This window comes from Palaemon carinicauda, chromosome 27 (genome assembly GCF_036898095.1).
Source record: "Palaemon carinicauda isolate YSFRI2023 chromosome 27, ASM3689809v2, whole genome shotgun sequence".
Classification (NCBI taxonomy): Eukaryota; Metazoa; Arthropoda; class Malacostraca; order Decapoda; family Palaemonidae; genus Palaemon; species Palaemon carinicauda.
In genome coordinates, this window is record NC_090751.1 from 26,433,762 (window position 1) to 26,505,850 (window position 72,089).

Sequence of the window (72,089 nt, forward strand, 5' to 3'; positions counted from 1 at the left end):
CAATCAGCCTCCCTGAAAGATCTCACCTTAAAGACTCTTTTCCTGGTATGCTTAGCCACAGCTAAAAGAGTCAGTGAGATTCATGCCTTCAGCAAGAACATCGGATTCTCATCTGAAACGGCTACATGTTCTCTACAACTTGGTTTTCTAGCCAAAAACGAGCTGCCTTCTCGACCTTGGCCAAAATCGTTCGATATTCCAAGCTTATCGTATGGTTGGAAATGAACTAGAAAGAGTCTTATGCCCTGTAAGAGCTCCTAAGTTCTATTTAAAACGAACTAAACCTTTACGAGGCCCGTCTGAAGCTTTATGGTGTTCAGTTAAGAAACCATCTTTGCCTATGTCAAAGAATGCTTTACCCTATTTTATCAGACTGTTAATACGAGAAGCTCATTCCCATCTGAATGAGGAAGACCAAGCTTTGCTGAAGGTAAGGACACACGAAGTTAGAGCTGTCGCAACTTCCGTGGCCTTTAAACAAAATAGATCTCTGCGAAGTATAATCGACGCAACCTATTGGAAAAGCAAGTCAGTGTTCGCGTCTTTTTATCTTAAGGATGTCCAGTCTCTTTACGAGAACTGCTACACTCTGGGACCATTCGTAGCAACGAGTGCAGTAGTGGGTGAGGGCTCAACCACTACAATTCCCTAATTCCATAACCTTTTTAATCTTTCTCTTGAAATGTTTTTATTGTTGTTTTTGGGTTGTCCGGAAGGCTAAGAAGCCTTTCGCATCCTAGTTGATTTGGCGGGTGGTCAAAGTCATTTCTTGAGAAGCGCTTAGATTAGAGGTTTTGATGAGGTCCTGTTGTATGGGTTGCAACCCTTGATACTTCAGCTCCTAGGGGTCGCTCAGCATCCTAAGAGGATCGCGAGGCTCCGTAAGGAAGACGTACTTAAAAAGGCAGAGTAATTGTTCAAGTCGACTTCCTTACCAGGTACCTATTTATTTTGTTTAGTTATTTTGATAACTTCTAAAATGAAATAAAAATTCTTAGCTCATATGATGTAAACATATTTTGCTGGTCTCTACCCACCCCCCTGGGTGTGAATCAGCTATTATAATCACCGGCTAAGTTAAATATTGAAAAATGTTATTTTGATAATAAAATTAATTTTTGAATATACTTACCCGGTGATTATAAATTAAAGGACCCTCCCTTCCTCCCCAATAGACACACAGTGGACCGAGGAGAAAATTGAGTTCTTTGTTTACAATGAGTAATGGGTATCTGAACGACAGATGGCGCTGTTGAGTACACCCCCTACCTGTGTAGCGATCGCAGGCGAATTTTTACGTAGAGTTTTTCTGTCGAGCAACAGAGTTGCAGCTATTATAATCACCGGGTAAGTATATTAAAAAATTTATTTTATTATCAAAATAACATATCTAGTAGCATAGAGCTTAATAGTCTGTTGCAGCTGAAGAGTAAACAGTAAGTAATTCTACTTCTAAGTAGCTAGCAATTTGACCAAGCAAAAAGGTGGTGGTGGCATTTCAACTGATTATAATTATGTAGGCACTATTCCTTTATGATTCTGAGAGACCCGAAGGTTTTGAAGAGCACTTTATGTCTTTGTCGAAAAGGAATTCATATCGAAAACCCCTAAAACAATACTCATCTTACTTATCATAGAAAATGTTTCTATCTCTTCCACCTGTAATCCAACATGTAATTATAAAAATTATAAAGCGAACAAAGCCGTTGTTGAAAAATGTGATTCCTACTGATACCTATGGGGTATATCGTCACTACTACTGCATAAAACCCCATACAAAGTTTACCCACCATAAACGTTTGTGGAACTAAGTCTTTATACAGACTGGTTGCGCTTGTGCGAATGACCACGATATTTAATTAAATGGTGTTGGTAAATTGTTAACCACTGCACTAATTGCAGCTACCATTTGGGACTATCTATACAAAAATGCTTGAAAGTGATTTCTGAAATATACCCTAGTACCTCCAGTAATGTGCATTAAAATTATGATCGACCAAGAAATTATTATAGCTGAACTTCATGCACGCACACTGACCTTCGAGAGGTCATACAGTATATGACGTAGGTCACTTCCCTCGACCAGAGTAAGGTAGTAATTTGAGTGAAACCAACATTTAAATGTGGGCTGGGTTATAGAAGAAAGTCTGGGATAGATAAGTTTTCAATTATCCATTTGCTTTCCCAATTCATCATTTGATGTTTTCTTTCTAAGGGCTCTAGCTTGAAGACTAATAGTATTACAAATAGGGTTAGATGGTCTTAATATAATATGAACCGTAATAATTACTCTTTTCATGACTAACATTACTGTACTTTTACCTTGATAACAACCTCTAACATCAAGCTATTTATTTTCAGGAAGTTGACTGGGAAATTGAAAGTCAAGGAAAAAGATATCCAGCTAAACTCTACCATCCTTAGGATCCAAAAAAAGAATTTGGCTTTCCTTTTACAGAAAATCAGTAATACCTGTATACAAGACAAACATGAAATTAAGAATTTTTGCCACATTATGTCAGTCAGTATCTGGGGCTACCATTATATCAAAATGACTGACAAGCTCAGCCTTCTGTGGTGTCACTCATGAAATCAGCCTTGGAAAAAAAAAAAAAAAAAAAAAAAAAAAAAAAAAAAAAAAAAAAAAAAAACTTATTGCATGTGATCGTGATCCAGGAAGCCTAATCCAAAGGAAGCCGAGACCTACTTCCTGACTGACAACCTGGTTTCAAAGGCCCTCTCAAGAATTTCTCTTGCTGGAATGCATAACAATATTTGGGTCATAAGGCAAGGCACTAGGCCAAGTAAGGCCATTCAGCACCAAAATATCTCTTGCTGTCCAGGCAGCCATCTTTGTCATAACACAGAAGCCTTTTCTCTTCAAAGAATGCTCTCTCTTTAATCAGGCTTATGGATACATGCAGTAAAAGGAAGATTCAAATCTTTTACACTCAAGAACATATAAGCTAACTTCTTGAAATTGTGCTGCTTGCAATCCTTCAGGATCACTCATCATATATTAACATGTACACAATACACAAAAAATTCTCAATTGTTACAAATTCTTTCCAATTGTACTCTCAATTCTCATCCAATGAGAACCCCTCAAAACCCTGGATTGATGCCTTCCAGTAAACACAGCTATGCTCATGTAGGAAGTCTCTCATCCATCCCTTCATTGATAATTGTCATTCTGAGGAGTTGCCTCTACCTAGCAGGATGTGTCACTAATAACCCACTCACAGCCCTCCACACTTCTTCACTGTCATGAACTAATAGCTATTGATAATGAGAATAATTGGAGACTACTGTACAGTACTATGCCTAAATTGGAAACATGAGGTGCAATAAAAATCTTTCGTGATTATTTCTGTGTTCCTGATTTAATTCTAGGTTCATGTTTGGAGCAAAATAAAAAGTTTATGCAATATAGATGGAATGGAACATGGTACAGTACCAAATGTAAACACCAAGAGCTGGAAATCAAGGGGTCATTCCAAGCTTCAATGAATTTTTTATGAAGGGATGGATGGGCTACAATCACTTGGAATATAGACCTATAATAATAAATGATGAATAATGATTGATAAATAATATAACTTATGATTATCATAACCCTTTCATATAGCTAGACCCAATTTGCTTGAAAGGAAGATGCACTAATAAGTAATGTGTGATATAGCAACTCAATAGGAAGTATTAGTGTTGACCAGGTGGAACCAAAGGCTAGTTGTTATTGAAATAACAATACAAGAGTGAAAATGACATGAAATAGGTTAGAATTTGTCTTTGCCCAAATATTTATTGGACTTTTAGATTTAACAAAAGAAGCCAAAGATGTCAAGAGCTTAAGAAGCTCATTACTATCAAAACCCAAAGCCGTATTAATGGCTGGCACAGTATTTTCATCTTCTTTCCCAATACATTCAACTAGCCTGGTCTTCTCTGGATTTTCACCTGAACTAAAAGTTAGTTTTCTTTTACGTTTAGAACTTTAAATTTGTTTGGCAACCATTTAAACATTTGACGTACAAAGAGAAAAAGGATCATGATTGCCAAGAAGTAACTCCTTTGACTAATTTACACAGTGACTAATTACACACTAATTGCTGATAAACGCAAGAGAAGAAATCCCAAATAACCACCAATAGCCCAAAAAAACACTTTAATTGGTCCCACTCTAGAGGACAGTAACTCATCGGCTTATAAAATGCAGCACGGCGAGAAGACTAAAAGACAAAGGCAGAAGCGGCCTACAAAAGCTGAGGTTATTGCCATTAGTCACTAGATTATTTCAATTCTGGGCTAGAGGCTTGAGCCTACTGAAGGGTAGAAACAGGAACTTTTTAGTTTTGGGGGAAAACATACAGCAAGCTTTGATAAGGAAGCAATATAAACATCACAGGAGATTCATAGAAACAATTACACAATTTATAGTTAACCTTACAAATATAATTCATATGACTTCAATAATACCCTAACAATAGAGAAAACATTACTATGCAATATTTCCACAGTAATCTTCAATGCAGGTTTAAATAATGCAAAAAATATTTTCATAATAAAATAAATTTTTGAACATACTTACCCGCTGGTTATATAACAGAAGAATAAAGCTATTGTTATATAACCAGCGGGTAAGTTTAAATGTTTAAAAATAATAAATCATAACGTAGCATTAAATAGTAATTGATGACCTTGCACAAGTTGCGTCTAATAAACAATTGCTGATCTTACACCCACCCTTAAATAACAGAGGGAGATGATGGCGTAGGAAACTACAAAAATAAATTGGCTGACATTACATGAAACCTACAAGAAAAAATAGCTGATCTTACGCAGAAAACTACTAGAGAATTACTGACAATGCACAAAAAACTTCAATAAAGAATTGCTGGCTTTACACAGGAAACAAGAAAAAATTTATGACCTTACACAAACAACTACAAAGAAAGAATAAGACTAAATTACTCCTGGTACTTCCTAGGACATCACAGTAGAATAGTGTTTTGCTCAGATGGCTCAAAAGTTAAACCATCTGTTTATGTTACTCATAAAATTAAAAAAACTATAATAATAACAAAATAGAAGACAGCTCACAAACCACAGAACACTACAAACTGAGGTCGAGTACTGATACTAACTAGAACATCCCTGAAGAAATCATGCAGACTTTAGTAACCTTCTTTTAACTGCATTCAACGATTACTATAAAGAATTGCTGGATGACAGCTCCGGCAGTAATTTCTAATCTTTGCTATGAGTTTTTATGAAGAACTTAGCCTGCAAAAGGCACACATGGCACTGAATACTACCCTTGAGAAGGCTGACTGATACTGTTACAAAATACACTAGACTGGGTGTTGGCAGAAATATCTTATGCAAATTAATATAAGGAGTACAGACCGCTCTTAATCCGCAAGTGATTTTATATACTCTAAAATAAACAAGAATTATCCCTTTGTTTCATTTTTCCAAAAATTTTCATCAATGCCACAGATTGAAGTGTCCACAAAATGATGGGATAAATGTTAAGGTTCTTATGACAAAAATGTTAGTAATAACTGTTCCCATTTTCAAACTATGCTCATAAGTAGAATTAAAACTAAAGAAGATAAAGTACCATGAAATATTCTAAAATCTACATATATCCTTAGGAATAAGTAAAAAACCAACCTCTTTACCAGACTAAACAAAATCTACACACATGAAAAACATAAAGCTCCCAGTAATGTCAAGATATCTTGGGTAACATAAAATGCATTATGGAGTTCAATTTTTTATTAGAATCTACTACGTAAGTATAGAAAAGAAAATACTGATATAATCCCATAATTTGTTGAAACAAATAAAGATTCCAGAGTGCACACTACAAACAACAGAGATCAGATTTATGCACTTAGAATCCCTAATTAACATCAAACCTTAAAGTAAAAATCCCTTATATTTCTTCAGCACAGCAAATCAATTACAGATACATTTCAACCATTAATAATGCTAAGCTCCTATAAAGCAAAAAACTCTCTCAGCTGGAACTCTTAAATAGACACTTGGAATTTCACTTTTAAAGTCAGGAATATCTGATTATTATATTCATCATCTTAACAAGAGAGCTAGTTCACATTTCTAGAAAACACTTAGGACTCACAAGAAAGCTTTGTTCTTGAATAAAAATTAAACTGATGTAAGATACATATAGTTAAAAGTTGGCATGAAACTATGCCTGAGAAAGAGATGGTAAAGTTTCTGTGGTACCTGTCCCTACAATTGTGCTTCAATTAAAGCTAGGATTGTAACAAATGTAAAATAATGGTGAATCAATCATTGCATGAAATCACTCTGTGAAGAGAAAAACATCAGGAAATGTGACTACAGTATTTTGTAAAAACTAAAAGAATAGTGCACATCAGAGCACAAATGATTTTAAGCAAATCATTTCTAAGGGTTTCTAACCCAGAACTGATGATATTAAGATCATTAAATGGCTAAGTATAGTAACTAAATCTTCTGGTAGGAGAATGTCCACTGATATCAGCCACAGAATGTTTCAATAACCAATTCTAAGCTTTTAATTAGGAAAGTGGAGTTTATGATTTAAAATAAGATTGCTGTCATCTCTAATATCAACTGGAATTATAAAAGAAAATTCAATAATTCTGTATCCATTTTCCCTTCATAGAGGATAAAGTTTACATATCAAAATACAGTATCTATGATGTTTGTCCAACTTGTGAGAGATTTTAGTTTATAAGAAAAATTTTTCTTTCATTCAATTACAACTGGCATACGATTCTAAGGGCGTATTTAATCAATTTGTTGTCAACACATCAAACAACAATAATTTACAATTTTTTTTAAAAGTTAACCTGAAATACTAGGCATAATTTATGTGAGCTACAAATAAATTTCAAATCTACAATGAAGATCTAATTTATAAAATGTTCAAAGTAATACTATTCAAGATACTAAACAATCATATTAAGTAAAAACTAGCAACTTTATAAAGGTAACATTTGACTACTTATAACTTACGCTGACAATACCTCTAAAGCAACCTTGGTATTATTTTGTACTATTCAAAGTAAAGATAACATGCACTAAACTTCTACTGCCCTCTACTTTTACTGTAAGATACATTACTACTATGTAACACGCATTTTATCTGGACATGGACTCTTGGTACAGGATTCATATCAACATTACGTAGTAAAGTATGTAAAGATGTACAAGAGGCAAAGGGATCACAAAGTGATAAGAATAAAATTTCAAAATTATTTTAACACGTGTAAATACTATACAGTATTTGTGCATATAAAGACTATCTGCCTGACTCTTACTCATCATGCTACTATAAAAATAATACAAAACTGTAACAATATATTTAAATGCTGCTAAAAAAGCCTACAATGAATCAACAAGACTTGACTGGTTCTTAAATAAATATTTTGTGCTTTGGATGTTACTTTCAAGAACTTTTTCAACACTTCATCAATATGAAGCAAAAATTTACATGAGCATCATAAAACAGGTAAAGTAAAAGTTTAATTTATTCTCAAATTAGTAACATCATTCTGATACCCACCAAAAAGGGATTGGCTTAAAACCAACCAAGTAACCCTGTGCCGAAACGAATGGTGGTGTAAAGCATGGTAAGAAGGCCAATATATCCAAATGCACCTCGCATCCGTTTCTTGGGATCTGTAAAATGACAGAAAAGGAAATAATTAACATACTGTAATTACACAAGTTATGTCAAGTAATATCCAAATCACATCTTATTCATTTGAATGATGCTATTGTTCTTAAACTTCTCGTAGTTTATTTCCTTATTTTGTTTCCTCACTAGGCTATTTTCCCTGTTGGAGCCCTTGGGCTTGTAACATCCTGCTTTTTCAACTAAGGTTGTAGCTTAGCAAGTAGTAATAATAATAATAATAATAATAATAATAATAATAATAATAATAATAATAATACAGCACATAACAATTCAAAGATTGCAAGCCTTAGGCAAGGTTGAGCAATCCTTCCACAAAAAGGACTATTTAATTGTCTCAAAAACCTAGAGACTGTTCTCTACACCTTTTCTTTGGTTCTCCCTGTACTAAGGGAACTGACACACAAGTCTGAGATGTTGAGTCCTCCTTTTGGGACATAAAAATTTCTCCTCTTAACTATGAAGGTCTTGAAACTTGGTCGTGTGTTGACGGATTCTGAGTTTGGTCACAGCTTCCGGCACCAAACTAAGAGACCTTCTTCCACCCTTCCAGGATAAATAAAAGTCCATAGAGCTCCCCAACTCTCTTTGCCAAAGCTATTGCTAGCAAAAAAACAATCTTGAGAATGACTCACCTAATTATAAGCTCATCCGGGGCATGCGTAAAACAGTTGAAAACACTGGTCACGTCCCACTCTGGGAGGACAAACGTCCTGGGGTGAACAAGACTGTTTGAATCTCTTGACAAGTACAGACAACTTCTACAAGGACAGATCTTGGGAAAGATCAATGAGTAAGCCCACGATCTGCGCTAATAATGCTTTTATCAAAATATCAATTGGCTAAAGGCCATCCTAGTGTGATCAACACTCATCTGATTAGCTTCTGAATCAGACTGAACAGGAAAAAAGGCACAGACTTCCCCAGATGAAAGTGGCTGATACATGCATCATTTTATCAGTTTTCTTGACTTGCTTGTTGACATAGGCTACTACAGAGATACTCCAACACCACTGGAGGAATCTCTTGTGTTGATGCCAATAACTACCTTGAGGAATAAGCTTCTCCACTGGCAAAGGGTGGACAAGAAAAATTGCTTCAGTGAGTACAGTCAGGAAAGAAGTCGAGCTACCTAACTGAGCTTAATGGTGTAATAGCATAATGGAAAGGCTCTCTCTGCAGCCGTACCTATCAGCATGTCCTGATATTGTAACCACTGCTTGGATGTAAGATACAACTTCTCCCAATTTATCATCATCCTCAGATGACAATAAAAGCCAAGTTAGTTATCTCGATTCTGTAGCAACTATCTCTACGAGGACGCAAGGATCAACCAATTGTTGGGATATTTCAAAAGACGTATCCTGTACACGGGAAACCCAAGCTGCCATCAGTGAGAACACCTGAGTGAACACCTAGAAAGTAATTTACAGTGCAAACACAGTCTTGAACTGGTACTCTGTTTCATTGAGGAAGAAGCAGAAATACTTCCAAGAGGACTAATGAATGGGTACTTGGAAGTAAGCATTCTTCAGATCCCTGAAACCATGAAGTCTCCTTCTCTGATGAAACTCATTACAGTATGTGCATGCTGTTCCATCCTGAACCTGATTGATGTACAATCTGGTTCAGGAGAGACAGGTCAAAGACCAGACTCCAACCCTTAGTTGACCTCACCAGGAAGAGTCCACTCTCGAAGCCTGAAGATCTGTCTTGTAAGACTTTGGGTACAATCTTCTCTAATATCAATTCACCTCTGCAACAATGCTACAGCTTTCAATGATACTGAAGAACAGATAAGAATGCTGTTGGTCTACAAGAAAGATACAAACCGGTCTAAAAGATGTTCAAAGTAACCTTCTAGAAGGACACTTATTACCTAATGCTTGGCCTTGTTCTCTTCCAGATTGGCCAATGGCCTGCCATGCATCCCCTACTTGAGGTAGCAGTCCGGTGGGAAACTCCAACATGAGCATCCCCCTCTATCTTTTCTCACCTCTCTCACTAAACTGGTCAGATCAAGAGCCTCAAAAGGGCCAAGCCGCTAATTCAGAAGCTGAGAAAGATGCATTCCGATTTGATTCTTTTTAAGGGAAGACTTGCCGTCAGTGCACACACTGAAGAGTCAACCTGAAGAGGTGCTGATGCAGACTCTGGCCTGTAAAACCTCTCTGCCTGAAGTGTTGGGGAGGCTCTTGTTGGATTAACTAGAAAAAAAGAGAATTTCAGACCTACAGACCTAATCATGGCAGCTACAGAGAAGGACTCAACCCATGAGTGGCACCCAAGTACCTATCAATTACTGAGACTCGCCTGAATCTTACACCACCCAGTTCACTGTACTCAACACTCTGACAGGGATTTCTGCTTCTAATGGTACTGGGCCAAGGTCAGGTACCTATACAGCACGAACATCCTAAGCGTCATCATACCTCGTAAGGGATGAAGGCTCAGCAGTTGCTCAGATCTACTCCCTCCAACAAATGCGAACACTATTCGAAGGACAGAACCAGCATTGTAAAGAGGAGACAATAAAGAACCAGGCTGGTTGCTACTGGGGACAGAAAAATCTTTGTCAATTATCATTTCACCTCAACCACCGATCAGTGGATGCCAGTTGCAAGCAAAAATGCAGTTAGGTCTTCAAGGTATCATTTTCTCAATTCAGAATATCAAAGAGAAAAGGGAGTAGCCCTCCACCATACACAATAAAAGGTGAAGTGGGGGTAACCAAGCTTCTCCAACACATGGTCAATGGCCAAAGTGTATGGCCTTGCATGGGGACATGCATCTCAAGCTAGCCTGGCTACCAGGGTAGTTAAGCTAACCACCTGGGTCCCAGCCTTGATGGGGCAAGGAGCATGGAATCATAACCCATGTCCGGACCCAAAGGGGCCGAGAACTTGGGGCCATGTATCTCTTCCCCTTCCTCAGGCTGTGAACACAGGGCCTTGCCATGAAAAGTACATGGCCCAGCATGGAACCATACATCCCTGGCCAGCTGAGCAGCAAGGTTAGTCAAACTAGCGACCAGATACCTATCCCAGAGGACCGTGATACAGGGACATGGGCATAGATGCCATCGGGGATCAGTACCAATGGGAGCCATCCCCCTTCCGTAAAGAAGTGGTAGTGTCAACAAGAGCCCTATTCTTGCAACTATGACTAGCCTTCCTGGACTTCTTTAACTTCATCTTCTTTTTGGAAGAAGGATTAGAATCAGGAGGCAGAGGAGGAACAAACTTGCTTCAACCTCTTCTACTGCCAACTTTCCCCACACATTCTGCAAGATGTCTGAGCAACCATCGACAACCAAGTTCCCTCAAGGGGTGAACCACGGGTTGCTCCACCAGGCACCAAATCAAGGTCACAGAGGAAGACGTAGGCACTCTCACTGACACCGGTAATAGAGACACTGGGAGCTGAGGTTATTGCTACAGGGATGTAGGAGGTAAAGGCTCGGAGGTCACAGGCACATGGGAATGGCCCTGAAGCTATTCACAGAGCATGGTGACTGGGGTGAAGGGCACAGGTTTACTGGCCCAATGCTTTCCTATGCCATTTTAGCTTTGACACTTCCCTTTCCACAGGGCCTGAAGACTTCTTAGCAGCCTAATTAGCTGTTTTTTTATTCTTACTTAGGGAGCACTGGGGGATCACCGTTGCAACAAAAGTGTCACCACTGGGATTACTGGCACTGGGGACAAAGTAGTCTTAGTTACAGGCTCCCTCAAAGAGACATTGAGGAAAAAAGTATGAGAAAAATATTAAACAGCCTTGGATAGGATGCAACAGCACAAATGTACAGTACCTGTTATAACTGACAACAAAAGTGAAATGTGTTTGACAGAAGAGTGGCATGGGCTACTCATTCATGCCTACTACTTGTTATTAACTACCCCATTAAAGATTTCAACAGCCATTCATACTCTACTAACGACAATATCCTATTTCAAAGGATGGATTATTTGCATACGCTAAGAAACAATTAAGCTTTATTTTCTTTAAAAAGTTAATAGTTATACTTATGTATAGTCAAGAATTCATAGGAACAAGATATATGGTAAAGAAAATGGTGTGATCCACCTCACAACAAATAATTAAACATGGCCCTTGAAAAGCAAAACTTTACATTGATCAAGGATAATTAAGGCAGGAGAGAACTCCAAATTTTGAATTATAGATTCAACAAACAAAACATCTCACAGACTGATCTTTATAAAAGAATAAAAGGCTTGGATGACATGATGAGGTTCTCAAAGGAGAGACTTTCTCCTTTAGCTCAATACAGCATGAATAAAGTGCTACTGTACCTATAATACTGACTTGAGAAGAGGACAACCTTATAACATTTGACTACACTTTTAGAGGCATATTATCATGAATAAATAAAAAGTACTAATTTCCTACTATTATATACATCCTAATACAAAGTCTAACTTACCTCCTGTGTAGTAGCCAAGCGCATAAGCAATACGGCCAGCACACCAAACTGCACCGCCAAGTGCGGTGGCCACTGGATTGTAGAGACCACCAAGAAATAGGAGTGTCAGGAACTGTGGGTAATTTTCAAGCCTGCAATATAATACAAAAATTGGATAATTTTCGAGCACGCATTATGGTACAGGAATAACTAATGTTGTAAATAACCCAACTCAAATGCTAGTATTAAATTCAGCCAGTCCTAAAAAAGTTCTTCAATGAAGCCAAAACCCTGTATAATTTATCATTTGACCACAATGTGTTTCATGAAAATACAAAGAAGTCATGCTTATTTCATAAGATCACAGAAAATAAATCATATTTTTCCTGACTATACAAATCGGAGTCCTTTAACAGAAGTATATCATCAGCGTAGATGGAAGAAGGCTGCTATAATCTAGTTATTAGGAGGTGGCAGGGAAGCCCCATCCCCTTGCCAGCACACCAAATAGCCACTTTGACCTTCACAAATGACATGCAGAGAGGTTGATGCATGAAGTGAAACTTGAAGGACTCAGGTTTGTATAGTTAGGAAAAATTAAACTTATTTTATAAATTTGTGATTTGTTTCTACACAAGTGCAAACCGTTGTCCTTTAATAGGAGACTCATCCCTAGGAGGGAAGAAGTCCTTATAACCAAACTGACTGCTTTACTATTCCAGGAGTGAAAGTGATAACTCCTGTCAACCTCCTAAAGACTTGGGCATAAAGATGCAGCAGGTGTTGGGGTACGTCACAACCAAGAATGGTAGACGGTCAAGGAAAACTTACATCCGTGTGGGGGATATGATGTTAGAATGAATGGTCATGATGAGAAAGGTGTTTGCATACATTTGGCCATACTACCCTTCATCTGGGAGGATGAGGGAGAAATTTCTAAACAAAACTTATTTGTTAAGAAAAGTTGCTCAACCATGTGGCTCCCTTAAATCTAGCATCCAATCCAGCAAATAACAGTGACCGCTGCACCACAAGGAGGAGTAAGAGTAAGAAAGAAGAGCTAGACAGACCAGTTGATCTCACCTCATATTTTAGCCTTGCATTACGACCACTATCTGTGACGAGATATTTCTTGCCCAGTGAAGGAGCTGGGTTTGACACACGATCTGTTGAGCTACTACCACTAGGCCAAGGGACCTATAAGTAGACTGTACTCACGAATGTAATGGGTAGAGAAGGTTCTCATTGACCAACTCATGCCTTCGAGAATTGCGCTTCTGACAGGTTCTTCCTAACGGCTGGGAAAGATGCGGTATGATCAACTTCATGTGCACAAATCCGGAATGGTCCTTTCATCTCCTCAGCTGCAGGGAAAGGATATTTCATTGTCTTAAGAAGCCAAAAAGATACAGTGCTCTAGGATCTTTCCCTTATTCCTTCCATTGCTGTAGAAGGAATTGTAGGGTCGACCCAGAACAGGAAGGCAAGTCTTATGGTCCTTGTTAGTCACTTCTTGTAGGAAGGAGATGAAGAAAGACTTGAAGTAGTGAACAGGTGGGTTCCAGATCCTGAACACGAATTCCTGAATAGAAGCAATGGAGATACTCTATCTTTTAAAATAACTTGTGATACAGGCAAACTTATGCAATTTCCTAATTGTTTCATCAAGACAAGGCTAGCCAGACAGTTTCAAGGGTCAAAGCCTTATCTACCATTCATCCCATGGGTTTGAGCAGGGATTGCTTGAGAGGGCTGCAAACTCACGAACCTGGCTAGTAGGTTGGCCATGTCACCAGCCACCCATTGCAATACTACTGCTAGAGAGCTATTGGGTCCTTTGACTGGGCTAACAGTACTACATTGGATCCTTCTCTTTGGTTAGAGCTAATTTTTTTTTTTTGCCTACACAGACTGAACAGTCTGGCCTGTTCTTTCCACATTCTCCTCTGTCCTCATACACCTATCAACAAAGAGATTACCAAACAATTCTTCTTTACTCAAGGCTACTTTCCTCTTGGCAAGGGTACAGGACTCTTTAGCTATGGTAAGCAGCTTTTGAGGAGAAGGAAACTCCAAAATCAAACCATCGTTCTCTAGTCTTAGGTAGTACCTTACCCTCAGTACCATGATCTTCCACAGTCTAGGGCTAGAGTTCTCTTGCTTGAGGGTACACTCAGGCACACTATTCTATCTTAATTTTTTACCTTTTTTTTTTTTTTGACGATTTTATAGTTAATACAGTATATGAAATATTTATTAATATTATTTTTCATTAAAATATTCTATTCTAATTGTTCATTCCTTCTATTGTAGTTAATTCATTTCCTTATTTGCTTTCGTCACTGGGATATTTTTCCTGTTGGAGCCCTCAGGCATATAGCATCCTGCTTTTCCAACTTGGGTTGTAACTTAGTAATTAATAATAATAGTTATTAATAATAACTAATAATTAATAATAATAATAATTAATAATTAATAATAATAATAATTAATAATCATAATAATAATAAATAATAAATAAATAATAATTATAATAATAATAATAATAATAATAATAATAATAATAATAATAACAATTCTCATGAAGAGTCTAGACCCAGTTGAAACTTGGATCAAGGCTGAGTAGTATCCTTCAGAGCAAAAATTAAGGAGCTTTCCTCATGAAGAAGAAACAGCTGATCCGGAATCATTAGACATATGGCTGCTTGAGAGTAATCAGGGTCATGCTGAACCTTGCTGTCATTAACTGACTATTAAGTGGTAAGTGAAACTGGCGGAAAGGAGGAAGCATGTACAATCCCTTGGAATGTTAGTAAGCGTCTCGAACATTACTAACTGACTAGGACTGAGGAGAGGATTACCGCATTGGGAATTGTCATGTAGCTACCAGGATAGATCGTTCTGTATCCTTGCTGCAACAAATCAGAAGGAGAGGGGAACGATGGTTGCTGTCTAGTAACACTTCACAAACTACTGAGTGGTTGGTAGGAAGTCACCATGAGGAACTACAGTACCATTTTGCCAGTGAAAGAATACTCTTCACCAACACACAATGGAGTCTAAATACCTTAGTAATTATAGATTAAGTATTGAGGATCTCTAGCTACATAGGTAATGGATCAAACTCGGGTGTCGCCGGGTCGACGATTCTCTAGACATCCTCCGCAAATGGAATGGGGAAATCCCTTGAGAGGAATAAGGGAGGAAAAAGCATTAGCTGGCCCCCTTCAATAACTGAATTTCTTCTGGATTTATTGTTTTCCAAAGCTAAGGGGCATGTGTCTTAGCCTCTGGAAAGTGAATGGGAGAGCATAGGACCATGCAGCACATAAGACCCTCACACAAGAGCCTGTCGTCTTCCACCTTACGATCTGCTAACGCAAGAGCCCGTGACTTACTACAGGCAGGACAATCTTATACCTTTCTACCAAACCTTTCCTCAGTTGGAAAAGATCCATGCCAACAATCATGGTTGCACAATGTGGCTTCTCAGTACTTTTATATCTGAGATAGGACCTGAGAAGTCCTTTATTCCTGTCGTTATCATGCGAATGAGTGTGAGAAGATCTTATGTCCTGGAGAAGACTCTGAGCATGGGAAGATCTTGATGCTGGAACAATCTCGTCGCATCCAAAGATCTCAAGCGTTGGAAGATCTCTGGGCTGAGAGTGCTGGGAAGGAACAGGTGACTGGAGATGAATGCACTAGTTCCTTCGTGACTCAAAAGTAATAATCACCCAAAGAACGAATATAAATTTCCATTGTGTAGTTTCCAATCGCATGCTTCCTAATCATATCCTATGAAATGTCCAAGGAATGTCCCATTGTAAAAGGAAAAGGGCATCTGCTTATGGCTTGACCAGCAGTGCTTAAACTTTAGCTTACAAGAAATTAGCACTGGAAATAGTGTGAGCTACTGTACCTCATACCAAAACCCATTCCCAGGATGGGGAAGATTTTGGTACAATACTGGTCCTACCAAGAAACCATGCAGAGGGGTCATCATTGTCTCTTGAGACTCGACCCAATCAGTTGTCCTGTGCCCCAGTGGTTACTTGATCTTCCTCTTCGAGAGGGAATATCTGAAGGCCCAGCAACATTCGAGAAATAAACAACAGAAGCAGAGGAAGCGACAGGAAATGGAGAGGGCTTAAGCCTTAGTTCCCTCTGATAATGTCCTGAATGGTAAAAAAAGCCCGACACTTCCTCCCCATCGTCAGTAGGCATGCTCAGTTCTAGAAGCAGCAGAAAGGGCTGAAACTTCTTCCCAAAGGGTAAGCACATAAGTGATGAGGCATTTCAATGTCCATAAGTGTGTGCAGAGCAATTAAGGAAGGTTACCTGTTATGACTCAAACACAAGGATTAGTGGAAAGGCCCCTTGTTGCTACCCGATCCTAAGAATGTGAAGATTCTGTACTGTACATTAACCTTAGATTATCAGGAAGTTCAATGCACTCAGAAAATCTTGCTATATTGACATTGCTGAATGGAAGTATGTTTAGCGAGTCCAATAGTATCTGAAAACCTCAGGTTACCTGTCTAAGTACAGTAATAACTAGGCCAAATGTTGTTTAAAGGTTGATCAGACAAGAAGCTGAGTTTTCAATGTGGTATGGTCCTTTGGCTATGACGACTCAGCAGGTATACCTTTAAGCTCCTCCAAACCCCACATCCCTAACTAACAAGGATGGTGAGGTCCAGACACTACTAGAAACCATCGAGTTTGAGTGGGTCTCGAACTCCCATCCAACAGATTGCCAGGTAGGGACATTTCTAATATGTATGTACCATCCTTGGAGTAGTACTTACCATCCTCATGTTCATGGGGAGAGGCGTATACAAGGCAAACGCACAGCTACATAAATCTGTCATTTACGACATCATCTTCAGGTGGAGTAGCAGCACTTTGTTGAGGGTATTTTTGGTGTGAGACCAAACACAGCTGTAAAAGCAGAGAGAATCAATGGCTTCTTCCAGCTTGAAAGAAAATTGTCTAGGAATGGGAATAGACAGCACCATTTGTTCAGACCACCAGTGTGTGCGCCAAGCTCTGTACGAGAGTTGCAAGTGCTGATGCTTCTTCCTGCTATGGGACAACTCTCGGGACTCACTAAAGAAGGGAGGATCCTAGTACAACACTCTTGCTCCCACAGGAAGAGTAATGGTAGGAGTCATACGCCATCACGCTCATGTTCGTCGATCGTGGAGAATCAGATGCACATGGAAGGCAGTAGAGTCCAAGCTCACACATGTGGAGACCTTGTGCTTATGCGTGAAAGGCTATATGATCAGAGACTGTAAGCGTGGAGACTTTCCATATACATGTGAAAGGCAGTACTGTACTATCAGAAACTGTATGAGTGGAGACATTGTACACACGTGTGAATGACAGTACGGTCAGAGATCATACATATGGAATTCTGTTGTGAGTGGAACACGTATCAGGTCTATGCATGCTTGCACATGGACACGGTTAAGTTTACAGTGCAATATATAAGGGTTTGTGACTGAGAAAACTTTAGTGGTTTGTGTGTATGAAACATATTTGATTTTATTTTTTTTCTTTTGTATTCCTCAAGCCCCCCTTTTTCCAAAAATGTCTTATTTTGTTATTGTTCCTTTCCAGGTATTGACAGCAGCCCCTACACTCTGTAGGGAGTGTAAGGGAGAACGAATTTAGAATATTTCCTGTTATCAGTCTGTACTAGTCTGTGATGCTGTTCTATATCCATACCTTGTAACTAGAAGTAAGCTACTGTGTTTTTATATGTGTGTGTGTCATGAACATTAAATAGTTAACAGAAGCTATTGAAATGGCATATCTGGTCAGAGGCCCAAGAAGTGAATTCCGATGTTAGAAAGAGAGTGACTTTTGAGTTTAGTATGAATTCAGACTTATTCAAAACCCCTTCCAAGATTGAGAGATTTCAAATGTACTGTTGACAAACTTTTCGAGACATTGTAATAGTGGGCCGCAGAGACCTGTAAGACATATTATGCGGCTGTACTGATCAGAACTTAGGACTATTTAAAGTGACTTTGCATCTCAGTGGTGGACGGGAGATTGATGAGAACAGTATTGATTTAGGGAAAATTGTGGTACCGTATTTTTCACCGTTATATGTTCTTTATAGAGGGCTCATTAGATAATAAGTGTTCAAGTTTATTACTGGTCATTACCGATGTTATAAAACTATAGTATTGCGGGGTTCTCCTTTAAGCTTAGTTCTGCAGAAAAGCTTTTTTTTGTTTTTAGAGGCTATGTCGAGAATCCTAATATTTTTAAGTCTTTCAAATCCTCAGGTTCTGCAGTCAGTTTCATAAGGATTTTGAAGTTCCGTTTTGTAATTGTGTGGTGATATATCTTGCATGCAGCTTAGTATTTTTTTTCTCTTGCTGGTACAATATGCAAAAGGGATGTTAATTTTGCCTTTGACTATCTTAACATATATTAATGTATTCTTAATAGTTTAATTTTGGAATAAATATTTTTTTTTTTTGCCTGTTTTATGTATACAGCATTTCATTTCAGAACCCCTTACCACAGTTTCCCTTCCCTAGCCACTGTTTTTCAAGATCTCTTAAGTACAGTAATTTATAATAATTCTTTCCTCTCACAGTGTGTTCCTTTATTAATTATAATATTCCCTTTCACCTAATGTTCTTATAACTTTACTTATAATCAGCAAGCCAAAGGCAAGAGAAGGAAAGGTATGATAAATAACAAGGTTCAAGCTGGGTCCCCTTGCCCAGTATAAATCAAGGGGTGGTGCCCAGAGCTCCGTTCTCTTGACCTGTTACTTAGTTTTTTTTGGGTATTACACCATTGTATATTTGTTGTGTAGTGAACATCAGGTTGTGGTCGGCATTCGGACACTGGGCAGTTCAGGTGCTACCTCTGGCCACAGTCCGCAAACCACAACAACAGTATACAGTAAATGACTGTACATAAAGCGTGTGCTTGCAGAAGACTGTAACATGAACACCATGTTCGGGAAATCTTACTGTGCGTGTGTGTGTACTGTACTTGTTGAGTCTTTGCATGCGTACGTATGAAAGACAGTACGGTAAAAGACTGCATGTGGAGCCTTTGTGCACAGACGTCAACAACATGGAGACCATGTACGTAAAAGTCAGGAATGTGGACACCGTGCATCTGGAATTCTGTGGCTCGTGGAATCGTGATGCCCGTATGCAATAAGTCTCTCCATGCTAACATGTGAGGGGTAGTACAGTAAAATACCGCACATGTGGAAGGTACAGTAATATGTTCCAAACCATTATATGTGGAGACCCTGTGTGAGGAACACATACCAGGAAACTCCCAATGCACATGGATTGCTTTTAAGTATGGATTCTCAAAGGAACTGCCTTCAGAGCAAAATGAGCAAAAGCAGCACATACTGATGTTTCTTCCCATTAGGGGACAACTCTCAGCACATGCTTCTTCCCTCTATCCTCCCAAAGAGAGAGCCAGCGATAGTCCAGGATGGGAAAAAAATGGCGGAGCCCTTCCATCCCAACCACCAGTGCATTCTTGTTACAGCATAGTCTCTCCCATGGTGAGAGATACAGTAGGAGTTACTCACACACAAATCCATCATTAGGTCTTTTTGGGGTTCTACAATGGCATCTTCTACACATTGTTCTCCTATAAGTGGCAGCAAAGACTCCAAAGAAAGTGATGCAAAGGAGGAGGAAGTACTTGAAGTTTGCCTTCTAAGGGATCATCCAGACCGACGACGACACTCCGACGGGGAAAGAGATCACAAGAACGCTTTAAAGAAACTGCACAAGATGATACATCCTTGGTGCCTTTCTAAAAACAGGAATCAACTGACAGAAAGAAGGGAGGCACCCTCTCACACTTGGTGGCAACAGAACCTCCTTCCATAGACGGAGCACAATGTGGTCCAAAGAAAGTCAGCTTCTTCAGGGTTACGTTGACATCCCAATGCCAAACTTGCGAGGGAATAAACTGCAAGCAGGAATGCTGTCTTAACAGGTTGAAGGCTGTGGATATCAGCAGGTTGCAGAGACAGCTGCGACACATAGTTATCAGAAAAAAATTGCAAAACTTCTTTCCTTCCTTAATATCCCTCACACACACTGATCTGCCAGAAAATTAATCTGAAAGAAAATCAGAAGATTAAACCAGCCAGTTGAGGATGCTAGAAATGCATATTATTCAGTAGCAGAAAATGTGGTTACTCTGTGTGATTGTGAGGAGGTGGGGCTTCCCTACCACCCGCCAGTATCTAAAGACACCTTATTATGAAATACAATAGCTACTGTATGCTGAAAACACTCTTTTTCAATATTAAACTTACCCGATAATCATGTAGCTGTCAACTCCGTTGCCCGACAGAATTCTATGGAGGGATACGCCAGCTATCACAATACTAGAAGGGGGTGTACTTACCAGCGCCACCTGTGGCCAGGTACTCAATCATTTGTTGTTGACACCTCCTCAATTATTCCTCTGTCGTGCTTCCGGCTAGACGTTCTGGGATACGCTCATGGTCTTCGAGTTTATTCATGGATAGTTGGTGAAGTATTCTCTTAGATTAACGGCTGTCGCATACTGGAATCCTTTTTATATTAGCTAGATAGCTTTTATATAAATACTGATTAACGGTTAATGAATTTTTGCTTGTTTTTGGATCACCCTTTGACTAACTCTTTGAAACAAGATGTCTGACGTTTCGCAAGCTCCCTCCCATAGACGATGTAGGTCTTGCAATAGGCGTATTCCGAAGGCCTCGGTAGATCCTCACACCGCTTGTTCTGACTGTAGGGACAGGCCCTGTCTATTAGAAAATCGGTGTGAGGAGTGCGCCGGACTTTCGGAATTGGATTTTGTACGTCTTTTAAAATATTCATCTAAGTTAGAGAGAACTAGAGTTAGGAGAAGTTCTTCTCACTCTTCTATGTTTTCCTCACCTCATGATCCCCTACCTTTTCCTACCCCTGTAGTGGCTACCCCCGAACCTACTGTGTGCCCTCCGCCTGATATGTCAACTGTTTTGCGTGCTATTCAGGCTTTAGGAGATAAAGTAGAATCAGTGGTAAGTGACCATAAGTCTCTGATGGCCGAGGTTAAAGAACTGAAGGTCAAGAGTGCAGTGGGTGGAAATAGTGCCAGTGCTGTGACGAGTGCTAGTGTCTGTGCAGTGCCAAGTGCTAGTGGTGCCAGTGTGGTGCGTGAGGATTTTTCTGTGCGAGCCAGTCGTCCTCCCAGTCCGGGACCTCTTGCAAGCTCCCATGCCCAGGGGAGAAGCAATGTCGAAGGGCTTAAGGGTTCGACAGGCCTTGTTAGGCGCACAGAATTATCCTCGGTGGTTGCGGGCGTGTCTTCCTTAGACCGTCACTCCCACCTGCAGACGATTGAGCCCGTCTTCTCGTCCGCTGATCTTCATGCAGGGAAGAAACGTTGGTCTCAGGTCTCGAGACCGCTTAAACGTAGAGTTCAGTCAGCGAGTGCTCAGCCAGGTTGTAGTCATTGGCTCAGCTCCGACTCGCCTCAGTCATCGGTCGACTGTACTCCGCCCAAGAGGAGTAAGGTTCTGCCTATACAGACCCCGACTGTGACTTTACCTCAGTCTGTTATCGTTTCTGCCGACCCCAAGTGGACCCTGCTTCAGTCCATGCAAGCTCAGTTTTCGGACTTGATGCGTGAGTGTCGGGCTGAGAGTGTTGCACCTCCTCCTCCGCCTACACTCCCTCCACCTGTTCTCGCTCCGCCTGTGCTCGCCCAGCCTGCACCTGCTCCGCCTGTGCTCGCCCAGCCTGCACCTGCTCCGCCTGGTCGCAGCACCATCTGCCAGGCGTACGATGTTGAGCCACTTTCGGAGTTTGCTGTTCACAGTGTTGTTCAGCCTCAGCCTTCTTTAAGGCAACCCTTGCTTTGGGATCAGGAGAGTTATTCCACTCTTCCTCCTCCTCCCCTTGCTGCTCCACCAGTGGTGCAACTCTCGGTTGGGGTACAACAACCTCTCCCCTCCGTGAGTCTGTCTGCTCAACCATCGCTGCAGCGAGCTCAACCCTCATCTAGGCAAGCTCCTCTACACCATGGACTTGCGCCTCAGGAGCCTCAGCTTGCGAGAACTTTACCTTGTTCTGCGCAGCCTCAACCTTCTCATGCTCCACTCATCTCACAGGAACAGGAACGGACTACTCCGCCTCCGTCCTCCGCTCAGCTTGTGCAATCCTTGGGTTCAACTCTTGCTAGGAGTCAACGTCCTTCACCCATGCGCCTGCCTTCTGCTCCGTCTGTTGTTCAGCCTATGCAGTCTGAGCCTCAGGTTTTCCCTCGAGATGAGGAAACCTCTGTTATTGTTCCTACCCGTTCTGACTCTGCGGTTCAGCATTCTGGTCCTATTGCTTCGCTACCCTCTGCTGATGAAGTGTCGGATGATGAGGAGGCACACCTTGATCCCTCATCAGACGTGGAGGAGTCTAAGCTTTCTCCATTGTCTATTGATTTTCGAAAGGTCTTGGCTCTACTCAGGGAGCTTTACCCTGACCACTTCGTCTCTGCTGTTCCCCGCTCTCCTCCATCTGAGTTTTCGCTAGGCGTACAACAAGCTAAGTCGAACTATACTAAGCTTGTCCTAGCTAGATCCTCCAAGAGGGCTTTAAGGATCTTAGGGGAGTGGCTTCAGTCTAAACAACACCTGGGCAAGACTTCCTTCATGTTCCCTCCAACGAAGCTCGCTTCGAAAGGTTGCGTTTGGTATGCCACAGGGGAAGCACCAGGCTTGGGAGTACCTGCCTCTGCCCAGGCTGACTTCTCAAGTCTGGTGGACTCGCCTAGGAGGACTGCGATGAGACGCTCGAAGGTTTGTTGGACCTTCTCAGACCTGGATCATCTTCTGAAAGGGTTGTTCAGAGCTTTCGAAATGTTCAACTTTCTCGACTGGTGCCTGGGAGCCCTCAGCAAGAAAACATCTCCTGCGGACAAAGACTCTGCCATGCTAATTATGTCCTGCATGGATAAGGCTATCAGGGATGGATCGGGTGAGCTAGCGTCGTTATTTGTATCAGGGGTGTTGAAGAAAAGGGAACAACTGTGTACCTTCCTCTCAGCCAGCATTACACCGTGCCAGCGGTCACAGCTCCTTTTTGCTCCACTCTCAAAGTTCCTCTTTCCCGAGGAGCTAGTTAAGGACTTGTCGGCTGCCCTGATACAGAAGGACACGCATGATCTTGTAGCCTCATCGGCTCGTAAGTCTAAGGTTACCACCTCTGTCCCCAAGACTTATCGCTCCCCAGTGGCTGATACGCCGGCCACTAGGTTCATACCGCCCTTTCGTGGTAGAGCCCCCAGCCGAGGAAGCTCCCGTCCAGACTCTCACAGGGGCAAGTCTAGGAAAGGACCCAGGACATCTAAGGGAAAGCACTGACTCTCAGATTCTCCAGACAACAGTAGGAGCCAGACTCAAGATCTTCTGGCAAGCCTGGGAGAAGAGAGGTGCAGACGCACAGTCTGTCAGTTGGCTGAGGTACGGTTACAGGATTCCATTCTGCCTCAAACCGCCTCTGACCACATCGCCCATCAACCTCTCTCCCAACTACAAAGAAGAGGACAAGAGGCTAGCATTGCAACAGGAGGTGTCGCTACTTGTGCAGAAGAAGGCAGTGGTTATAGTCCGGGACCATCAATCCCCGGGCTTCTACAACCGTCTCTTTCTTGTAGCCAAAAAGACAGGAGGTTGGAGACCGGTGCTGGACGTCAGCTCTCTCAACGAGTATGTCACCAAGCAGACGTTCACAATGGAGACGACCAAGTCGGTCTTAGCAGCGGTCAGACAGGAGGACTGGATGGTCTCGTTGGACTTGAAAGATGCATACTTTCACGTTCCCATTCATCCAGACTCCCAACCTTTCCTGAGATTCGTTTTCGGAAAGGTTGTCTATCAGTTCCAAGCCCTGTGTTTTGGCCTAAGCACAGCTCCTATGGTCTTTACTCATCTGATGAGGAATGTAGCGAAATTCCTGCACTTATCGAACATCAGAGCCTCCCTCTACCTAGACGACTGGCTGTTGAGAGCCTCCACGAGTCGTCGTTGTCTGGAGAACCTCTCTTGGACTTTAGATCTAATCAGAGACCTAGGTCTATTAGTCAATATAGAGAAATCTCAACTCATTCCCTCCCAATCCATTGTGTACCTGGGAATGGAGATTCAGAGTCGGGATTTTCGGGCTTTTCCATCGGCCCCCAGGATAAACCAAGCCCTAGAGTGCATCATGAGCATGCTGAAGAGGAGCAATTGCTCAGTGAGACAGTGGATGAGTCTCACAGGGACCCTCTCATCTCTGGCCCTGTTTGTCGAGCTAGGGAGACTCCACCTCCGCCCTCTTCAATTCCATCTTGCAGCTCATTGGGACAAGGGCTCGACTCTAGAAGCAGTCTCTATCCCTATCAACCAAGAGATGAAGACCACTCTCCGGTGGTGGAAGCACAATCTCCTTCTCAAGGAGGGTCTATCATTGGCCATCCAGACCCCCCATCTTCATCTCTTCTCGGATGCATCGGACTCGGGCTGGGGTGCGACCTTGGACGGACGGGAATGCTCAGGAGTATGGAACAAGGAACAAGGATTACTCCACATCAACTGCAAGGAACTGTTAGCAGTTCATCTTGCCCTGTTGAACTTCAAGTCCCTCCTGCTAGGCAAAGTGGTGGAGGTGAATTCAGACAACACCACAGCCTTGGCTTACATCTCCAAGCAAGGAGGGACCCATTCGAGGAGCCTTTACGAGATCGCAAGGGACCTCCTCATTTGGTCAAGAGGTCTAAACCTCACACTGGTCACGAGGTTCATCCAGGGCGATATGAATGTTTCAGCGGATCGCCTCAGCAGAAGGAATCAGGTCATTCCCACGGAATGGACCCTCCACAAGAGTGTGTGCAACAGACTTTGGACCTTGTGGGGTCAACCTACCATAGATCTGTTTGCCACCTCCATCACCAAGAGACTTCCGCTTTATTGTTCCCCTGTTCCAGACCCTGCAGCGGTTCATGTGGATGCTTTTCTTCTGAACTGGTCCCATCTCGACCTGTACGCATTCCCTCCGTTCAAGATTATAAACAAAGTTCTGCAGAAATTCGTCTCGCACGAAGGGACACGGCTGACGCTGGTTGCTCCCCTTTGGCCTGCAAGAGAATGGTACACAGAGGTACTTCAATGGCTAGTCGACTTCCCCAGGACTCTACCTCTAAGAGTGGACCTTCTACGTCAACCACACGTAGACAGGTTGCACCCAAACCTCCACGCTCTTCGACTGACTGCCTTCAGACTGTCGAAAGATTCGCTAGAGCTAGAGGCTTTTCGAAGGAGGCAGCCAGTGCGATTGCCAGAGCTAGAAGAATTTCCACTCGTAGAGTCTACCAGTCTAAGTGGGAGGTCTTCCGAAGCTGGTGTAGAGCCAATTCAATATCCTCTACCAATACCTCTGTGATCCAAATAGCTGACTTCCTTCTTCATCTTAGGAATGAGAGATCCCTTTCAACACCTACGATTAAAGGGTATAGGAGCATGTTGGCCTCAGTCCTCCGCCACAGGGGTTTGGACCTGTCTTCCAACAAGGACCTTCAAGACATTCTCAAGTCTTTTGAGACGTCTAAAGAACGTCGTCTTTCCACTCCAGGCTGGAATCTAGACGTAGTCTTAAGGTTCCTTATGACATCTAGGTTCGAACCTCTCCAGTCAGCTTCCTTCAAGGATCTTACCCTCAAGACTGCTTTTCTCGTTTGCCTTGCAACAGCTAAGAGAGTCAGTGAGGTTCATGCCTTCAGCAAGAACATTGGTTTCACAACCGAATCAGCTACATGTTCTTTTCAGCTTGGATTCCTAGCAAAGAACGAGCTTCCTTCACGTCCTTGGCCTAGATCGTTCGAAATACCTAGCCTCTCCAACATGGTAGGTAACGAACTAGAGAGAGTTCTTTGCCCTGTCAGAGCTCTCAAATATTATCTGAAGAGGTCTAAACCTATTCGAGGACAGTCAGAAGCCTTATGGTGTGCCATCAAGAAACCCTCGAGACCCATGTCCAAGAATGGGCTTTCGTACTATATAAGGCTTTTGATCAGAGAAGCACATTCTCACTTAAAGGAGGAAGACCTTGCATTGCTGAAGGTAAGGACCCACGAAGTAAGAGCTGTAGCTACTTCGTTGGCCTTTAATAAAAACCGTTCTCTGCAGAGCATTATGGATGCAACCTATTGGAGGAGCAAGTCAGTGTTTGCATCATTTTATCTGAAAGATGTCCAGTCTCTTTACGAGAACTGCTACACCCTGGGACCATTCGTAGCAGCGAGTGCAGTAGTAGGTGAGGGCTCAGCCACTACATTCCCTTAATCCCATAACCTTTTTTAACCTTTCTCTTGAATACTTTTATTGTTGTTTTTATGGTTGTTACGGTAGGCTAAGAAGCCTTCCGCATCCTTGGATTTGGCGGGTGGTCTATTCATTCTTGAGAAGCGCCTGGGTTAAAGGTTTGGTAGAGGTCCTTTAGTAGGGTTGCAACCCCTTGTACTTTGGCACCTTTGGGTTGATTCAGCCTCCAAGAGGAACGCTGCGCTCAGTAAGGAAGACGAACTTTAAATAAAAGGCAGAGTAACGGTTCTATTCGACTTCCTTACCAGGTACTTATTATTTCATTGTTATTTGAGATAACAGTTATATGAAATTTGGGATACTTAGCTATCCTTTAATCATGTACACTGGTTTTCACCCACCTCCCTGGGTGTGAATCAGCTACATGATTATCGGGTAAGTTTAATATTGAAAAATGTTATTTTTATTAATAAAATAAATTTTTGAATATACTTACCCGATAATCATGATTTAATCGACCCTCCCTTTCCTCCCCAGAGAGAACCAGTGGACCGAGGAATAATTGAGGAGGTGTCAACAACAAATGATTGAGTACCTGGCCACAGGTGGCGCTGGTAAGTACACCCCCTTCTAGTATTGTGATAGCTGGCGTATCCCTCCATAGAATTCTGTCGGGCAACGGAGTTGACAGCTACATGATTATCGGGTAAGTATATTCAAAAATTTATTTTATTAATAAAAATAACATATTAAAGGACAAAGGTTTTTATTCATGTAGGAACAAACATGTTTTAATCAATTTACCTTATATATTAGATTCTACAATAAAAATCTGATAATTGAAACAAAGATTCTATATAAAAATTTTAACAGGGTTTTGCATATAACTTTATTTTCATGGTTTGAAATCATGGCAAACCTGAATCAAGAAAAAGTATGTTATTTTGTGAACCTACGTGACAATTTAAACAATAACGTATATCCAAGATAAAAGATACATTACTTGATAATAGCTATACTGGATGCTCTGCCAAAGAAAATACAGAATGCCAAAAATAAGATTAAATATAAAAAATCTTTCTTAAAATAACATCAGCAACTCTCTCTATAAGCTTAATAACTACAATAATACTTACGTATTTTGGTGAGCTCTTTGGTAGCAGTTGAAAAGATCATTGGTTGGACTGTACATGGTTGGGTAAAAGATCTTATGCTGTTTACGAGCACCACCCACCTGAAAAAAATCAAGAAGTATCAAACATTATTTCAAGGAGATACTTAATGATCAAAAGACCTTAAATACTTATCTTTTTACTAAAAAGGTACCTGTGTGAAATGAATTATGTAGGATTACCAGAAGACTGTAACTACACGACACATTTCAACTAGACAATCTGTACCAATTACCATACTGCATTGGATCCCTCTTTCTGGTCACAACTCATTTTGTCTTTATTTACATATACACAAAATAGTCTGGACTATTCTTTCCACATTCTCCTCTGTCCTCACAGAGTTGACAAAACTGAGATTACCAAACAATTCTTCTTCGCTCAAGGGGTTAACTACTGCAATGTAATTGTTCAGCGGTTACTTTCCTCTTGGTAAGGGTAGAAGAGACTCTTTAGCTATAGTAAGCAGCTCTTCTAGGAGAAGGACACTTCAAAATCAAACTATTGTTCTCTAGTCTTGGGTAGCGCCATAGCCTCTGTACCATAGTTTTCCACTGTTCTATCTTATTTCTCTTCCTCTTGTTTTTTGAAAGTTTTTTATAGTTTATATATGAACGACCTAATTTGATGTTGTTACCTTTCTTAAAATATTTTAATTCGATTGTTTATTACTTCTCTTGTACAGTAGTTTGTCTATTACTTCTGCCATCAAAGTTGGGAGGAGGTTATGTTTTCGCCTCTGTTTGTTTGTGATCAACTTCTTGGCCAAAAATTTTACTCAGAGTGGAGTAGTAAAACTTTTAGGGATTCATTGTTATGTTGAGACGTGAAAGTGATTCAATTTTAAAACTCCTAGGTCAAAGGTCAAGGTCGAGCAAAAGGTCAACCGAGTTAACCCAAAGGAAGGCTGGTTTCAAGAAATAAGCTGCCGTGGCAGAGGTTTGCACTCTCAGAGTGCTTTTCTAGTTTCCTTATTTCCTTTCCTCACTGGGCTCTTTTACCCTATTGGAGCCCTTGGGCTTATAGCATCTTGATTTTCCAACTAGGGTTATAGCTTAGCTTGAAATAATAATAATAATAATAATAATAATAATAATAATAATGATATTTTACAGTAATTATAAATACCTCTGCTCAGTGACTATGCCTTGTTCAAGGCCACCTTCTATGCAAAAGAAGGAATTAAAATCGTAACAAAAATCAAAATGATCTTTTCATAATAAAATAAATTTTTTAACATACTTACCCGCTGGTTATATAAAAATGGCTAAAGTCCCTGGACACCCGGCAGAAATATTCAAAATCTCGCGGCTATCGCAGATATGCCAGGTGTATACTAGCGCCTTTGCGGTAGACAGGCCGAACTAATCCAACCACTTCAGATCTTCCTTGCCCCTTGGTATCTAGAGGGGAGGAGGGTGGGATTATAACTTATATATAACCAGCGCTAAGTATGTTCAAAAATTCATTTTATTATGAAAATATCATTTTCAAACATAAAACATACCCGCTGGTTATATAAGAATGACTGATTGACACCCTTGGTGGTGGGTCAGAGACAGCAACCTAATTGGAAATTCAATTTAAGAGTTACACATAACAAACTTAAGACGTTCGTACCTGATAAGGAAGCAGACTGCAATGTTTTTCTGCCTCATTCTGTCTGCTATCCTTAGAAGATCCAGCGGTCCACCCAAGAGGCTGATGATCTCTAGGAGCTGTCAAACGGTGCAATAACCTATAACTTGACAGGACCTCAACTAATACCCTTGCTCCGGGCACTCTCAAGGAACAACATGACCACCTGACCAAATCAACATATGGCAGAAGACTGACGACCAATCTCCACATACAACCATAAAAACTAAACAAGTTCCAAGAGATAGAAAAGGGTACTAGGAATTAGGGGAGCGTAGTGGTAGATCCTTCACCTACTTCCGTATTTGCCGCAACGAATGGGCCCAAAGTGTAGCAGTCCTCATAAAGAGTCCGGACAAGTTTCAAGTAATGGGATGCGAATACAAATTTACTTCTCAAAAAAGTTGTATCCAAACAATTTTGTTTAAAAGCTCCCGAAATAGCTACTGCTTTTACTTCGTGTGACTTCACCTTAAGCAGTCTAAGATCTGCCTCACCACACTAGGAATGAGTTTCTCTAATCAAGAGCCTTATGAAAAAGGATAGAGCGTTCTTCGACATAGGCTGCGAGGGCTTCTTAACTGCACACCAGAGAGCCTTCAAGCTGCCTCTCAAACTCTTTGTTCTTTCCAAATAGACCCTTAGTGGCCCAACAGGACAGAGCACCTTTTCCACTTCATCGCCCACTACATCATAGATTGGCAATCTCAAAAAACTTCGGCCATGGATGGGAGGGACACTCATTCTTGGCCAGAAAACCCAGCTGCAAGGAACATATGGCTTTCCCGTCTCTGAAACCAATGTTCTTGCTCAAAGCATGGACCTCACTGACTCTTTTAGCTGTCGCTAAGCTCACCAAGAAAAGGGTCTTCAAAGTTAAATCTTTAAAAGAGGCTGAGTGCAGAGGCTCGAATCTGTTACTCATGAGGAATCTAAGAACTACATCCAAATTCCAAGCAAGTGATTCCTGATGACATCTTGTAGGTCCTTATTGTTGGAGAGATCCAAATCTCTACGCCTGAAAACAGTTGCCAGCATACTTCTGTACCCCTTAATAGTCGAGGCAGAAAAGTTATGTTTAGTTCTAAGATCTAAGAAGAAATTGGTAATCTGTGTTATAGAGGTACTGGAAGAAGAAACCGAATTAGCCCTACACCATTCTCTGAATACCTCCCACTTAGACTGATACACCCTGATGGTAGAAGTCCTCCTTGCTCTTGCAATAGCCTTGGCTGCCTCCTTCAAAAATCCTCTAGATCTAGCGAGTTTTTTGATAGTCTGAAGGCAGTCAGACGTAGAGCTTGAAGGTTTAGATGGTTTGCCAAGTGGGGTTGTCTGAGAAGATCTGCTCTTAACGGAAGGCTTCTCGGCACGTCCACCATCCATTCCAGTACCTCTGTGAACCAACTTCTTGACGGCCAGAAAGGAGCAACTAGGATCATTCTGGTCTCCTTGTGAGATACGAACTTCTGCACCACCTTGTACAGGATCTTGAAGGGTGGGAACGCGTACACATCCATATGTGAGACAATCCAACAAGAACGCGTCTATGTGAGCCGCCTCGAGATCCAGAACTGGGGAGCAGTACGTCTCCAGCCTTTTCGTCTTTGAGGTTGCAAACAGATCTATGAGGGGACGACCCCATAACCGCCACAGCTTCTTGCAAACGTCTAGGTGTAACGTCCACTCTGTTGGGAGAGCTTGGTCCCTCCTGCTGAGTCTGTCCGCAATCACGTTCTTGACCCCAAGTGAATTGTGTCAATAAAACAATCCTCCTTTCCTTCACCCATACGAGAAGAGATCTCGCCAACTCGTAAAGAGACTTCGAGTGGGTCCCCCCTGCTTTTCTATATATGCTAGGGCCGTGGTGCTGTCCGCATTGATCTGAACCACCTTGCCTAGGACCAAATTCTCCAATCCCTTGATGGCTAAGTGCACAGCTAAAAGCTCCTTTTGATTGATATGAAGAATCTCTTGCTCTTTTGTCCACAGACCTGAGATTCATCTTTTCCCTAAGGTTGCTCCCGACCCCGAGTTTGAGGCGTCGGAAAACAACACGAGGTCTGGGCTCCTTTGCTCCAACGAGAGGCCCTCCTTGAGTCTGTGAATGTTGTTCCAACATTGAAGGTGTGATCTGATTGTACTCGTAATGGGGATACTCTCCCTGTCGAGACTGTCTCCCTTCTTCCAACGAGCATTGAGATGAAATTGAAGGGGACGTAGGTGCAGCCTCCCCAAAGACAAAAACTTTTCCAGAGATGAGAGGGTCCCCAGAAGGCCCATCCACTCTCTCACCAAACTGACGGCCTTCTTCATAAAGGCACAAAACCTTAGGAGCGCTGACTGAATCCTTGCAGGAGATGGAAAAGCCTGAAAAATCTGACTCTGAATCTCCATCCCCAAATAAAGAATCTTCTGGGATGGAGTCAGCTGTGACTTCTTTGAACTCACTAGGAGTCCCAACTCTTTTGCCAAATCCGAAGTCATCTGAAGATCCTTCAAACGGCGATCGGCTGAGGGAGCTCTTATGAGCCAATCGTCCAAGTACAGGGAGGCCCTGATGTCTCTTGAGTGCAGCATGCTCGCCACATTCAGCATGATCTTCGTGAATATCAGACCTCCTTCCCGTACACGAACCTCACGTAACGTCTGCAACTTGGATGTATTGGGACATGAAAATAAGCGTACTGGAGGTCCAACGATACCATCCAGTCGCCTTTCCTTACTGCTGCCAGCACGGTTTTCTGAGTTTCCATGGTAAACTTCGAATTCTAGACGTAGTTGTTGAGGGCACTTACATCCAGAACCAGTCTCCATTCCCCTGAACTCTTGGGAGCCAGAAACAAACGGTTGTAAAACCCTGGCGATTCCAAGTCCCGCACCCTCTCTATCACTCTTTTTTCCAGCAAGAAAGACATCTGAAGCTGCATGGCCTGCCTCTTCGGTCCTTCCCTGTATTTGGGCAAGAGGTCCACAGGATCTGTGGCTAATGGAAGCTTTGATAAGAATGGGATTTTGTATACTTCCTTTAGAATACGAACGGACTAAGGGTCCGCTCCCTTTACCTCCCAGGCTTGCCAGAAATAATTTAGCCTGGCTCCCACTGCTGCTTGAAGGCGAGGACAGTCAGACCCTGCCTCGACTGGACTTGGCTCCTCTTTTCTTAGACTTCTTCGCATTGGGCTTGAAGTTACTTCTCCCGGCAGGCTTACCACGAAAGGGCTGAGCAGTCTGGGAATATGACATCCCTTCCTTCGTTCTACGGGAAGGGAAAGATGTAGGCAACACCTTCCTAGCTGTTTTGGCAACCAAATCATGAGTAGCCTTCTGAGTCAATGCTGCAGCCACCTCCCTCACTAAATCCTGCGGGAATAGAGCAGATGACATAGGAGCAAAAAGTAACTCTGATCTCTGACATAGAGTGACTCCCACAGAGAGGAAGGAACACAAAGTTGCCCTCTTCTTCACATCTCCTGCAGTGAACAGGGCAGCCAATTCTTTAGAACCATCTCTAACTGCCTTGTCCATACAAGACATAAGCTGGATAAGGTTACTCGCGTCAGTACCCTTCATTTCCGTTACTTTTCTACCCAAGGCTCCCAGAGACCAGTCCAGAAAATTAAAAACCTCAAAAGCCCTGAACAAACCTTTCAAGAGATGGTCAAACTCCAACATTGACCACCACACTTTAGTCTTCCTCATGGCTAGACGACAAGAAGAGTCCACTAGGCTCGAGAAGTCCCCCTGAGCAGACACAGGAACTCCCAAACCTAAGACTTCCCCAGTCTCATACCAAACGCTCGACTTGGAAGCTAGTTTGGCTGGTGGAAAAGCGAAACATGTCTTGCCAAGAGCTTTCTTTGAATCCATCCACGCTCCCATTAATTTCAATGCTCTCTTAGAGGAGTGGGAGAGAACCATTTTTGTGAAAAAGGATGTCCTTGCTGCTTTACCGAGGGTAAATTCCAAAGGAGGAGATCGCGGGGCAACAGGGGTAAAATGGTCTGCAAATAACTCCGTGAAGACCAGCATTAGTTTCTTGAGGTCCACCGAATGTTGAGGTGGCTTATCCTCTTCTCCCTCTGAAATGTCATCCAATTGTTCCTCCTGAGAGAAAACCTCATCTGGATCTTCCTCCGACAATTCAGCTACTGGAGTTGTGCCTTGATCAGAAAGGCGACGTTCCTGTGCAGGCACGTCAGAGCTGACATGGGCGCGCTTGCACTGTTCAATATTCCCATCTGACTGACAATCACTAGCCTTGCGTTTGTTGTCACGATTGGTTTGTGAAACAGCATCAACCTGACGCGCTGCAAAAACAGTTGACTGCCGTGTAGTCATGGATTGGCTGGCATGAGGAGTCATGGATTGACCACCGAGAACCGTCACGGGCAGCTTGACGAATGGTGCCATGGGTAGAATCTGGCTGGCGCTGACGCTCCACCGCGTCATGGCGCGCCGCTCACTCTGACGCTCCGCCACGTCATGGGTTGACTGGTGTGTGTCGTCACGCTGACGCTTAGCGTCTGCCTGCCGCTGACGCTCCGCGGCGTCATGGGTTAACTGTTGTGTGTCGTCACGTTGACGCTGACGCTCCGCCACGCGCCCGCTCCCATCCTGCCGCTTAGCGGCCCGTTCCGTTACCTGGCGAGCGTCGTCACGTTTGGAAGATTGACGATCGGCTGTATGCGCGATCGATAGATGTTGCGAAGCAGAGCTCTGACGAGATGCATCCACTTCAACCTGCTGTTGAACACTGCGACTGGGAAACCGCCTGTGCGATAACACGTCAGTACCAGAGACAACAGGCCGCCTGTGCGACAACAGCAGACTGACGCCCAGCTGCTACTGTCAACGGTAGGCCGATAAGACTGCATAAGCAACGAGAGCTGCTGTTTCATGCCCAACAACATAGACCACTTGGGATCACCTTGAAGCGATATTTGCGCCGCCTCTTCCAATGCGAATTCGCCTTCCTCATCGTTACCAAACCGCTCTCCGCTTTCGGGAGACGAGCACCAGTCCGATGGAAGCGGCGGAGCATGAACCGTAACACCCGAACCAGGAATTAGCTCCGCATCTGACTGAATCAAACCTTTATCCATATCGAAACCCACGTCAGAGCGCTTCGCAGGCGAACACTCGTCAAGGGACCGAAAACGTTTCGGTGTATTCCAATGACTACAGACTGGCTGTTGCGAAGAGGAATCGCGCCGCTGTTCCACTGACTGCGCTTTTCTCTTAAGCGGTCTAGAGGCTTGACGCCACATCTCATCATGTGACCCTTCATCCGAAGGAGATAAAGCACTAACCTCACCTTTCCTACGGTGAGGGTGAGCGACCTGTGATACGACAGCAGGAACGCTCGAGGGGACGTTTGTGCGATTGATGACGCCTCTCGGTCCCTTTTGCCGTTCGACATAACTTCTCCCCTGGGTCCGGAAGCTTGATAGAGGTCTTAGGCTAGGCGAACGACAGGATCACGCAGACGCACCCTCCACAACACTGAACACATTAGTCGAACTTTTTACACTTGATCGGTCAGACAAAATTTGCTTTTTGTCCGCCACTAACGATTCAACTCTCACACCGAGAGCTTGAATAGCGGACAACATATCCTTCATCGTAGGCTCTTTTGGCTCTTGATCTACCACTATGGGGGGAAGGAATAAGATCAATGACATCAGATACAGGTAAATCCACAAAAAGGGAAGAACTACGTCTAATCCTGTCTCTCTCTAATTTCTGAGTATAACGCTCATAAGCTACCCACTCATTTTCGGTTAACGAAGAACATTCTTCACACCGATCCCCAAAAGTACAAGATTTACCCCTACATTTTACACAAATTGTATATACAGGGGAGGGGTCGGCCATATTGAAAAGTTACGAGACCTAAAAAATACCAAGGGTCAAAATTAACTAAATATACCCAAAACGATAAAGATTTCAAGAAAATATGAAAGAGAAATCACTAATGCCAAACCCCAAAACAAAAAGGCAGAGTACATCACTAAATAAACACTCCAACTCGAAGTAATTTGCGAGAGAATTTCCAACATTCTAGCCAGTATGGCGGCAGAGAAGATCTGAAGTGGCTGGATTAATTCGGCCTGTCTACCGCAAGGGCGCTAGTATACACACAGCATATCTGCGATAGCCGTGAGATTTTGAATATTTCTGCCAGGCGTCCAGGGACTTTAGCCATCCTTATATAACCAGCGGGTAAGTTTTATGTTTAAAAAATATTTTTTTTCAATCTTGAATATTTAAGCATATCAGTGATGATTAAATACAAAAAGTTCAGATGAACAAGAGATAATGCAAGACAAGGGATTAAATCCAAAATTTCAAAGCGTAAATGAAAACAAGTCCGAATCAAAAAGCCAACAAAAAGAAATATGACAGAGGAGCAGATTGCATTAACTCGACCAACAGGGAGACCATGGGCTACTGTATCAGAGAAGCAGTTGGTATTATTTTTATTTTGTTTTATATATAAAGCTACTAAAACTAATTACATTACAAGTGCCAGGTACGACTCTTTGAAATAATTAGCATGGAGTAATCAAGGTTTAGTACTGCAAATAATTAACAAAGGTCCAGATGAGAAAATTAATACTGGACATTAGAAAATATATGTTTAATTATCATCTATTTACACAATAAAATGCATAACACAAATTGAAGCTGTTGACTCATGAACAATATGTGAACAAATGATTAAGGTACATATCAAAGAGCTGTTTGCATCTGTAAAGGAATAAGAAGAAATTACTGTACATGGGATTATAATATACTGTACAGTATGGAGTGCATTGTGTACTTACCTTCATGGACTTCCACACAAGCATAAACATTGAGCCAACACCCACAAGCACACAGTATCCATATCCAGCGGGAATTTCTACTGTCACCATGATGAAAACTGAAATATAAATACCATAAGTCAGATTTTAAAAACAAATTAAATTTAAAGATGAGAGTAAAGTTAGGAATTTAGTGACTCAATTTGCCCTTTAAGATATTACATGGAGACTGTAATCTATGGCCTACTATATTTTCCTATCTCTCCTTAAACTATTTATTACTAGTACTTACATAAAAGAAATGAAGTTAGATTACAGAATAAATATCTGCAAATTCAGACTTGCCACTTGCCAGTTATTTGGTCTATGGGACTCAAATTAAACTTCGTCGTACTGTAGAGTAAAATGACAAATTCGGAGATAATTTGTATTTTTCCTAACCATACAAACCTTAGCTATTTACATAAGGTGACTTGGGTATCGTCTTTGAGTCCTTGGGCTCCCTCCTGGGAGGGATACAGGACTCCAGCAAAGAGGTCTGGAAGGTCCCTCCTACGCAAGACGTTTCTCTTCCCTGAGGTGGGGTTCCTCCCAATGGTGCTGTGGGAGAGTGCCTCACCTCACTGGATTCTCCCGAGGACTAGAAAGGTTCGTCCACAGAAGGAGAAAATGCCTGCAGGGGAGCGCTGACGAGCAGGAGAGCGCTGGTGAGAAGAGTCTGACGACTCATCTGCAAGAGAGCGCTGGCGCGCAGGTGAACACTGGCGAGCAGGTGAGCGCTGGCGAGCAGGAAAGCACTGGCGAGCAGGAGAGCGCTGGCGAGGAGAGTCAGGAGACTCTTCAGCAGGAGAGCGCCGGCGAGCAGGAGAGCGCTGACGAGCAGGCGCGCAGGTGGAACCTGGCGCGGAAGCGCACAGGTGAAACCTGGCGCGGAAGCGCACAGGTGAAACCTGGCGCGGAAGCGCACAGGTGAAACCTGGCGCGGAAGCGCACAGGTGAAACCTGGCGCGGAAGAGACTTACCCACATTGTGGGATAAGCCCTTCTGCCCCGAAGGAACCGGTGCTTGAGTTAACAAGGAAGATCTGGCAGGCGCAGGAGATCGCGAACGATCTGCGGAGGGGTCTAGTGATGTTACTGCCGCGGTCTGCTCAAGACGAGAAGAGTCCTTTGCATGGGACGACGAAGATGAAGACCTGAAGAGAAGGTGCCTCTTAACTCCCTTGTAAGGAGAAGGAAGGCCTCGGCGACGAAGAGGAGGGCGAGCCTTACGGCGAAGACGACCTCGAGGCAGGGTATCACCGTCGTCGGTCCTCCGAAGAAGAGTCTCTGTTAGTGCACTCCCCCAAGGGGGAGGAACACCTGCAGGAGAGACCGTTGGACCCAACTTCCCCCTCGAAGGATGTTCGGAGGGGGAACCTGAGCCTTCAGCAACATCCGCAACAGTAGCAGATGGGGTTTGATCCGACCCGTCGGACGCCTCTGCCACAACAACGTCGACAATAGCCAGAGAGTCTACCTCTGGTATTACCGGCGACTTTTGGACAGCTGCCCCCAACAGGATCAGATCAAACAGGGCTTCCTTGGAGGGCAAGCCCTTAAGCCCCAAGGAAGCCCAAAGCTGGAAAAGATCATTCTTAGATACAGTCTGGTCATAATCAACAAAATCAATAATGTCCTCCCCCGGAGGTGGAAGAGGAGCTTCCTCGCTATGGGAGGCAACACCCTCTCCCGAACCCCGAGATTGGGAAACAAAAAAAGGACCTACGCTACCAATCGGCGGCCTTTCGCGAGACCGAACGAGTGGGAGCTTCGGAGGAGGTTTGGGCAATGGAAGAAGAGTCCTTGGAGCCTTCCTTCCCCAGGGCAGACCCTGAGGGAGAACGGTCTCGCTTAGAACTCTTCTTACGCCGCTGGGCAAACCGCTCCCACTGGGAGGTAGGCCACTCCCTACATTCCATACAAACATTATCACTTTCACACCGTTGACCTCGACACTGCGGGCAAAGGGTGTGAGGGTCTGTATCGACGGCCGACATGAATGTTCCACAGGGGCGGTCGGGAAGTCCAGGGCACTTCTGCATAATGGGAAGAAAAGGTAGAGGCCAACTTCAAACACACAACTGAAAGAAAAAGAAAAACAGATTAAGGATGTCAAATATGCGAGGACGAGACAGACACGTCTGTACACCGTCCGAGCCAAAAGTGAAGTGAGGCAGCTCACCAGTGTGTGGGGGGAGGGGTAGCTAGCTACCCCTCCACTACCCCCGTGCTAACTAGCTCTGGGGTAGTTTAACCCTCGTTAAAATCTAATGGCTCGTCATTTCAGCTACGCCGAAAGTAAACCCTATGTAAATAGCGTGGCTTGTATTTTGGTTATGGAACAATTAATATTTCGCCAACAATAAATCAAATGGTGCCAATGGACGAGTGATACCCAATGCTACATTGTTTCCTTGTGTGGTATAGTATGAAGGGCAACTTTATGGTAAAAGTTATTGGTTCAAGTAAGTGGGCTTTACAATTCTCTCAAGTTCCACATAAGTTACTCAAGATCGTTTGTAAATCTCTTGGGCAAGTATAAGGGAAGCATGAGAATAATACCCTAATACCCAGTATAGTACAAGTATGTACTTTGCTTATTATGACATTTATTACAAAATAGTTTGCCAACCTTTTTGCCAATATAAATTTGAAAATCATTTAGATACAAATGAATACTTTCCAATTTCACTAAATTTCCTCTTCATGGTGTTCAGTTTCATAATCGCTTTCTTGCGTTCTGGTTAAGCAAATTCAATAATAACGCAGTGGAGATAGAATGCCCAATACACAGAAACCCATCTCCCTATGGACCTTCAAAGAACCAGTGATAATGCAATTTTTCAAGGAAAACTCCTTACAAAAGATAAGTTCTGAAAAAAGTATGAGGAATTTTCCTCTGTGAATCCAGATATACAATCACAATCATAAAAACTTAATACAGTATGTATTCATTACTTTCTTTTATAAGCTGCTACATTGTAGTCCTACCCCAAACCTTCTTTCCATGGAATGCCTGAATGACCTGCTGCTGAAGAACAATATTTTTGACCTTCAAGTCTGGAGTAAAGTATTAAGTTTAGAGTGAGCAAAAGTAATGGGAGTCCAAAGGTTGAGCATAACAAAAAAATAAAACCTTATTAGCTCTTTGCATACTTCACAGCCCATAGGGCCAACAATACATTCTTCTCCTAGTCATGTAGGACATGATGTCTTGGGTCAAATTAGGGGGTCATTTTTCTTAGGTGAGCATGTCTAAAATCAATAATTATCACTTGCCTATTCAAAAAGATCCATATATTCTCAATATTTTTAACCCATATACATGCCCAGCAAATGTATCATATGCATGATAGTGTTTATTAAATCTTATACAAAATAATATGTCATCATGAATATTCAAAACACCGGAACCTTTGTAGAACGTCAGCCCTTGCTGATGTATAGAAAACAGGATTTTTTTCATTCCATTTTCTTTGGAGTCATTCGTAGCCATCATACCATACTACAAACACCCCTTTTACTTAATTAAGAGTAGTTAAGGGTATGTTGGTCAACCACATTAACACTATTTAACACATTCTTGCCGTGGCTCACTTTGCTCCCTATACAACATTATCTACGTGCTTCTCTGTTCCAGCAGGAGGTACTTGTTGCACTACAAAAGTACAAAACATTTGGCATTATATTAAGTGTAATTTAAAACTAAAATGTTTATTTGGGCCCTAAGCTGTTAATGGATTAATTCAAAACACACCAAAAATTTACCAGAAAGTAATTTTCGTCCTTCAACACTCGGCGTCAACTAGTTTAATCGGTATTTCTGTCCTTACGGTCGGGGAAACCTTTCCTAGTAAAAGCCAACTTTACCCTCTAGAAAAATGCCTGTTTCCTTCGAAAATGACACTAGTTTTTATCGCAAATAAACACTTAATGTAATATACTGTATATATATTGATATCCGCCGATAATGGGGGACTAGTAAAACTTTACCGTTTAATCAGCATTACTTTATCCTGATACCTGTCAAATACACCACACTATAGGCTAAGTGACTAAGGAAGGAATGTGAGGTTTCAATGTTTACTACTGCCGGTATCAGAATGGATTTTTGCAGTTCCTCTCCTTAGGTTTACCGGTAGACAAACGTTAAGAAGGATTGCCACAGCCTGTAGGACGATACACCCTTAACTTTACATTAGGTTAGGTTTTTTTTAAGTTTGTGCGATTAATTATCTGGCACATTTAAATACTTATCTTTTATTTATAATTTTTCCACGCTTTTTCTGTGATTTAGATGCAAAATTAACAGTAAACTCCTAATTAACTAGTTGCTTCTCTTGCATTATTATCGCCTATAATCATTATCATTACTTGCTAGGCTATAACCCCAGTTGGAAAATCAGCGTGCTATAAGCTCCAACAGGGAAATAGCCCAAAGAGGAGAGGAAACTTAAGGAAAAATTAAAAAATTTAAGAAGAGTAACATTAAAATAAATATCTCCTGTATAAAATATAAAAACTTTAACAAAAACAAGTGGAAGAGAATTAAAGTAGAGAAGTGTGCCCGAGTGTACCCTCAAGCAAGAGAACTCTACCCCAAGACAGTGGAATACCATTAACAATGGTAGGCTATTACACTGAGATTCCATTGGACCTTCTGGCAACCCATTAAGGGAGCCTTTGTATATCAGCGGCCAGTTCCTCGGGCATTAAATAAAAATGGACCTAAACTTTCCTCACTAACCTAACCTACAAGCCGTGTCCTTACCTACATACCTAACAGGGGGGGGGGGGTAACGTTCCCCTGCGACCCCCTTACACAGCCGAATTCTAAGTTAGACATAATAATACATGTAGGTGGCCGCTATCCTACACACACCCCGTATAGGCTACACAGAGCCTATTTGTGCAACACCATACGTGTGTATCATTGACGTAATAACTTAAATAATTAAATATATACCCAATAACCACCCCTTATATTCACTGACATAATTTACTATTAAAAGCAACTGTATACCGGAAACTTCACCGGCGAGAGATAAGAAATTAAGATAAGAGTCCGTAAACAGGTCTAAGAAAATTTGATAATTTTCACGACATTTAAACACTTCTGTGGAAACTTGAAAGCAAAATACACCTAAGTACAAAAGTCAAACAATCTCACTTAATTATTGAAGAATGTTTCTTGAGAAGGTAAACCCAGTAATGACGTAACAAGTCAGCTGTAGCACTCGACTTTCTGATCCCTTGAAACTTGTCACCGTACTCAATGAACCTCAAGTCAGGACTGCCAGGGTAACCAGGGTTTGGCGTTTGCCAGGTTGGCCCTTTTCACATAAAAAAAAACTCTATATTTGGCCTTTTTAAGACAAAACAACGCAAAATTTGACCTCTTTCAAGTAAAAAACTCAACATTTAGTATTTTTTTAGCAAAAAAGTCTAATCTGGTCCTTTTCGAGCCCAGAAACTCCAAATTTGGCCTTTTCATGTTAGATACCTAAATTTGGCCTTTTCAAAATTGGTTAGCCTTAAATGCTGTTTTCGGCTTTTCTCTACTACCAGGCTGGCCTTTTAAAGCTGCAGTTGATCAGACGTTGTCCTTTTCTCATTTGGAAAACCTGGAAACACTGCCTCAAGTCTTCAACAGACTCGAGGACAAACTCCATCTACAGTATATTTATGTACGAATACTTGGGTACTTGGATTATATTTTTTCAAATATACTTCTTGCTCATCCTCATGGCATTGAAATCTCTCTCTCTCTCTCTCTCTCTCTCTCTCTCTCTCTCTCTCTCTCTCTCTCTCTCTCTCTCTCTCTCTCTCTCTCTCTCTCTCTCTCTCTCTCTCTCAGGAAATTAATATTATTATTATTATTATTATTATTATTATTATTATTATTATTATTATTATTATTATTATTATTATTATTATTATTATTATTATTATTATTTGTTGTTGTTGTCAGTGTGTGAATACATACATACATACATACTTTATATCACCCCTAAAAACGCCTCTAAAAATTCCCAGATTTGGGGAGAAATTCCCCCAAAATTGACCTCCCCCTGATTAAAGAACTACTTCAATCAATCAGTCTGCGTTCTATAGCCTTTTCATCAGCTAAAATTATAGTATATTGCTTATGATATATCTAAGCATCCTTCCAATAGATTAATTTAATTATAATATGAGTTCATAAGATATTCGTATGAATATAATTTAATATTTAACTGATATACAGTATACGAGTGAAATTTAAAAGCAAGTTACTCCTAGATCAGCGGGCTGAGGTAAAGGAAAACGGTACGACTTTCCATTTAGAGAAAATGTAATTTAAGGCTAACTATATTATGTTTAACAATAACGATTTTTTTTATGAAGTTGTCTTAGCAAATTCATGAGTTAACGCCTTTAGGAATATTACCTTCCATAACTTGTATAATTTTACGATATAAAATTACCAAGATTTACTTAAGAATAGTCAAACTATCACCATAAACTTTAAGTAGATAGTATCTTAAAATCTAGGGTTTATAGTTTTCGCTGTCTGATTGTGATGTTGGCAGATTCCTGAAAGATTTCAACATTTTTAAAATAAATATTCAAATATATTTCTACTTCATCATTAGGTAATGTCATATCTGGGAATTATGAGGCAGGTTTGCATTACTTTTCCTGGTCTTCAACTTAGTGACTCAAGTGTCTAGTAGTGACTTTTTACATTATTAATAAATGGTCAAGTTGGTTGCGATATTTTCCGCAGGAAGATGTCCAATTATGCTTTTGTATATCTGTGTTCAAGCAGTGTGTTCCCTATTATCAGTCCGTGAGAAAAATAAGAACAAAAATCATATTTCCTGATATGGAGTGCCATGCTCTCTCCGAGAATGTAGAAACCACGTTCCTCCATCTAAGTCTTTTTTTTCGAATCCAGTCAAGTCTTCTTTCAGTGAATACACATATCCAGGCCATATATTACAAGAACTGACGAAGGCTGCTCTAATCTGTCATCCTAGTTCAATTTTGGACACAGTTTCCATGATGTTAAGCTTTACTCTGGATTTTTAAACTTAGATCTTATTTACTTATTATCGTGAGATACTTCGCACCCTTCTCCCACTTGAAATGGTTGCACTGGACCAAGGGATATTTCTACCATTTGAGAGTTCACTAAAGGCCACTGATCTTCCTCCCCTACCTTGCTGGAAACCTCAAGAGTTATGCGCTTTTACGAGTAAGAATTAAGAGTTTGCATAGAAATATACACACACAGAAATAATTTATATGTATATGTATATGTTGTTACGTTATTGGTAACAATGCTGAATCTGTCTAAAAAGAGACTGTGCGATGATAAGATTTAATACATGATAAAGGAGACAAAAACTAAAGGAAAACTTAACCTAACTTATATTTAAATAAGACTTTTATATATAGAAATACTTAATATAAATCTAGGTTCATCTTTTAATACTCAAATCACCACATAAAAAAACTTAATGCACAACTCCTTATAGAATAAAGTAATGACATAAAAACCAATTCCTGCGGGAGATAATTGAATTAAACGTTTACAGTTACACAGACTCAGTGAATCTACTCTTGAAAACAAATTCCAACTTAAAACTATTAAAGTATAGCAGCAAGAATAACAAAATGCAAACAATAACAGTTCAATACAATTACATAAATTTCAAGTACATATTGAACACAAAAAGAGACAAATATCAAGATACTTCTTAACATGTCCCTCCCCTTAAGGAGAGACAACATTGTAGATCCAAGTGACAAACTAATAGATTAGAATTTTTGTATACAGAAGCAAAAATCAACATCTGGGAAGGATGTCGGCAATGAGGTTTAATCTTGCCTTTGATATGCAATACCCTAATGTTATACTGCTGCAGGACCAAGGCCCATAGAGTTAATTTTGAAGTTTTTTTTATTTTACTTACAAAAGAAAATGGATTACAGTCAGAAAAAAAACTATACAAGAGATGGATTATCTATTAATTTTATATACAAGAGATAATTAGATGATTTATACAAGAATCAATATTTTTTCAAGAGCATGAAGGAGAGCCCAAGCTTCCTTTTCCACTGTACTCAAGGAACTGAGGCAGCTTCAGTTTACTTGTATAAGAAATCTGGTGTAGTACATTATCATCACTGGACTGCATCAAAACTGCTCCTACAGCCATATCACTAGCTTCTACTTTATTAAACAGCTTGTCGGATTCAGATTCCTTCAAAATGAAGACTTCAATACAAAACTTTGATAGCTTCAGAGGCATGTTGATAATCTGTCCACTGGCGTCAATCTTAGGGCTGGTGATATTAATCAGAGGTACAGCAACTTCTGAAAAGTTCAGAAAGAACCTCGTAATAAGATCCAGCCATACCAATAAATTCTGTACTGCCTTGTTTATAGGAGTAGGCAATAATGTGATGCATGCAACTATCACACTTGGGTGCAATCATTCCGCTCCCGACATCCATGACCCAAGTTACAAAACTTTTCCCAATGGTAGTTTTCTGCCAGGTCTTTCCTAAGGCCAAGAAATATGTCTCACGTTCTTCTAATGTTCTTTCCAAGTACTATCGTGGACCAATGTCATCAATGGCAACATTTCTCATCTGAAACAAAACATTAAAGGTGTTAAGGTTTCAACCGCATTTGTCATTTCAAAGGGAAGAATAGTATTGAAATTAACTACAGACATGATCCAGGCAGAAGCATTCTTGGCATTTTCTGTCAAGGGTACTTTATAATATAATTTTGATAAAAAGTTAAAAAATTAGAATTTGTAACACCAATAATGAAAAATCTTATCAAAGGATTAGTGGCGTTAATGGTGGCAGATTCCTGAAAGATTTCAACCTTTTTTTTCTAGGGTTAAATCTACCCGACCCCAACAAGTAACTATGCAATAGGCTTGACTTTCTACCTTTACGCTAGTCATGGCAAGTAGTAAATTAATATTAACATCATATACTGTAGTATTTTTTTGACATACCTTTTATTCGAAGAGCTGCTATGTCTTTTCAGTAATCAGGTTTCTCTCTGAAATCAGAACAAAAATAAATTGTTGTGCCATAAACACCCTTTTCAAAAAGTGCTTAAATGGATACGAAATTTATCACTAAAACTTGAATAACGTATTTCCTAAAATTAAGGTTTCCTTACAGTACAACAAGAAGTATTTCATATTAGAATTAATTATACAAATCAATTAAACAACCTTATAATTATTAGAAATAACAATTCAATAACCCTGGATAAGTATTGTTATTTCACCACCTTGGATAGGTTTCGATGGGTCGATTTTGACCCGCTCCAAAAGAATTCATTAAAAATTCATTTTGAAGCCAATTCAATACCTTCTAAAATAAAACAAAAATTCAAAGACTGTTTAATATTCAAAAAGAATAGATAAAGGCCAAGTCCAAAATAAATATTTATTACAAATAGATTAAAAAAAAAAAGTATAAAAAAAATGACCACAAAAATATTCAACTAAAATCTAAATATAAAAATAAACAAACTATTCTAAGTACTTATTCTACAATAATTGAGCACCCTTTGGTCAGATCCAAGACGGTTGGGGGGGGGGGGAGGAACAACAAAGTAACTTTTCCTAAAATGAGAAAAATGAAGTAAATGTTTTTTTGGCCAAAAAAAAAATCAATACTCTTTTCAACATTTATTTGCAGTAGGTAAATAACAGTTAATGGCTGAAATTTTTACAGGATATTATCATCATCTTACAGCAAAAGTGTAAAAGAATCTCAAAATGGCTGCCAACCACACCACCTTGTAAGGCCAAATCTGTTACCTGAAAGGGAGAAAGATATGTCAATATCAGCGAGTTATTCACTTATATAATTGTTAGAGGATTTGCATAGAAATATTATGGCAGCTAGTATGAAGTTTATAGATTATTTAACAATTAAAAAATAAAAATAATGATCGTATTTAAGTTATCATAAAGGTCCAAACTTACAAAAACAGGAAAAATAATAAACTATTTTATAAATATATACGGGGTAGAAGACATTCCCAAACTCTTTAAAACAATCCCTTTTTTATAAGTACCTAAAAACTACTACCCATTCGATAATTATATAAAAACTTTGATATTTCACAACTTACCTTAACCAGAATTTCAGAATTAGCCTACAGAAATTTTCTATGAACATGACCACTATACATCAATTTGTACCTTAAGATATACTTCTATGCAATCAAGTTTTTTACCCCCAAAATACCTGACACATTAAGACCTACCTAAAGACCATTAAGTCCAAAGTTCTGTAAAGTCATTTGACTTAAAATTGCAAAATTTATTTCATTTCAAGTTAAACCAACAAAAAGTACCACTTAATCTACTGTATCACCATTCCTGTATTATCCCCCTTTGCATTTTTTTAGAGCTATTGATACTAATGTAATATGTTGAAACTATTTCAACCCTAGGAAATATTATCATTAAGTTCTAAAGGTGCTTTTCCCTTTCAGTACAAGCAGGAGACTTTAAACCAATGGTGTTATGGTCATAGTTAGCCATGCTTATAAAATTTTGTAGTGTATTGAAGCACACCATGTATGAAGCATGTTGCCACTGTCTCACCACGATGAGGTCATGACCTTTGAGACAGGGTGGACGTCCACTGTACAAGATCGGTACCATGCACCCACCTCCATGTATTGCGAGCACATTTTGGGAGCACATGTCACCAACACTTGAGCGTCTCTGGAACCCCAAACCAGAGCGGATCAAAGTAGTAACAATCAAGAGGTTTGTGATCACCCCAACATCCTGAAACCTTATTTTGAGGGGGGTTCTAAGTCCCTCGCCATAAGGTAACGGGACCGTTTACTAGCCGGTTTCCGACTTTTGCCAGAAACCGGATTTTCCAAAACACGCCTTTAACACTGTAACCAACCCGTGACAGAGTCACAGAAGTAAGCCAGGAATCAGCGTGAATCGCGCATGAGCGCTATGATGTGCCTTTACACCTCACTGCGCCCAGACAGGCTCAGCCAGGAATCAGCACTTTACGTCACAGAGGTCAGCTAGGAATCGGCATACTTTTGCAAGTCTTTCCTTTAAGCCTAACTGACCCGGACACAAGAGATTTAAAAAGCTGGAAATAAAGTAAGAGGCGACTTAGACTCGTAGAGTACTTTCCATTGTTAGTAAATTTTTGTTAATTAGGTCACAGAGGCCAGCTAGGAATCGGCGTAGTTTTCCGCCTATCTTTATCCCTAACTGACCCGGACCTTGGAGATAAAAAGCTGGAAATAAAGTAAGAGGCGACTTAGACTCGTAGAGTACTTTCCATTGTTAGTAATTTTTTGTTAATTAGGTCACAGAGGCCAGCTAGGAATCGGCGTAGTTTTCCGCCTATCTTTATCCCTAACTGACCCGGACCTTGGAGATAAAAAGCTGGAAATAAAGTAAGAGGCGACTTAGACTCGTAGAGTACTTTCCATTGTTAGTAATTTTTTGTTAATTAGGTCACAGAGGCCAGCTAGGAATCGGCGTAGTTTTCCGCCTATCTTTATCCCTAACTGACCCGGACCTTGGAGATAAAAAGTGGGAAGTAAAGTAATAAGTGATATAGACTCTTAGAGAATGTTAGTAAAGGATTTGGCTAAAGTCTCCTGCAATTGACCATTAGCATACCTTCATAAATTAGCAATGATACCTAACTCAGTATATCTAATTCGTTCCTTTGGCTCTTGCTTCCTTTCTATATAGAGGACTACTTTTTGACTATCACTATCAATACTTTCTTTACATATATCGCCGTCTACTTTGGGTTCTTATGCCTATTTTCTTCCTCAGAGGACTAGGCTACTCTGTCAATATATCTAACTTTTCTTCCATGAAGGGCTACTCTGGCCAGTACAGTCATTAGTTTTCTTTTCATTAATTAAAGTCTGAAATCAAGATACCTTGTAAAGTTGAAAAAACTTTGGCAATATTAAGGAGTGCTGAATAAAGTTCTATTAGGAATCAATGAAAGTTTGCCTGCCTACATCACAAACTGTCTAAGAACATAGAATGTCCATAAACTACTAGTCTTATGTTCTGATAATCCAGCGATAACATTTGAGAAATTAAAAAAAGATAATGTTAAATTTAACAAAAAAAAAGTGAAAGATTAAAAACTTGCAGCAGTAGAGACATCACGGGCGGCAGAAGGGACGTCATAGGTAGCAGAAGAGACATCATGGGCAGCAGAAGGGACGTCATAGGTAGCAGAAGAGACGTCATGGGCAACAGCAGAGACAGCAAGGGCAGCAGCAAAGACATCACAAGCAGCAGAAGAGACAGCACACGCAGCAGGAGTGACTGGTTTTGTTAAACCTTTAACAGCCGCACTCTTGAGCCTTTTACGGTACCTAGCAACAGCCTTTACAGCCGTGATAGCAGAGGGAGAAGGCAGGCATGGATCTTGAGGTTTACTGGTGGAAGAGTGGTGGTGTTGGCCTACACGCTGGACACCCCATGTCTTGTGAGGTGTTGGTGTGTCTGTTGCACGCACCACTTTGTAATTTCATTTCATCAAACTCCTCACTTTCCACATCACATTTAGAGGGTTGCTCATAATATTTGTCAGATTCAGAGCTATTCAAAATCTCTTTCAACATTATCATCTTCATTTTCAATTTCACTTGGCAACAAAGAACAGTTTGTATGTTTTTATTTTGATACGTTTTTGTGGTCAATATTATCCAACTGAAGCTATAGAAAAACCGACTGGGATGCCTCCACCTATGCATCTCTACGCGCATGAAACAAATGTGTTTAAGGTAAAAATCACCCACAACAGTGTTTTAGGGTTAAATCTACCAGACACAAATTAGTGATTATATAATGTGATTGACTTTCTATCCTTATGTTAATCACAGCAAGCAGTAAATTGATATTAACTTATTGTACTGTAGTAGTTTTGTTGACATACCTTTGATTCGAAGAGCTGCTAGTGCCTTTTCGGTAACCAGGTTTCTCTCTGAAATCAGAACAAAAATAAATTGTTGTGCCATAAACACCCTTTTCAAAAAGTGCTTAAATGGATACGAAATTTATCACTAAAACTTGAATAACGTATTTCCTAAAATTAAGGTTTCCTTACAGTACAACAAGAAGTATTTCATATTAGAATTAATTATACAAATCAATTAAACAACCTTATAATTATTAGAAATAAAAATTCAATAACCCTGGATAAGTATTGTTATTTCACCACCTTGGATAGGTTTCGATGGGTCGATTTTGACCCGCTCCAAAAAAATTCATTAAAAATTCATTTTGAAGCCAATTCAATACCTTCTAAAATAAAACAAAAATTCAAAGACTGTTTAATATTCAAAAAGAATAGATAAAGGCCAAGTCCAAAATAAATGTTTATTACAAATAGATTAATAAAAAGTATAAGAAAAAAAGGACCACAAAAATATTCAATTAAAATCTAAATATAAAAATAAACAAACTATTCTAAGTACTTATTCTACAATAATTGAGCACCCTTTGGTCAGATCCAGGGAGGTTGGGCGGGAGGGGGGGGGGGAGGAATAACAAAGTAACTTTTCCTGAAATGAGAAAAAAAAGTAAATGTTTTTTTGGCCAAAAAAAATCAATACTCTTTTCAACATTTATTTGCAGTAGGTAAATAACAGTTAATGGCTGAAATTTTTACAGGATATTATCATCATCTTACAGCAAAAGTGTAAAAGAATCTCAAAATGGCTGCCAACCACACCACCTTGTAAGGCCAAATCTGTTACCTGAAAGGGAGAAAGATATGTCAATATCAGCGAGTTATTCACTTATATAATTGTTAGAGGATTTGCATAGAAATATTATGGCAGCTAGTATGAAGTTTATAGATTATTTAACAATTAAAAAAAAATAATGATCGTATTTAAGTTATCATAAAGGTCCAAACTTACAAAAACAGGAAAAATAATAAACTATTTTATAAATATATACGGGGTAGAAGACATTCCTAAACTCTTTAAAACAATCCATATTTTATAAGTACCTAAAAACTACTACACATTCGATAATTATATAAAAACTTTGATATTTCACAACTTACCTTAACCAGGATTTCAGAATTAGCCTACAGAAATTTTCTATGAACATGACCACTATACATCAATTTGTACCTTAAGATATACTTCTATGCAATCAAGTTTTTTACCCCCAAAATACCTGACACATTAAGACCTACCTAAAGACCATCAAGTCGAAAAGTTCTGTAAAGTCATTTGACTTAAAATTGCAAAATTTATTTCATTTCAAGTTAAACCAACAAAAAAGTACCACTTAATCTACTGTATCACCATTCCTGTATTATCCCCCTTTGCATTTTTTTTAGAGCTATTGATACTAATGTAATATGTTGAAACTATTTCAACCCTAGGAAATATTATCATTAAGTTCTAAAGGTGCTTTTCCCTTTCAGTACAAGCAGGAGACTTTAAACCAATGGTGTTATGGTCATAGTTAGCCATGCTTATAAAATTTTGTAGTGTATTGAAGCACACCATGTATGAAGCATGTTGCCACTGTCTCACCACGATGAGGTCATGACCTTTGAGACAGGGGGGACGTCCACTACAAGATCAGTACCATGCACCCACCTCCATGTGTTGCGAGCACATATTGGGAGCACATGTCACCAACACTTGAGCGTCTCTGGAACCCCAAACCAGAGCGGATCAAAGTAGTAACAATCAAGAGGTTTGTGATCACCCCAACATTGAGACTACCCCGACATCCTGAAACCTTATTTTGAGGGGGGTTCTAAGTCCCTCGCCATAAGGTAACGGGACCGTTTACTAGCCGGTTTCCGACTTTTGCCAGAAACCGGATTTTCCAAAACACGCCTTTAACACTGTAACCAACCCGTGACAGAGTCACAGAAGTAAGCCAGGAATCAGCGTGAATCGCGCATGAGCGCTATGATGTGCCTTTACACCTCACTGCGCCCAGACAGGCTCAGCCAGGAATCAGCACATTACGTCACAGAGGTCAGCTAGGAATCGGCATACTTTTGCAAGTCTTTCCTTTAAGCCTAACTGACCCGGACACAAGAGATTTAAAAAGCTGGAAATAAAGTAAGAGGCGACTTAGACTCGTAGAGTACTTTCCATTGTTAGTAAATTTTTGTTAATTAGGTCACAGAGGCCAGCTAGGAATCGGCGTAGTTTTCCGCCTATCTTTATCCCTAACTGACCCGGACCTTGGAGATAAAAAGCTGGAAATAAAGTAAGAGGCGACTTAGACTCGTAGAGTACTTTCCATTGTTAGTAATTTTTTGTTAATTAGGTCACAGAGGCCAGCTAGGAATCGGCGTAGTTTTCCGCCTATCTTTATCCCTAACTGACCCGGACCTTGGAGATAAAAAGTGGGAAGTAAAGTAATAAGTGATATAGACTCTTAGAGAATGTTAGTAAAGGATTTGGCTAAAGTCTCCTGCAATTGACCATTAGCATACCTTCATAAATTAGCAATGATACCTAACTCAGTATATCTAATTCGTTCCTTTGGCTCTTGCTTCCTTTCTATATAGAGGACTACTTTTTGACTATCACTATCAATACTTTCTTTACATATATCGCCGTCTACTTTGGGTTCTTATGCCTATTTTCTTCCTCAGAGGACTAGGCTACTCTGTCAATATATCTAACTTTTCTTCCATGAAGGGCTACTCTGGCCAGTACAGTCATTGGTTTTCTTTTCATTAATTAAAGACTGAAATCAAGATACCTTGTAAAGTTGAAAAAACTTTGGCAATATTAAGGAGTGCTGAATAAAGTTCTATTAGGAATCAATGAAAGTTTGCCTGCCTACATCACAAACTGTCTAAGAACATAGAATGTCCATAAACTACTAGTCTTATGTTCTGATAATCCAGCGATAACATTTGAGAAATTAAAAAAAGATAATGTTAAATTTAACAAAAAAAAAGTGAAAGATTAAAAACTTGCAGCAGTAGAGACATCACGGGCAGCAGAAGGGACGTCATAGGTAGCAGAAGAGACATCATGGGCAGCAGAAGGGACGTCATAGGTAGCAGAAGAGACGTCATGGGCAACAGCAAGGGCAGCAGCAAAGACATCACAAGCAGCAGAAGAGACAGCACACGCAGCAGGAGTGACTGGTTTTGTTAAACCTTTAACAGCCGCACTCTTGAGCCTTTTACGGTACCTAGCAACAGCCTTTACAGCCGCGATAGCAGAGGGAGAAGGCAGGCATGGATCTTGAGGTTTACTGGTGGAAGAGTGGTGGTGTTGGCCTACACGCTGGACACCCCATGTCTTGTGAGGTGTTGGTGTGTCTGTTGCACGCACCACTTTGTAATTTCATTTCATCAAACTCCTCACTTTCCACATCACATTTAGAGGGTTGCTCATAATATTTGTCAGATTCAGAGCTATTCAAAATCTCTTTCAACATTATCATCTTCATTTTCAATTTCACTTGGCAACAAAGAACAGTTTGTATGTTTTTATTTTGATACGTTTTTGTGGTCAATATTATCCAACTGAAGCTATAGAAAAACCGACTGGGATGCCTCCACCTATGCATCTCTACGCGCATGAAACAAATGTGTTTAAGGTAAAAATCACCCACAACAGTGTTTTAGGGTTAAATCTACCAGACACAAATTAGTGATTATATAATGTGATTGACTTTCTATCCTTATGTTAATCACAGCAAGCAGTAAATTGATATTAACTTATTGTACTGTAGTAGTTTTGTTGACATACCTTTGATTCGAAGAGCTGCTAGTGCCTTTTCGGTAACCAGGTTTCTCTCTGAAATCAGAACAAAAATAAATTGTTGTGCCATAAACACCCTTTTCAAAAAGTGCTTAAATGGATACGAAATTTATCACTAAAACTTGAATAACGTATTTCCTAAAATTAAGGTTTCCTTACAGTACAACAAGAAGTATTTCATATTAGAATTAATTATACAAATCAATTAAACAACCTTATAATTATTAGAAATAAAAATTCAATAACCCTGGATAAGTATTGTTATTTCACCACCTTGGATAGGTTTCGATGGGTCGATTTTGACCCGCTCCAAAAAAATTCATTAAAAATTCATTTTGAAGCCAATTCAATACCTTCTAAAATAAAACAAAAATTCAAAGACTGTTTAATATTCAAAAAGAATAGATAAAGGCCAAGTCCAAAATAAATGTTTATTACAAATAGATTAATAAAAAGTATAAGAAAAAAAGGACCACAAAAATATTCAATTAAAATCTAAATATAAAAATAAACAAACTATTCTAAGTACTTATTCTACAATAATTGAGCACCCTTTGGTCAGATCCAGGGAGGTTGGGCGGGAGGGGGGGGGGGAGGAATAACAAAGTAACTTTTCCTGAAATGAGAAAAAAAAGTAAATGTTTTTTTGGCCAAAAAAAATCAATACTCTTTTCAACATTTATTTGCAGTAGGTAAATAACAGTTAATGGCTGAAATTTTTACAGGATATTATCATCATCTTACAGCAAAAGTGTAAAAGAATCTCAAAATGGCTGCCAACCACACCACCTTGTAAGGCCAAATCTGTTACCTGAAAGGGAGAAAGATATGTCAATATCAGCGAGTTATTCACTTATATAATTGTTAGAGGATTTGCATAGAAATATTATGGCAGCTAGTATGAAGTTTATAGATTATTTAACAATTAAAAAAAATAATGATCGTATTTAAGTTATCATAAAGGTCCAAACTTACAAAAACAGGAAAAATAATAAACTATTTTATAAATATATACGGGGTAGAAGACATTCCCAAACTCTTTAAAACAATCCATATTTTATAAGTACCTAAAAACTACTACACATTCGATAATTATATAAAAACTTTGATATTTCACAACTTACCTTAACCAGGATTTCAGAATTAGCCTACAGAAATTTTCTATGAACATGACCACTATACAGCAATTTGTACCTTAAGATATACTTCTATGCAATCAAGTTTTTTACCCCCAAAATACCTGACACATTAAGACCTACCTAAAGACCATCAAGTCGAAAAGTTCTGTAAAGTCATTTGACTTAAAATTGCAAAATTTATTTCATTTCAAGTTAAACCAACAAAAAAGTACCACTTAATCTACTGTATCACCATTCCTGTATTATCCCCCTTTGCATTTTTTTTAGAGCTATTGATACTAATGTAATATGTTGAAACTATTTCAACCCTAGGAAATATTATCATTAAGTTCTAAAGGTGCTTTTCCCTTTCAGTACAAGCAGGAGACTTTAAACCAATGGTGTTATGGTCATAGTTAGCCATGCTTATAAAATTTTGTAGTGTATTGAAGCACACCATGTATGAAGCATGTTGCCACTGTCTCACCACGATGAGGTCATGACCTTTGAGACAGGGGGGACGTCCACTACAAGATCAGTACCATGCACCCACCTCCATGTGTTGCGAGCACATATTGGGAGCACATGTCACCAACACTTGAGCGTCTCTGGAACCCCAAACCAGAGCGGATCAAAGTAGTAACAATCAAGAGGTTTGTGATCACCCCAACATTGAGACTACCCCGACATCCTGAAACCTTATTTTGAGGGGGGTTCTAAGTCCCTCGCCATAAGGTAACGGGACCGTTTACTAGCCGGTTTCCGACTTTTGCCAGAAACCGGATTTTCCAAAACACGCCTTTAACACTGTAACCAACCCGTGACAGAGTCACAGAAGTAAGCCAGGAATCAGCGTGAATCGCGCATGAGCGCTATGATGTGCCTTTACACCTCACTGCGCCCAGACAGGCTCAGCCAGGAATCAGCACATTACGTCACAGAGGTCAGCTAGGAATCGGCATACTTTTGCAAGTCTTTCCTTTAAGCCTAACTGACCCGGACACAAGAGATTTAAAAAGCTGGAAATAAAGTAAGAGGCGACTTAGACTCGTAGAGTACTTTCCATTGTTAGTAAATTTTTGTTAATTAGGTCACAGAGGCCAGCTAGGAATCGGCGTAGTTTTCCGCCTATCTTTATCCCTAACTGACCCGGACCTTGGAGATAAAAAGCTGGAAATAAAGTAAGAGGCGACTTAGACTCGTAGAGTACTTTCCATTGTTAGTAATTTTTTGTTAATTAGGTCACAGAGGCCAGCTAGGAATCGGCGTAGTTTTCCGCCTATCTTTATCCCTAACTGACCCGGACCTTGGAGATAAAAAGTGGGAAGTAAAGTAATAAGTGATATAGACTCTTAGAGAATGTTAGTAAAGGATTTGGCTAAAGTCTCCTGCAATTGACCATTAGCATACCTTCATAAATTAGCAATGATACCTAACTCAGTATATCTAATTCGTTCCTTTGGCTCTTGCTTCCTTTCTATATAGAGGACTACTTTTTGACTATCACTATCAATACTTTCTTTACATATATCGCCGTCTACTTTGGGTTCTTATGCCTATTTTCTTCCTCAGAGGACTAGGCTACTCTGTCAATATATCTAACTTTTCTTCCATGAAGGGCTACTCTGGCCAGTACAGTCATTGGTTTTCTTTTCATTAATTAAAGACTGAAATCAAGATACCTTGTAAAGTTGAAAAAACTTTGGCAATATTAAGGAGTGCTGAATAAAGTTCTATTAGGAATCAATGAAAGTTTGCCTGCCTACATCACAAACTGTCTAAGAACATAGAATGTCCATAAACTACTAGTCTTATGTTCTGATAATCCAGCGATAACATTTGAGAAATTAAAAAAAGATAATGTTAAATTTAACAAAAAAAAGTGAAAGATTAAAAACTTGCAGCAGTAGAGACATCACGGGCAGCAGAAGGGACGTCATAGGTAGCAGAAGAGACATCATGGGCAGCAGAAGGGACGTCATAGGTAGCAGAAGAGACGTCATGGGCAACAGCAAGGGCAGCAGCAAAGACATCACAAGCAGCAGAAGAGACAGCACACGCAGCAGGAGTGACTGGTTTTGTTAAACCTTTAACAGCCGCACTCTTGAGCCTTTTACGGTACCTAGCAACAGCCTTTACAGCCGCGATAGCAGAGGGAGAAGGCAGGCATGGATCTTGAGGTTTACTGGTGGAAGAGTGGTGGTGTTGGCCTACACGCTGGACACCCCATGTCTTGTGAGGTGTTGGTGTGTCTGTTGCACGCACCACTTTGTAATTTCATTTCATCAAACTCCTCACTTTCCACATCACATTTAGAGGGTTGCTCATAATATTTGTCAGATTCAGAGCTATTCAAAATCTCTTTCAACATTATCATCTTCATTTTCAATTTCACTTGGCAACAAAGAACAGTTTGTATGTTTTTATTTTGATACGTTTTTGTGGTCAATATTATCCAACTGAAGCTATAGAAAAACCGACTGGGATGCCTCCACCTATGCATCTCTACGCGCATGAAACAAATGTGTTTAAGGTAAAAATCACCCACAACAGTGTTTTAGGGTTAAATCTACCAGACACAAATTAGTGATTATATAATGTGATTGACTTTCTATCCTTATGTTAATCACAGCAAGCAGTAAATTGATATTAACTTATTGTACTGTAGTAGTTTTGTTGACATACCTTTGATTCGAAGAGCTGCTAGTGCCTTTTCGGTAACCAGGTTTCTCTCTGAAATCAGAACAAAAATAAATTGTTGTGCCATAAACACCCTTTTCAAAAAGTGCTTAAATGGATACGAAATTTATCACTAAAACTTGAATAACGTATTTCCTAAAATTAAGGTTTCCTTACAGTACAACAAGAAGTATTTCATATTAGAATTAATTATACAAATCAATTAAACAACCTTATAATTATTAGAAATAAAAATTCAATAACCCTGGATAAGTATTGTTATTTCACCACCTTGGATAGGTTTCGATGGGTCGATTTTGACCCGCTCCAAAAAAATTCATTAAAAATTCATTTTGAAGCCAATTCAATACCTTCTAAAATAAAACAAAAATTCAAAGACTGTTTAATATTCAAAAAGAATAGATAAAGGCCAAGTCCAAAATAAATGTTTATTACAAATAGATTAATAAAAAGTATAAGAAAAAAAGGACCACAAAAATATTCAATTAAAATCTAAATATAAAAATAAACAAACTATTCTAAGTACTTATTCTACAATAATTGAGCACCCTTTGGTCAGATCCAGGGAGGTTGGGCGGGAGGGGGGGGGGAGGAATAACAAAGTAACTTTTCCTGAAATGAGAAAAAAAAGTAAATGTTTTTTTGGCCAAAAAAAATCAATACTCTTTTCAACATTTATTTGCAGTAGGTAAATAACAGTTAATGGCTGAAATTTTTACAGGATATTATCATCATCTTACAGCAAAAGTGTAAAAGAATCTCAAAATGGCTGCCAACCACACCACCTTGTAAGGCCAAATCTGTTACCTGAAAGGGAGAAAGATATGTCAATATCAGCGAGTTATTCACTTATATAATTGTTAGAGGATTTGCATAGAAATATTATGGCAGCTAGTATGAAGTTTATAGATTATTTAACAATTAAAAAAAAATAATGATCGTATTTAAGTTATCATAAAGGTCCAAACTTACAAAAACAGGAAAAATAATAAACTATTTTATAAATATATACGGGGTAGAAGACATTCCCAAACTCTTTAAAACAATCCATATTTTATAAGTACCTAAAAACTACTACACATTCGATAATTATATAAAAACTTTGATATTTCACAACTTACCTTAACCAGGATTTCAGAATTAGCCTACAGAAATTTTCTATGAACATGACCACTATACAGCAATTTGTACCTTAAGATATACTTCTATGCAATCAAGTTTTTTACCCCCAAAATACCTGACACATTAAGACCTACCTAAAGACCATCAAGTCGAAAAGTTCTGTAAAGTCATTTGACTTAAAATTGCAAAATTTATTTCATTTCAAGTTAAACCAACAAAAAAGTACCACTTAATCTACTGTATCACCATTCCTGTATTATCCCCCTTTGCATTTTTTTTAGAGCTATTGATACTAATGTAATATGTTGAAACTATTTCAACCCTAGGAAATATTATCATTAAGTTCTAAAGGTGCTTTTCCCTTTCAGTACAAGCAGGAGACTTTAAACCAATGGTGTTATGGTCATAGTTAGCCATGCTTATAAAATTTTGTAGTGTATTGAAGCACACCATGTATGAAGCATGTTGCCACTGTCTCACCACGATGAGGTCATGACCTTTGAGACAGGGGGGACGTCCACTACAAGATCAGTACCATGCACCCACCTCCATGTGTTGCGAGCACATATTGGGAGCACATGTCACCAACACTTGAGCGTCTCTGGAACCCCAAACCAGAGCGGATCAAAGTAGTAACAATCAAGAGGTTTGTGATCACCCCAACATTGAGACTACCCCGACATCCTGAAACCTTATTTTGAGGGGGGTTCTAAGTCCCTCGCCATAAGGTAACGGGACCGTTTACTAGCCGGTTTCCGACTTTTGCCAGAAACCGGATTTTCCAAAACACGCCTTTAACACTGTAACCAACCCGTGACAGAGTCACAGAAGTAAGCCAGGAATCAGCGTGAATCGCGCATGAGCGCTATGATGTGCCTTTACACCTCACTGCGCCCAGACAGGCTCAGCCAGGAATCAGCACATTACGTCACAGAGGTCAGCTAGGAATCGGCATACTTTTGCAAGTCTTTCCTTTAAGCCTAACTGACCCGGACACAAGAGATTTAAAAAGCTGGAAATAAAGTAAGAGGCGACTTAGACTCGTAGAGTACTTTCCATTGTTAGTAAATTTTTGTTAATTAGGTCACAGAGGCCAGCTAGGAATCGGCGTAGTTTTCCGCCTATCTTTATCCCTAACTGACCCGGACCTTGGAGATAAAAAGCTGGAAATAAAGTAAGAGGCGACTTAGACTCGTAGAGTACTTTCCATTGTTAGTAATTTTTTGTTAATTAGGTCACAGAGGCCAGCTAGGAATCGGCGTAGTTTTCCGCCTATCTTTATCCCTAACTGACCCGGACCTTGGAGATAAAAAGTGGGAAGTAAAGTAATAAGTGATATAGACTCTTAGAGAATGTTAGTAAAGGATTTGGCTAAAGTCTCCTGCAATTGACCATTAGCATACCTTCATAAATTAGCAATGATACCTAACTCAGTATATCTAATTCGTTCCTTTGGCTCTTGCTTCCTTTCTATATAGAGGACTACTTTTTGACTATCACTATCAATACTTTCTTTACATATATCGCCGTCTACTTTGGGTTCTTATGCCTATTTTCTTCCTCAGAGGACTAGGCTACTCTGTCAATATATCTAACTTTTCTTCCATGAAGGGCTACTCTGGCCAGTACAGTCATTGGTTTTCTTTTCATTAATTAAAGACTGAAATCAAGATACCTTGTAAAGTTGAAAAAACTTTGGCAATATTAAGGAGTGCTGAATAAAGTTCTATTAGGAATCAATGAAAGTTTGCCTGCCTACATCACAAACTGTCTAAGAACATAGAATGTCCATAAACTACTAGTCTTATGTTCTGATAATCCAGCGATAACATTTGAGAAATTAAAAAAAGATAATGTTAAATTTAACAAAAAAAAAGTGAAAGATTAAAAACTTGCAGCAGTAGAGACATCACGGGCAGCAGAAGGGACGTCATAGGTAGCAGAAGAGACATCATGGGCAGCAGAAGGGACGTCATAGGTAGCAGAAGAGACGTCATGGGCAACAGCAGAGACAGCAAGGGCAGCAGCAAAGACATCACAAGCAGCAGAAGAGACAGCACACGCAGCAGGAGTGACTGGTTTTGTTAAACCTTTAACAGCCGCACTCTTGAGCCTTTTACGGTACCTAGCAACAGCCTTTACAGCCGCGATAGCAGAGGGAGAAGGCAGGCATGGATCTTGAGGTTTACTGGTGGAAGAGTGGTGGTGTTGGCCTACACGCTGGACACCCCATGTCTTGTGAGGTGTTGGTGTGTCTGTTGCACGCACCACTTTGTAATTTCATTTCATCAAACTCCTCACTTTCCACATCACATTTAGAGGGTTGCTCATAATATTTGTCAGATTCAGAGCTATTCAAAATCTCTTTCAACATTATCATCTTCATTTTCAATTTCACTTGGCAACAAAGAACAGTTTGTATGTTTTTATTTTGATACGTTTTTGTGGTCAATATTATCCAACTGAAGCTATAGAAAAACCGACTGGGATGCCTCCACCTATGCATCTCTACGCGCATGAAACAAATGTGTTTAAGGTAAAAATCACCCACAACAGTGTTTTAGGGTTAAATCTACCAGACACAAATTAGTGATTATATAATGTGATTGACTTTCTATCCTTATGTTAATCACAGCAAGCAGTAAATTGATATTAACTTATTGTACTGTAGTAGTTTTGTTGACATACCTTTGATTCGAAGAGCTGCTAGTGCCTTTTCGGTAACCAGGTTTCTCTCTGAAATCAGAACAAAAATAAATTGTTGTGCCATAAACACCCTTTTCAAAAAGTGCTTAAATGGATACGAAATTTATCACTAAAACTTGAATAACGTATTTCCTAAAATTAAGGTTTCCTTACAGTACAACAAGAAGTATTTCATATTAGAATTAATTATACAAATCAATTAAACAACCTTATAATTATTAGAAATAAAAATTCAATAACCCTGGATAAGTATTGTTATTTCACCACCTTGGATAGGTTTCGATGGGTCGATTTTGACCCGCTCCAAAAAAATTCATTAAAAATTCATTTTGAAGCCAATTCAATACCTTCTAAAATAAAACAAAAATTCAAAGACTGTTTAATATTCAAAAAGAATAGATAAAGGCCAAGTCCAAAATAAATGTTTATTACAAATAGATTAATAAAAAGTATAAGAAAAAAAGGACCACAAAAATATTCAATTAAAATCTAAATATAAAAATAAACAAACTATTCTAAGTACTTATTCTACAATAATTGAGCACCCTTTGGTCAGATCCAGGGAGGTTGGGCGGGAGGGGGGGGGGAGGAATAACAAAGTAACTTTTCCTGAAATGAGAAAAAAAAGTAAATGTTTTTTTGGCCAAAAAAAATCAATACTCTTTTCAACATTTATTTGCAGTAGGTAAATAACAGTTAATGGCTGAAATTTTTACAGGATATTATCATCATCTTACAGCAAAAGTGTAAAAGAATCTCAAAATGGCTGCCAACCACACCACCTTGTAAGGCCAAATCTGTTACCTGAAAGGGAGAAAGATATGTCAATATCAGCGAGTTATTCACTTATATAATTGTTAGAGGATTTGCATAGAAATATTATGGCAGCTAGTATGAAGTTTATAGATTATTTAACAATTAAAAAAAATAATGATCGTATTTAAGTTATCATAAAGGTCCAAACTTACAAAAACAGGAAAAATAATAAACTATTTTATAAATATATACGGGGTAGAAGACATTCCCAAACTCTTTAAAACAATCCATATTTTATAAGTACCTAAAAACTACTACACATTCGATAATTATATAAAAACTTTGATATTTCACAACTTACCTTAACCAGGATTTCAGAATTAGCCTACAGAAATTTTCTATGAACATGACCACTATACAGCAATTTGTACCTTAAGATATACTTCTATGCAATCAAGTTTTTTACCCCCAAAATACCTGACACATTAAGACCTACCTAAAGACCATCAAGTCGAAAAGTTCTGTAAAGTCATTTGACTTAAAATTGCAAAATTTATTTCATTTCAAGTTAAACCAACAAAAAAGTACCACTTAATCTACTGTATCACCATTCCTGTATTATCCCCCTTTGCATTTTTTTTAGAGCTATTGATACTAATGTAATATGTTGAAACTATTTCAACCCTAGGAAATATTATCATTAAGTTCTAAAGGTGCTTTTCCCTTTCAGTACAAGCAGGAGACTTTAAACCAATGGTGTTATGGTCATAGTTAGCCATGCTTATAAAATTTTGTAGTGTATTGAAGCACACCATGTATGAAGCATGTTGCCACTGTCTCACCACGATGAGGTCATGACCTTTGAGACAGGGGGGACGTCCACTACAAGATCAGTACCATGCACCCACCTCCATGTGTTGCGAGCACATATTGGGAGCACATGTCACCAACACTTGAGCGTCTCTGGAACCCCAAACCAGAGCGGATCAAAGTAGTAACAATCAAGAGGTTTGTGATCACCCCAACATTGAGACTACCCCGACATCCTGAAACCTTATTTTGAGGGGGGTTCTAAGTCCCTCGCCATAAGGTAACGGGACCGTTTACTAGCCGGTTTCCGACTTTTGCCAGAAACCGGATTTTCCAAAACACGCCTTTAACACTGTAACCAACCCGTGACAGAGTCACAGAAGTAAGCCAGGAATCAGCGTGAATCGCGCATGAGCGCTATGATGTGCCTTTACACCTCACTGCGCCCAGACAGGCTCAGCCAGGAATCAGCACATTACGTCACAGAGGTCAGCTAGGAATCGGCATACTTTTGCAAGTCTTTCCTTTAAGCCTAACTGACCCGGACACAAGAGATTTAAAAAGCTGGAAATAAAGTAAGAGGCGACTTAGACTCGTAGAGTACTTTCCATTGTTAGTAAATTTTTGTTAATTAGGTCACAGAGGCCAGCTAGGAATCGGCGTAGTTTTCCGCCTATCTTTATCCCTAACTGACCCGGACCTTGGAGATAAAAAGCTGGAAATAAAGTAAGAGGCGACTTAGACTCGTAGAGTACTTTCCATTGTTAGTAATTTTTTGTTAATTAGGTCACAGAGGCCAGCTAGGAATCGGCGTAGTTTTCCGCCTATCTTTATCCCTAACTGACCCGGACCTTGGAGATAAAAAGTGGGAAGTAAAGTAATAAGTGATATAGACTCTTAGAGAATGTTAGTAAAGGATTTGGCTAAAGTCTCCTGCAATTGACCATTAGCATACCTTCATAAATTAGCAATGATACCTAACTCAGTATATCTAATTCGTTCCTTTGGCTCTTGCTTCCTTTCTATATAGAGGACTACTTTTTGACTATCACTATCAATACTTTCTTTACATATATCGCCGTCTACTTTGGGTTCTTATGCCTATTTTCTTCCTCAGAGGACTAGGCTACTCTGTCAATATATCTAACTTTTCTTCCATGAAGGGCTACTCTGGCCAGTACAGTCATTGGTTTTCTTTTCATTAATTAAAGACTGAAATCAAGATACCTTGTAAAGTTGAAAAAACTTTGGCAATATTAAGGAGTGCTGAATAAAGTTCTATTAGGAATCAATGAAAGTTTGCCTGCCTACATCACAAACTGTCTAAGAACATAGAATGTCCATAAACTACTAGTCTTATGTTCTGATAATCCAGCGATAACATTTGAGAAATTAAAAAAAGATAATGTTAAATTTAACAAAAAAAAGTGAAAGATTAAAAACTTGCAGCAGTAGAGACATCACGGGCAGCAGAAGGGACGTCATAGGTAGCAGAAGAGACATCATGGGCAGCAGAAGGGACGTCATAGGTAGCAGAAGAGACGTCATGGGCAACAGCAGAGACAGCAAGGGCAGCAGCAAAGACATCACAAGCAGCAGAAGAGACAGCACACGCAGCAGGAGTGACTGGTTTTGTTAAACCTTTAACAGCCGCACTCTTGAGCCTTTTACGGTACCTAGCAACAGCCTTTACAGCCGCGATAGCAGAGGGAGAAGGCAGGCATGGATCTTGAGGTTTACTGGTGGAAGAGTGGTGGTGTTGGCCTACACGCTGGACACCCCATGTCTTGTGAGGTGTTGGTGTGTCTGTTGCACGCACCACTTTGTAATTTCATTTCATCAAACTCCTCACTTTCCACATCACATTTAGAGGGTTGCTCATAATATTTGTCAGATTCAGAGCTATTCAAAATCTCTTTCAACATTATCATCTTCATTTTCAATTTCACTTGGCAACAAAGAACAGTTTGTATGTTTTTATTTTGATACGTTTTTGTGGTCAATATTATCCAACTGAAGCTATAGAAAAACCGACTGGGATGCCTCCACCTATGCATCTCTACGCGCATGAAACAAATGTGTTTAAGGTAAAAATCACCCACAACAGTGTTTTAGGGTTAAATCTACCAGACACAAATTAGTGATTATATAATGTGATTGACTTTCTATCCTTATGTTAATCACAGCAAGCAGTAAATTGATATTAACTTATTGTACTGTAGTAGTTTTGTTGACATACCTTTGATTCGAAGAGCTGCTAGTGCCTTTTCGGTAACCAGGTTTCTCTCTGAAATCAGAACAAAAATAAATTGTTGTGCCATAAACACCCTTTTCAAAAAGTGCTTAAATGGATACGAAATTTATCACTAAAACTTGAATAACGTATTTCCTAAAATTAAGGTTTCCTTACAGTACAACAAGAAGTATTTCATATTAGAATTAATTATACAAATCAATTAAACAACCTTATAATTATTAGAAATAAAAATTCAATAACCCTGGATAAGTATTGTTATTTCACCACCTTGGATAGGTTTCGATGGGTCGATTTTGACCCGCTCCAAAAAAATTCATTAAAAATTCATTTTGAAGCCAATTCAATACCTTCTAAAATAAAACAAAAATTCAAAGACTGTTTAATATTCAAAAAGAATAGATAAAGGCCAAGTCCAAAATAAATGTTTATTACAAATAGATTAATAAAAAGTATAAGAAAAAAAGGACCACAAAAATATTCAATTAAAATCTAAATATAAAAATAAACAAACTATTCTAAGTACTTATTCTACAATAATTGAGCACCCTTTGGTCAGATCCAGGGAGGTTGGGCGGGAGGGGGGGGGGAGGAATAACAAAGTAACTTTTCCTGAAATGAGAAAAAAAAGTAAATGTTTTTTTGGCCAAAAAAAATCAATACTCTTTTCAACATTTATTTGCAGTAGGTAAATAACAGTTAATGGCTGAAATTTTTACAGGATATTATCATCATCTTACAGCAAAAGTGTAAAAGAATCTCAAAATGGCTGCCAACCACACCACCTTGTAAGGCCAAATCTGTTACCTGAAAGGGAGAAAGATATGTCAATATCAGCGAGTTATTCACTTATATAATTGTTAGAGGATTTGCATAGAAATATTATGGCAGCTAGTATGAAGTTTATAGATTATTTAACAATTAAAAAAAAATAATGATCGTATTTAAGTTATCATAAAGGTCCAAACTTACAAAAACAGGAAAAATAATAAACTATTTTATAAATATATACGGGGTAGAAGACATTCCCAAACTCTTTAAAACAATCCATATTTTATAAGTACCTAAAAACTACTACACATTCGATAATTATATAAAAACTTTGATATTTCACAACTTACCTTAACCAGGATTTCAGAATTAGCCTACAGAAATTTTCTATGAACATGACCACTATACAGCAATTTGTACCTTAAGATATACTTCTATGCAATCAAGTTTTTTACCCCCAAAATACCTGACACATTAAGACCTACCTAAAGACCATCAAGTCGAAAAGTTCTGTAAAGTCATTTGACTTAAAATTGCAAAATTTATTTCATTTCAAGTTAAACCAACAAAAAAGTACCACTTAATCTACTGTATCACCATTCCTGTATTATCCCCCTTTGCATTTTTTTTAGAGCTATTGATACTAATGTAATATGTTGAAACTATTTCAACCCTAGGAAATATTATCATTAAGTTCTAAAGGTGCTTTTCCCTTTCAGTACAAGCAGGAGACTTTAAACCAATGGTGTTATGGTCATAGTTAGCCATGCTTATAAAATTTTGTAGTGTATTGAAGCACACCATGTATGAAGCATGTTGCCACTGTCTCACCACGATGAGGTCATGACCTTTGAGACAGGGGGGACGTCCACTACAAGATCAGTACCATGCACCCACCTCCATGTGTTGCGAGCACATATTGGGAGCACATGTCACCAACACTTGAGCGTCTCTGGAACCCCAAACCAGAGCGGATCAAAGTAGTAACAATCAAGAGGTTTGTGATCACCCCAACATTGAGACTACCCCGACATCCTGAAACCTTATTTTGAGGGGGGTTCTAAGTCCCTCGCCATAAGGTAACGGGACCGTTTACTAGCCGGTTTCCGACTTTTGCCAGAAACCGGATTTTCCAAAACACGCCTTTAACACTGTAACCAACCCGTGACAGAGTCACAGAAGTAAGCCAGGAATCAGCGTGAATCGCGCATGAGCGCTATGATGTGCCTTTACACCTCACTGCGCCCAGACAGGCTCAGCCAGGAATCAGCACATTACGTCACAGAGGTCAGCTAGGAATCGGCATACTTTTGCAAGTCTTTCCTTTAAGCCTAACTGACCCGGACACAAGAGATTTAAAAAGCTGGAAATAAAGTAAGAGGCGACTTAGACTCGTAGAGTACTTTCCATTGTTAGTAAATTTTTGTTAATTAGGTCACAGAGGCCAGCTAGGAATCGGCGTAGTTTTCCGCCTATCTTTATCCCTAACTGACCCGGACCTTGGAGATAAAAAGCTGGAAATAAAGTAAGAGGCGACTTAGACTCGTAGAGTACTTTCCATTGTTAGTAATTTTTTGTTAATTAGGTCACAGAGGCCAGCTAGGAATCGGCGTAGTTTTCCGCCTATCTTTATCCCTAACTGACCCGGACCTTGGAGATAAAAAGTGGGAAGTAAAGTAATAAGTGATATAGACTCTTAGAGAATGTTAGTAAAGGATTTGGCTAAAGTCTCCTGCAATTGACCATTAGCATACCTTCATAAATTAGCAATGATACCTAACTCAGTATATCTAATTCGTTCCTTTGGCTCTTGCTTCCTTTCTATATAGAGGACTACTTTTTGACTATCACTATCAATACTTTCTTTACATATATCGCCGTCTACTTTGGGTTCTTATGCCTATTTTCTTCCTCAGAGGACTAGGCTACTCTGTCAATATATCTAACTTTTCTTCCATGAAGGGCTACTCTGGCCAGTACAGTCATTGGTTTTCTTTTCATTAATTAAAGACTGAAATCAAGATACCTTGTAAAGTTGAAAAAACTTTGGCAATATTAAGGAGTGCTGAATAAAGTTCTATTAGGAATCAATGAAAGTTTGCCTGCCTACATCACAAACTGTCTAAGAACATAGAATGTCCATAAACTACTAGTCTTATGTTCTGATAATCCAGCGATAACATTTGAGAAATTAAAAAAAGATAATGTTAAATTTAACAAAAAAAAAGTGAAAGATTAAAAACTTGCAGCAGTAGAGACATCACGGGCAGCAGAAGGGACGTCATAGGTAGCAGAAGAGACATCATGGGCAGCAGAAGGGACGTCATAGGTAGCAGAAGAGACGTCATGGGCAACAGCAGAGACAGCAAGGGCAGCAGCAAAGACATCACAAGCAGCAGAAGAGACAGCACACGCAGCAGGAGTGACTGGTTTTGTTAAACCTTTAACAGCCGCACTCTTGAGCCTTTTACGGTACCTAGCAACAGCCTTTACAGCCGCGATAGCAGAGGGAGAAGGCAGGCATGGATCTTGAGGTTTACTGGTGGAAGAGTGGTGGTGTTGGCCTACACGCTGGACACCCCATGTCTTGTGAGGTGTTGGTGTGTCTGTTGCACGCACCACTTTGTAATTTCATTTCATCAAACTCCTCACTTTCCACATCACATTTAGAGGGTTGCTCATAATATTTGTCAGATTCAGAGCTATTCAAAATCTCTTTCAACATTATCATCTTCATTTTCAATTTCACTTGGCAACAAAGAACAGTTTGTATGTTTTTATTTTGATACGTTTTTGTGGTCAATATTATCCAACTGAAGCTATAGAAAAACCGACTGGGATGCCTCCACCTATGCATCTCTACGCGCATGAAACAAATGTGTTTAAGGTAAAAATCACCCACAACAGTGTTTTAGGGTTAAATCTACCAGACACAAATTAGTAATTATATAATGTGATTGACTTTCTATCCTTATGTTAATCACAGCAAGCAGTAAATTGATATTAACTTATTATACTATAGTAGTTTTGTTGACATACCTTTGATTCGAAGAGCTGCTAGTGCCTTTTCGGTAACCAGGTTTCTCTCTGAAATCAGAACAAAAATAAATTGTTGTGCCATAAACACCCTTTTCAAAAAGTGCTTAAATGGATACGAAATTTATCACTAAAACTTGAATAACGTATTTCCTAAAATTAAGGTTTCCTTACAGTACAACAAGAAGTATTTCATATTAGAATTAATTATACAAATCAATTAAACAACCTTATAATTATTAGAAATAAAAATTCAATAACCCTGGATAAGTATTGTTATTTCACCACCTTGGATAGGTTTCGATGGGTCGATTTTGACCCGCTCCAAAAAAATTCATTAAAAATTCACTTTGAAGCCAATTCAATACCTTCTAAAATAAAACAAAAATTCAAAGACTGTTTAATATTCAAAAAGAATAGATAAAGGCCAAGTCCAAAATAAATGTTTATTACAAATAGATTAATAAAAAGTATAAGAAAAAAAGGACCACAAAAATATTCAATTAAAATCTAAATATAAAAATAAACAAACTATTCTAAGTACTTATTCTACAATAATTGAGCACCCTTTGGTCAGATCCAGGGAGGTTGGGCGGGAGGGGGGGGGGAGGAATAACAAAGTAACTTTTCCTGAAATGAGAAAAAAAAGTAAATGTTTTTTTGGCCAAAAAAAATCAATACTCTTTTCAACATTTATTTGCAGTAGGTAAATAACAGTTAATGGCTGAAATTTTTACAGGATATTATCATCATCTTACAGCAAAAGTGTAAAAGAATCTCAAAATGGCTGCCAACCACACCACCTTGTAAGGCCAAATCTGTTACCTGAAAGGGAGAAAGATATGTCAATATCAGCGAGTTATTCACTTATATAATTGTTAGAGGATTTGCATAGAAATATTATGGCAGCTAGTATGAAGTTTATAGATTATTTAACAATTAAAAAAAATAATGATCGTATTTAAGTTATCATAAAGGTCCAAACTTACAAAAACAGGAAAAATAATAAACTATTTTATAAATATATACGGGGTAGAAGACATTCCCAAACTCTTTAAAACAATCCATATTTTATAAGTACCTAAAAACTACTACACATTCGATAATTATATAAAAACTTTGATATTTCACAACTTACCTTAACCAGGATTTCAGAATTAGCCTACAGAAATTTTCTATGAACATGACCACTATACAGCAATTTGTACCTTAAGATATACTTCTATGCAATCAAGTTTTTTACCCCCAAAATACCTGACACATTAAGACCTACCTAAAGACCATCAAGTCGAAAAGTTCTGTAAAGTCATTTGACTTAAAATTGCAAAATTTATTTCATTTCAAGTTAAACCAACAAAAAAGTACCACTTAATCTACTGTATCACCATTCCTGTATTATCCCCCTTTGCATTTTTTTTAGAGCTATTGATACTAATGTAATATGTTGAAACTATTTCAACCCTAGGAAATATTATCATTAAGTTCTAAAGGTGCTTTTCCCTTTCAGTACAAGCAGGAGACTTTAAACCAATGGTGTTATGGTCATAGTTAGCCATGCTTATAAAATTTTGTAGTGTATTGAAGCACACCATGTATGAAGCATGTTGCCACTGTCTCACCACGATGAGGTCATGACCTTTGAGACAGGGGGGACGTCCACTACAAGATCAGTACCATGCACCCACCTCCATGTGTTGCGAGCACATATTGGGAGCACATGTCACCAACACTTGAGCGTCTCTGGAACCCCAAACCAGAGCGGATCAAAGTAGTAACAATCAAGAGGTTTGTGATCACCCCAACATTGAGACTACCCCGACATCCTGAAACCTTATTTTGAGGGGGGTTCTAAGTCCCTCGCCATAAGGTAACGGGACCGTTTACTAGCCGGTTTCCGACTTTTGCCAGAAACCGGATTTTCCAAAACACGCCTTTAACACTGTAACCAACCCGTGACAGAGTCACAGAAGTAAGCCAGGAATCAGCGTGAATCGCGCATGAGCGCTATGATGTGCCTTTACACCTCAATGCGCCCAGACAGGCTCAGCCAGGAATCAGCACATTACGTCACAGAGGTCAGCTAGGAATCGGCATACTTTTGCAAGTCTTTCCTTTAAGCCTAACTGACCCGGACACAAGAGATTTAAAAAGCTGGAAATAAAGTAAGAGGCGACTTAGACTCGTAGAGTACTTTCCATTGTTAGTAAATTTTTGTTAATTAGGTCACAGAGGCCAGCTAGGAATCGGCGTAGTTTTCCGCCTATCTTTATCCCTAACTGACCCGGACCTTGGAGATAAAAAGCTGGAAATAAAGTAAGAGGCGACTTAGACTCGTAGAGTACTTTCCATTGTTAGTAATTTTTTGTTAATTAGGTCACAGAGGCCAGCTAGGAATCGGCGTAGTTTTCCGCCTATCTTTATCCCTAACTGACCCGGACCTTGGAGATAAAAAGTGGGAAGTAAAGTAATAAGTGATATAGACTCTTAGAGAATGTTAGTAAAGGATTTGGCTAAAGTCTCCTGCAATTGACCATTAGCATACCTTCATAAATTAGCAATGATACCTAACTCAGTATATCTAATTCGTTCCTTTGGCTCTTGCTTCCTTTCTATATAGAGGACTACTTTTTGACTATCACTATCAATACTTTCTTTACATATATCGCCGTCTACTTTGGGTTCTTATACCTATTTTCTTCCTCAGAGGACTAGGCTACTCTGTCAATATATCTAACTTTTCTTCCATGAAGGGCTACTCTGGCCAGTACAGTCATTAGTTTTCTTTTCATTAATTAAAGACTGAAATCAAGATACCTTGTAAAGTTGAAAAAACTTTGGCAATATTAAGGAGTGCTGAATAAAGTTCTATTAGGAATCAATGAAAGTTTGCCTGCCTACATCACAAACTGTCTAAGAACATAGAATGTCCATAAACTACTAGTCTTATGTTCTGATAATCCAGCGATAACATTTGAGAAATTAAAAAAAGATAATGTTAAATTTAACAAAAAAAAGTGAAAGATTAAAAACTTGCAGCAGTAGAGACATCACGGGCAGCAGAAGGGACGTCATAGGTAGCAGAAGAGACATCATGGGCAGCCGAAGGGACGTCATAGGTAGCAGAAGAGACGTCATGGGCAACAGCAGAGACAGCAAGGGCAGCAGCAAAGACATCACAAGCAGCAGAAGAGACAGCACACGCAGCAGGAGTGACTGGTTTTGTTAAACCTTTAACAGGCGCACTCTTGAGCCATTTACGGTACCTAGCAACAGCCTTTACAGCCGTGATAGCAGAGGGAGAAGGCAGGCATGGATCTTGAGGTTTACTGGTGGAAGAGTGGTGGTGTTGGCCTACACGCTGGACACCCCATGTCTTGTGAGGTGTTGGTGTGTCTGTTGCACGCACCACTTTGTAATTTCATTTCATCAAACTCCTCACTTTCCACATCACATTTAGAGGGTTGCTCATAATATTTGTCAGATTCAGAGCTATTCAAAATCTCTTTCAACATTATCATCTTCATTTTCAATTTCACTTGGCAACAAAGAACAGTTTGTATGTTTTTATTTTGATACGTTTTTGTGGTCAATATTATCCAACTGAAGCTATAGAAAAACCGACTGGGATGCCTCCACCTATGCATCTCTACGCGCATGAAACAAATGTGTTTAAGGTAAAAATCACCCACAACAGTGTTTTAGGGTTAAATCTACCAGACACAAATTAGTGATTATATAATGTGATTGACTTTCTATCCTTATGTTAATCACAGCAAGCAGTAAATTGATATTAACTTATTGTACTGTAGTAGTTTTGTTGACATACCTTTGATTCGAAGAGCTGCTAGTGCCTTTTCGGTAACCA

General features: G+C 39.6%; 2 protein-coding genes across 4 annotated transcripts in view; one reads left to right on the plus strand and one right to left on the minus strand.

Moving 5' to 3' along the window:
• Positions 1–2,595, plus strand: part of LOC137620623 (sarcosine dehydrogenase, mitochondrial-like) — a 52,430-nt gene extending 49,835 nt beyond the window's left edge. For both annotated transcript variants that reach the window (XM_068350918.1, XM_068350919.1), the window contains exon 16: positions 2,362–2,595. In XM_068350918.1, coding sequence (XP_068207019.1) covers positions 2,362–2,424 — 63 coding nt within the window. In that variant the 3' untranslated portion in view covers positions 2,425–2,595. The remainder of the gene's footprint in view (positions 1–2,361) is intronic.
• Positions 2,596–5,774: 3,179 nt separating this feature from the next.
• LOC137620624 (glutathione S-transferase 3, mitochondrial-like) lies at positions 5,775–41,452 on the minus strand. Of its 2 annotated transcripts, XM_068350920.1 has the most exons (5): positions 41,312–41,452; positions 36,122–36,219; positions 27,618–27,715; positions 12,159–12,289; positions 5,778–7,698 (listed from the first exon to the last, which is right to left on the minus strand). In XM_068350920.1, the coding sequence occupies exons 2-5, from the start codon at positions 36,209–36,211 to the stop codon at positions 7,598–7,600; spliced, it is 420 nt and encodes a 139-aa protein (XP_068207021.1). In that variant the 5' UTR covers positions 36,212–36,219; positions 41,312–41,452; the 3' UTR covers positions 5,778–7,597. The 2 variants fall into 2 exon arrangements, with proteins under 2 accessions (XP_068207022.1, XP_068207021.1); XM_068350921.1 differs by lacking the exon at positions 41,312–41,452 and having other exon boundaries at positions 5,775–7,698.
• Positions 41,453–72,089: the final 30,637 nt, after the last annotated feature.

Coding starts and splice junctions, on each gene's coding strand:
- LOC137620624 (XM_068350921.1), bottom strand. CDS start 36,211: ATGGTGACAGTAGAAATTCCCGCTGGATATGGATACTGTGTGCTTGTG. Junction 27,716..36,121: donor TTGTGTGGAAGTCCATGAAG/GTAAGTACACAA, acceptor GATTTTTTTCAG/GTGGGTGGTGCTCGTAAACA. Junction 12,290..27,617: donor CAAAGAGCTCACCAAAATAC/GTAAGTATTATT, acceptor ATTATATTGCAG/GCTTGAAAATTACCCACAGT.